A 72,089-nucleotide genomic window follows, 5' to 3' on the forward strand; every position below is an offset into this window, starting at 1 on the left:
GGTGATATGGCGCTGCCCCTTGGTGATCATCTGACGCAAGCCACCAGGGATAAAATCCTGCGTGGAGAGTACGTTGATATCTTTAACCTTCTGTTTCGTGAAATTGAGAAGAAGGATAAAGAGGATTTAGATGAAAGGGATAAGGAGAAGCTGAAGCGCAGGAAGGTTGACAGAAACTGGCACAATTGGCTGCCTGGTATGTTCATATATGCGGGGGTCATTGCTCGGGCGCAGCCATGGCGTGCGGCCCCGCTTTTTCAATATATGGACATTATTTATAAGGGCTATACGGAATTTGCAGGGCCTGCGTGGATGCAATATGACGAGGAATTCCGCATGAGGGCGGCCCTTAACCCAGCCATGCCATGGGACCGCATCCACCAGCAGCTGTGGCTGCAGGTCATGTCCCCCGCCAAGCCTAGTACTGGGGATCGTTCGGACAGCGGTCACTTGCTGCATAAGTCCCAGTCCCCTTCTACTCCCCGCCCTGCAGCGGGGCAGGTGGTTCAACCCCGCCTGTTATGCTGGGAGTTTGGGTCCCGAGGGGAGTGTTCAAGGAAATCTTGTTCCTTTAGGCATCAGTGCCCCTTCTGCGGGGGTCCCCATCCTTTCACAGCATGCCCTCGGCAACCTAAAAAAGGAGGTAGGCGCGGTGGGGGTGCAGCAGGTGGTTCCCAGCAGCCTGCTAGTAAAGGGCCCCAGTCCGGTAAGTCTGAGGGCCCTTAAGCGGTTGTTGGAGCTTTATCCTAAGCGCAGGGAGGCGTTGTTTTTGTTACGGGGTTTCCAGTTTGGTTTCCGAATACCGTTTATGGGTGTTAGAGCCCCCTTCATGTCGTCCAATCTGAAGTCTGTGGTTGGCATGGAGGAGGTTGTCTGGGCAAAAATTGCTAAGGAGTGTTCTGAGGGGCGGGTTTTAGGCCCCTTTCCTTCCCCTCCTCTTCCTCGTTTGCGGGTTTCGCCACTTGGCGTTGTTCCTAAGAAGGCTGCTGGTGAATACCGATTGATTCACCACTTGTCTTACCCCAAGGGCGGCTCAGTAAATGACTCAATACCTGAGCACTTGTGCTCGGTGCGGTACACTTCCTTCGACCAGGCGGTCAGGGTGGTGAGGCGTTGTGGGGTTGGGGCTGAGATGGCCAAATGTGACATCAAGTCAGCATTTCGCCTTCTTCCAGTCCACCCGGACGATTTCGAGTTGCTGGGGTTCGCATTTGAGGGTATGTATTATATGGACAGGGCGCTCCCTATGGGCTGCTCTGTTTCTTGTGCTTACTTCGAATGCTTTAGTTCTTTTCTTGAGTGGGCATTGAAGCACCGTTTGCGGTGCAACGATGTCTGTCATTATTTAGATGATTATCTTTTTGTTGGGCCGCATGGGTCTGGACAGTGTGCCCGCCTTTTAGCTGGCTTTATTGACCTGGCCGGGGAGCTGGGGGTCCCCTTAGCCCAGGAAAAGACGGAAGGCCCATCATCAGTACTGACCTTTTTGGGCATTGAACTGGATACCAGGAGGCAAACCTCTAGCTTGCCCAGGGACAAACTCTGTGACCTTCGTGCCCGCTTGGCTTCGTTTACGGGAAGGCGGAAGGTTTCCCTACAGGAGCTTCAACAACTTATAGGGCATTTGAACTTTGCCTGCCGGGTGGTGGCCCCTGGTAGGGCTTTTCTCCGACGCCTGTGTCACTCAACGTGTGGTGTTAGCAAGCCTCACCATAAGATCCGGATTACCAGCGGCATGAGGGCGGATATACAAATTTGGGAGGAATTTTTGAGTTCCTTTAACGGGGTTACATTTTGGAGGGACGAGCTTTTGCTTGAAGCCGAACTCCAAGTTACTTCAGATGCATCTGGAGCCACGGGTTTTGGAGTATATTTTCGAGGGCACTGGTGTGCTGAGCAGTGGCCTTCTGATTGGGCTGCTCAAGGGATTACCAAGGACCTTACGTTCTTGGAGTTCTTTCCCATCCTTGTGGCGGTTTGTTTGTGGGGTGAGGACCTTGCTAACCACTCCGTACATTTTTGGTGTGATAATCTGGCAGTGGTGCAAGTGGTTAACTCCCTTTCATCCAAATCCTGCAGGGTGATGAGGTTGGTCAGGGTTTTTACCTTGCAGTGCCTGCGGTTAAATATACTGTTCCTGGCAAAGCATGTTCCTGGTGTGAACAACTGCATAGCGGACGCCTTGTCTCGCTTGCAGATGGCGAGATTTCGACTGCTTGCCCCCGAGGCCGACTTGCAGCCAGCTCCGATGCCGCAGTTCCTTTGGCAGATTGGAGGACGGAGGCATGCAGGGCGATTCGTTTAGCTATCGCCCCCAGCACCCAGAGGGCATATGATCGGGCGGTGAGACAGTTCGCTGCTTTTAGGCGGGAGGCAGGTCTGCGTCAGGAATGGCCGGTCCCGGCTGTCCACCTTATGCAGTTTTGCGTTGACCGCAAAGGTAAGGGCCTGGCAGTCAAGTCTATTCGGAGTCAACTAGCTGCATTGGCGTTTGCTAGTAAGGCCCGGGGTTTGTCTGATGCCACCGGGGATTTTAGGATTAAGAAAATGTTAGAGGGATGGTCCCGTGAGATGGTGATACGTAAGGATGATAGGCAACCCATCTCCCCTTCTGTCCTTCGGGGCTTGTGTTCTGTTTGGGCGGTAGTTTGCCACTCTCGTTTTGAGGCACTTCTCTTCCATGCAGCGGCCTTGACGGCATTTTTTGGGGCCCTACGGGTGAGTGAGTTGGTTCCTCTTTCTGTCTCTGACGTATCGGGGAGAGCGCTTTCTGCGGAGGACCTTAAATTTCGAGGGGAGATGGCGGTGCTTAGGGTCCGCCGTTCCAAGACGGATCAAAAGGGTCGGGGGATTGAGATAGTACTGGGGCCCTGTGAGGAGCAGGAGTTGTGCCCTGTTCGGGCTCTGCGTCAGTATGTCCAGATGCGGGGGACCGAACCAGGTGTCCTGTTCTGTCATAGTGATGGTAGGCCCCTGACAAAATATCAATTTTGGGCCGTGACTGGGAAGGCGTTGGTCAAGTTAGGCTTCACGGGTGTCAAGTTTGCGACACATTCCTTTCGGATCGGTGCTGCTTCCACGGCCGCGGCCATGGGTTACCCAGGACCTGTTATTCAGAAGGTCGGCCGCTGGCGATCTTCAGCTTATCGGTCATATATTCGCCCTCTCCCTTAAGGTGGACATGTTGTTGACGCTGTTTTCTTTTGTAGGTGCTGTGGCTCGCCGTGGGAGGCTTCGGATCCTCATCTGCGGGCACAGCATGGTGTTCTGGGCGGCCCACCAAGCCAAGAGGACGCAGATTGGGTCCCAACTTGGGCTCAGTGAGTGGGCCACGGTGGAATGGCAGGGTCGTCGCGGCCTTCGATGGCCGGGGTTGATGCCACTGCTATTTTCAGAAAGGAGGGGACTCCCTCCTCATATTTTGGTCATACATCTTGGGGGTAATGACCTAGGCTTGATCAAGGGTAAGGCCCTTTCTTTGCAGGCGCAGGCAGACCTGCATCGCATATGTGAACTCTGGCCTGGGGTCCTGATCTTATGGTCGGCTATCTTGCCGCGACGCAGATGGCGTGAGGGCCTCGATGCCCGGGGTATGAACGAGGCGAGACGTAGGGCTAATAACGCTTTACTGAAAGCCTTGGGGGATGGTTTGGGCATATACTTGCCTCACCCTAGGATTCGAGCTGCAGCTGCTCATCTTTATAGAGGTGATGGAGTTCACCTCTCAGTAGCAGGTAATGAGCTGTTTCTAGACGACTTACGGCAAGGGCTCAGGTTGGCAATAAGCCACCTGTGGGGTGCAAGGGCCTAAGCAGAGGCTTGGCCCTGCCCTTGGCAGGATAGAGTTGGGAAAAAGGGAGCGGGCCGGCGAGCACCCTTGGCATATCCCCAATAAGGGGGATTGGAGTCTGTCTGATTGGCTGGTGGGCTTCATGGCGATCAGCTAAGAGGGCAGATTGCCTCTGGCACTCACCCTGTAAATGTCCTTCACTCGGGCTGTATGGCGGAGTGGTTGGAGCTTCGGGGAGTGGTAACCATTTGCCTGGCCAGACGGGTTGCAGCCATGCATGTGGATGGCTTACACCCGGGGCAGTGGGGCTCGCCCAGACAGGTCAGGACGGTAGTCCTGGCGCGGACACCGTGCCTGACCTGTACCGCAGTTAGATCCCTTGCCGTATTTATATTTGTTAAAGTTAAAATAAAGTGGCCCATTAATATCCAAAATGCTTTGTGTCTGCCTCTTTATTTCAGACTGGGGGGGCAATACGGCCCCTCCCAGCCGGCAGCTCAAAGCTGCTTAGGATGGGGGCCGCATTTGCAGCCCCGGATGGAGAAAGCGGCTGCTGGGAGGGAAGAAAACGCGGGCTTTATAGGGGGCGGAGCCAAGCCTTGCTAGGCAGCTCCGCTCTCTCTGCCCTGCAGTCGGCTTCGCGCGCTCGGCCCACCCACCCTCCCTTTACCAGTGCAGGAGAGCCGGTCGCTGTTTATCAGGGCCAGGTAGGAATTTTTTCTCCCTTCCCTTAATTGGCGAAGGGGCGGGGAGTTTTTCGCCTACCTTGCACTGGTATTTGGTTGCGTGGACTTGTAAATAGGTTTGTCATTTGGCAGGATAGAGTTGGGAAAAAGGGAGCGGGCCGGCGAGCACCCTTGGCATATCCCCAATAAGGGGGATTGGAGTCTGTCTGATTGGCTGGTGGGCTTCATGGCGATCAGCTAAGAGGGCAGATTGCCTCTGGCACTCACCCTGTAAATGTCCTTCACTCGGGCTGTATGGCGGAGTGGTTGGAGCTTCGGGGAGTGGTAACCATTTGCCTGGCCAGACGGGTTGCAGCCATGCATGTGGATGGCTTACACCCGGGGCAGTGGGGCTCGCCCAGACAGGTCAGGACGGTAGTCCTGGCGCGGACACCGTGCCTGACCTGTACCGCAGTTAGATCCCTTGCCGTATTTATATTTGTTAAAGTTAAAATAAAGTGGCCCATTAATATCCAAAATGCTTTGTGTCTGCCTCTTTATTTCAGACTGGGGGGGCAATTCACACATATTTAGAAGTTGTTGTTTGAGAGCCTGAAGGTCTAATCTTATACTATCACCTGCTGGACTGAGAGAGCAGCTCACACCAGGTCTGCTCTGGTGAAGACAACGTACTCTCATTTGCATTTTAAAAATGGTATTTTTACTATTTGGTTAAGTCAGTCTTATAGATAGTGTTTTGTGCATACATATTTTTACACAGCCTTAGAAGGGGAGTCATGGTTCATTCTCCCAGCGTTATTTAATTACTCGTTGGTCAGCCTTGGTTAGTAATAGGATGAGAGACTCCCAACGAAGACCAGGGTTGCAGAGGCAGGTAATGGCAATCTACTTCTGTTAGTCTCTTGCCATGAAAACCCCACCGGGGGGGGGGGGGTCACCATTCTACTGAATCAGACCATTGATCTGTCAAGGTGATTATTGTCTACTCTAACTAGAAGCAGCTCTTTAGGGGCTTGGGCTGATATCTTTCACATCACTTACCACCTGGCCCTTTTAACTGGATATGCTGGGGAATTAACCTGGAGTCTTTGGCATGCAACGAAGAAGGTCTTCTACTGAACTAAACCATTCCGCTAACCCATGGCTATGATGTGGCCACTTGGCTACATCTCCCTATTATGTGATTGATTTAATAGCTTCCATTTTCTCAGCTAGAGGTAAGTGTAAAAGGGGTGGTTGTTTGCCAGCAGATTTCTAAGGAGAATGGAAGGAGGGTTCTGCCAGTTTGTTTTCTCACTCCCATTTTTCCAAGCAAGTGAACCACTTTATCAAAATCTTCAAAATAAATCTCCTCAAGTGCTCTAGCACTGGAGGAGTGGGAAAGAGTAAAACCTCACTGCTACTAAGCCTACATCTCTGCCAGTTTAAGTACAAGGGATGTGCACAAAACTTTAGGACTGGCCCAAGATTTTTGGTGCCCCAGGTGAACTATAGCATTGGCATCCCCCACACCAGTCCAACAGAGAGGAAACCAAGTCATTTAGAATGAAGGTTTTTCTTAAACGTAATTAAAAATTAACAATGTAAAAAGAAAAATAGGCATGCTGTTCAAGCCATATTCCTTCATGGCAGCTACAGAGGACCAGAGTAAACAGAAACAGAGATTCTAGCCAGTTAATGCCAAGCTTCCCTTCAAGCTACCACTGCAGTATGGCTGTCTGGAATCAGCAGGGCAACCCTGTCTATTGTGATGAAACTTGTGTTCCCCTCAGCATAGGGTTGCCTGGCCAAGCCTGGAAAGCAGCAGGAGGGTTGAGGGCACAATATCAGCAATGTCAGTATGACGCTTCTGGGGAAAACCTGCAAGTGATTGTGGTATATTGGTACTATTGCCTTAAGAATAACTCCCAGAAGCCCTCCTGAAACAAGAGGCTCAGGTCTTGTGACCACAGCTGGAGGAGGGGTGAGAGTTACAGAAGCCTAGAACCCTGCTCAGGAATTATTGCAACTCTAAGAGAAATATTGTGTTTGAATGCTATCAGTTCTCAAAGCACTCCAACCATTTGGAAATGAATTAATTGACTCGTATGCAACTGAACTGAAGAAGAAGGCAAAGACCAAAGAATTCTCATACCAAGGGGACATGATTAGAGACAAAATTGTCTTCCGTGCCAGTGTTCAAGGATTTAAGGAACAATTATTCAGGGGGCCTGATCTCAACCTGCAAAAGGTGATAGACTTCTGTAGAGCCACACAAGCTGCCAAAATGCAAATAGAAGCCTGTTCAGGCTGTGTTAAAGGAAAGAATGCAGAGAAACATCAAAACGTAACACTGGAAAGATGTGTATGCATTGTGGCAAATCACACCCTCTGCAGACCTGCCCAGAATTTCAGACCAAATGCTATAGATGTAGAAAAATGAATCACTTCCATGTGCTGAGCACAGAAGAGAGGAATGGAAAAATCACAAATCCTTGTCTGTGCTTGACTGTGACCAGCTTGTTTTGGTCAATGCACTTTCTAAGGGGGGGACAATCTCAAGAAGCAAACACAGATCCCTGGTACTTCACCCTAATAATAAGAGTGCTCAGAAATTCAAGCTGGATGTTGGATCTCCCAGCTCACCTTTTGGAACACCTCCCAGGCCCCATATGGATAATTCACTCTTCAGCCAAACTAGTTGCATATGGAGGTTCCAGAATACACTGTGAGGGAGAAATCATCTTAAAAGCAACATCAAGAATAAGGCAAGTCTTTTCTTCTTCATCACCAGTGTATTAACAATACCAGTACTGGGGAGGAAGGCCTTTGTGCAGCTCTGTCTGGTACCCAGAATGGCCCTGCTGGACACCAAGCCACTCACAACCAAGGAAAAACATATTGCATGGTATCACACAGTCTACAGAATTAGGTGAATTCTGGAACGCACGCCACATGCATAGAGATGCAGCAGTCACCCCTGTCATTCATGGATACAGAAACATACATTTTATCATCATGGACAAACTGAAAAACACTCTGAAATGGCTAGAAAAAAGTGGAGTTGTGGACAAGGTTCACAGAACTATGTTGCAGGTCAATGGCTTAGTTATTGTTGAGAAAAAGAATAGCAACCTCGGAGTCAAGTGAATATTCCACATACGTTCATATGCTGAGAGTTTTGTATAATGGTTAAGAGCAGCAGGACTGTAATCTGGTGAGCTGGGTTTGATTCCTCACTCCTCCACTTGAAGCCAGCTGGGTGACCTTGGGTCAGTCACAGCTCTCCCAGAGCTCTCTCCGCCTCACCCACCTCACAGGGTGATTGTTGTGGGGATAATAATAACACACTTTGTAAACCGCTCTGAGTGGGTGTCAAGTTGTCCTGAAGGGCATTATATAAATCAAATGTTGTTGTTATTAAAATGGCATATTGACATTAAAAACTGGTAACAATTTTTTTTTTTTTACATTTTTCTTGTTCAGGTCATTCTGACCCAGGAGACCAGAATCCTGTTTGAACTGTACAGGGCAGCATGTTTATGCTGGACAATCAGAATGTCCAAAACACTGAGAAACATGAACTTAGAGGCAACCCAAAGGGACGAAGACTTGGAGCAATGTAAATATGTAAGTTTAGTGGGACACAAGCCAGAGAAAATACTAAGGGTTGAAGATTTAGATTACATCTATATGAGTGTTTAAGTAGATCTAAGAATGGTTGGAAAACAGAAACTAATTTGATCATTGGTGATTAATGATTTATGAAAAGGTTTAGGCAATGGTACAAAACTATGAAGCAGTCAGAAGAAAATATATCAGGCATTGAGCCAGGAAAGGTGGACAATGCCAAGAGGAAAATGTCTCAAACAGGGACATTTGAATTAAAAAGGAGGAAGGGGACATTTATTTTTAGAGAGAAACTCTTTTTGCATTAACACTATCTCTATACTCTCCTTGAAGACATGCACACAGCACACAGGGCCTCTTGTGGGAGTGTGATCCCTCCTCAGCCTGGCTCAGCACTCCAAGAAGAGTTGGTGGGATGCACAGGGCCCCACTGTTGCCACAGGCACTCCAGAAGTGACATCATTGTGCTGCTGTGCTCCTGCGCACCATGGAGGGTGGCTTAGACTGAGTGAGCCCCAGCCCCCAACAGGAGCCACATGCAGCCTGTGCAAGAAGAGTCATCCTTGCTGAGTTGGGCAGCTGAAGCAAACAAGAGCTACTGCCTGCCTAAGGTGAGCAGTGCAGGCACAAACAGCTAGCTATTGAGGGCGACTGTCTATCCATGCTGATGCTGTAGCCTTCTATCCCTCCTCTCAATGGCACCATTGAGAATAGAGGTAGAGAATCTACTCTCCAACATAGCAAGAAGGCTGTGCGTGTATGGAATTCCCAACACAGCTTGCCATGGGGTGGCACTATTTCTCAGTTAGGAAAACAGTCCCATTCTGGGGAGAACTCCCACCCCAGAGGACAATTTGGGAGCCCTGTTAGGTAGCAACTCCTCTTGAGGTGATGGCAAGGCACTGCTGTTGGGCATGGCCAACAAAGGGCTCAGAGAGCAGGGAGGAGGGGGCAGCAGGGGGCAGCTGCTCAGCTCTGGAAGACATGCTGTTGCTTCTCCTCCTCTAGCCATTGACTTCTTATCTTCTTGCAGGGCCTGAGGTGAAGGAGGAGTAGAATTGGCCTCAATGCTTCTTTTGTTTCATGGCTGCTTTCCCCACCAGCTCTAGCAACAGTGGCTTTTGGCAGTAGTGGCCTAAAACTGAGTGGGCAGTGGCTTCCCTTTGGCCTCCAAGAGAGAGGCATATGGGAAAGTGGAGGCTCCTCTTGCCTTTTTGGTGCTTCTTAAACTCTGGTACCCTATGTAATTGCCTAAACGTATCCCTATTTGTTTTCATTATGCTATTTATTGTTCTATAGGTTTCAATGGGGATACATTTACCAATGTTACCAATTTGGGTTTCATCCAATTTGTGTGATATATTCAGGGACAATATTCCTCAACCATGGTATCCTCCCTGCTAAATTTCAGGCAGATAGAAGAAAAAGTTCCTGTTTCATAGACAAGTAATTTTCTGGCTTGAACAGTTGCCACAGGAAGGCATTTGGCAAGAAGGCAGACAGAAGGGTAAAGGAGACATTTGGCACCCCAAGAAAGGCAGGGAGTATAGTAGAATGGGCACAGAGGCTTGAACTGCTTTGACAGTGAATGTAAGTACTTAGTGGAAAATGAACAGAAGAATAATAGTGTTTGGTAGAAATCACTTTGCCTTTAGTGACACCCAGACAGACTGTTAATGTGTCTGCATTTGTAATACTCAAAACTTCACAATATGATAAGCATGCACTGCAGCTAAACAAAACAACAGGAAATCACTGACTAAACAGCCTCAGGTAGGTAGCCATATTGGTCTGTAGCAGAAGAGCAGCATTTGAGTCCAGTAGTATTTTAGAGATCCACAAGATTTTCAGGGTATAAACTATTCTTTGGTTTCTTTGCTATCTGAAGAAGGGAGCTTTGACTCTCAAAAGGTTATACCTTGAAAATCTTGTGGGTCTCTACAGTGCTACTGGACTCAAATCCTGCTGTTCTACTGACTTTGTCACATTGTATAGCAAATCAAATGCTTCCTCGCATAGCTCATCAAACAGTAGCAACTGCTAATAGCAAACAAGCTACTGGAGTAAGGATGCCATTCCCCCGCTGGGCGGGGGAGGAAAGGTGGAGGAATGCCACCCTGGACACACTTCTGGTGGTATGATGACATCACCTTCAGGAGTGACATCATCGCACTGCTGTGCTCATGTGCTTCTCAGTGGGCTGCTTTTGGCTCCAAATCAACCCCCCTGAAAAGTGTGCATGTGCTTCCATGCCCACACAATGAGATTACTTCCAGGAAGTGACTTCATTGCATAGTCACAGAAGTATGAGCATGATATGTGCACATGCATGAGGAGCACCAGGGAATGACAAAGAAGGGCCCTCTGGGAGGATCAGGGAACCTGTCACCCCTATACTGGAGAGTATAAAAACCCAATGTCTCTGTAACCTTCTGACAATTGCAAGAGGTTGTTGTGGATTTTCCGGGCTGTATAGCCGTGGTCTTGGCATTGTAGTTCCTGACATTTCACCAGCAGCTGTGACTGGCATCTTCAGAGGTGTAGCACCAAAAGACAGAGATCTCTCAGTGTCACAGTGTGGAAAAGAAGTTGGCAGGTAATTTATATCTACTCAGGAAGGTAGGGTTGGGCTGAGTCATCTTGTAAGAGTTTCCCAGGGTGTGGAATGCTAATGGAGGGAGGCTTCACTGTATCCTGAGGAGGTTCTTTTGCATATGGATTGGTGCTTGATATGCTAATCTTCTCTGCAGGGCTATTGTCGGGTATAGAGTATTTTGTTGGCCTGGTGTTTTTCAGGACTGGAAACCATGCTCTATTCATTCTTAAGGTCTCTTCTTTCCTGTTGAAATTGTGCTTAATTGTGCTTAATTGCAAGAGGCATTTCTGGCCTGAGGAAGTAGGGGACATCTTGCTAGCTTGCTGACAGCATCTGGAAATCACCTGGGCTGATTGGTTTCTCTTCACTTGCCGGTGTCAGAAGTGCTATCCACAGCGACTCCATATTGTATTCAGATGCTTTCTCACACTGTAGCTTTCCAGTGTTTTCCTGCCCACAGGTTTGCAGCTGTGTTCCCAGGGAAGCAGGAGGACCTTATCTACTAAACCTAAATGTTGGACCTTGGAGGAGGAACTCGCCTTCCCAGGCTCCAACTGTGGCCAGGCAGTGGAGGGGGGGAGTTCAGAGGGATGTTTTGATATATTGCCTTTTGTAACTAACAAGTCATTCTCAACAAAGCTTCATGGTCAGCCAGAAGCTTTGATGCCTTTGGACTAATTATGGACACTTGTACTATGGATGTAATCTTTCAATAAAGAACCTTTTGACTCAAGACCTTGGATTTCTTGCAGCAAGGGGTTGGGAGATGAATTAAGAGTAACTTGCATTCCATAAACTGACATTTTGTTGAGAATCAGATCTGCTCTCCCTAACCCCCACCTGGGAAGGATGGATACCAGACCTAGTCCGAATGAGCCTTTTGTTCCTGGAACGGAGGGCAGAGAGACTTCTTCTAAACCCGATGTTGAGGTGGTCCTGCTTGGAGGAGTATTGTGGAGCACTCTTGGAGCTCGCCCTCGAAGCAGTATTGGAAGAGGCATTCAGCCTGTGATTTCATTACCTACACCTCGTCAGTGGGGACCACAACCCCGGGAGAGTTGGGAGCGACGCCTGGGAGCTATGTTTTCATGCCCATCTGCAACTACTGACCAAGAAGCATTACCCTTGGTTGCGGAAACTACGGGTGGCCACGAAGACCCAGGATGGGAGGCCTTGTGTCCAATTTAACCGCGAATGTGGTGCGGGCCAGTACTATTCCCCAGTACTGGTGGGATGAGGAGGCTGGTTTCCTAGTGGAATATCACGTTACGCCAGAGGAGTTTGAGTCCCAAGTCTGGCCCACACCCCGGACGGAGCAACTGAGCTGGGACAATGCTGATATAGGCTCAGTCAGAACCTGGGGAGGTGAGTCTGGCCAGCCCACTGGAGACCGGTGGGAGTGTACTCTCAGAGAAAGTACATGTCATGCAGTACAAATGATTAGCCGTTACTGGCTTCACTAAAGGCTGGACGGCCAGTGCGTCAGAGTTCAACCAACCGTTGACACTGACGGAGATCCAAGAGCCCTACCAGGAGGTTCCTGTGGAGGAGCGAATGGGCCCCAGGGAAGCGTTGAGAGGAGGTGAAGATTCAGCCTCGTCAACGTCCAGCTATCATGAGGTGGGGGAGCAGCCACCATTAAACCCGATACCAGTTCTGGGAGCAGGAGGTGCTGTCGGCTTTGCAGAAGGAGAGGTCAAGAAAGCCCAACAAATGCAACAGGCATGGGAAGAGGGCCTGCACCGAGAAACGGAGAGAGCAGTGGAGGAGGATAGAAGAAGATGGGACACTGTGCGCTACACTGACCTAGAGGTGTGGGTAGAGGCCATGAGAGAAGATTTAGCACAAGCGTCCGATCTGATGAGGCTGATGGTGCAAGGAGCGGCAGGGTTCCCGGCACAGCCCGGGCAAGTAAGTCCAGGGTCACTCACTACCGCCCAGCCAGCATTGGCAACACCAGTTGCCACCACAACTGTTACCCCACCAGCGCTCACTCCCACCGCAGTCCCAGCACCAGGTGTGCCACCTCTGATAGTCGCCCCTCTTCCTGTGCACGCTCCAGTGCAAGCTACTGTGGTCCCAAGCCCGGCCGCTCCCGCCACACCGGTACCTCCAGCAGTGGTCCATCACCTGCCTCCAGCGCAGCCGGGGGGGGTGCGGGCCCGCTAGTCCCGGTGATGCAAGGGGGTCAAGGACTACCACCTAGACAAGTGCCACCCGCTCAACCTCTGAGAGGCCACCCAGCCCCTCAGGTAACTGGAGCGGTCCCCCAGCCTGGAGGTAGAGTATTTCCCACCCCGCCAGGACCGCGGGGAGCCGCACTGCAAGTGTTCAGGCAGCAACCCCCGCCTCACCAAGTACAAGCCCCAGTGGGGGGACGGGGAGCGGAAATGCCCTTGGGTTGGATTAAGTTGGAAGCTACTTTCGACGGAGAGCCTAGAAAACTCGGATTTTTTGTTGTCCAAGCGTTGCAGTTCTTCAATGAGTGGGGACACTTGTTCCAGTCAGTGCAATACAAGGTAGCCCACCTCGCATCCCGCCTGGAGGGGATAGTGACGTAATGGTATGTAACGATACGGGAACCCCAGAGCTATGGGATTTACAAGCATTCATAGCAGCCCTGAGAGCGCAGTATGAGGACACCCCGGAGGGCGAGCGAGCTTGCACTGAACTTAGGGCCATTAGACAGGGGTCCCAACCTGTTTGGGAATATGCTGCCAAGTTTTGGCAACTCATGGCCAAGTGCCCGGACTATCATGAGGGGGTGAAAATTGAGATGTTCCAAAATGGAATGAACCCTGAATTGCTGGATAGAGCATTAATGCAAGATGATCCCCCTACCCTTCTGGGCTGGATCCAGCTGGCCTGTGAGGTGGAAAACCGAATCCAAATGGTCCAACTGGTTAAGCAGCATCAATCAACCGGGGCGAGACGCACCACCCTGACCCCTAGTACAGGAAGAGGCTTTGGAGGCCCTGGGGCGGCCCGAGGAATGCGGGACACTTGCTGGAGACAGGGACTGTGCCTCCAATGTGGGAGTAGCGGACATTTCGTGGCTCAGTGCCCACTTCAAGCCCCTGCTCCCGCCCCAGCAACCCAACCGGTTCCAGCCCCGCACACAGGCCACCCAGAAAGAAAGCCCCCAGCGTGGCGGGGATGAACCAAGACTGGTTTAGAGGCAGAAGAATTGAGTGAAGAGACCGTATATCAAGTCCAGGAGCCTGATGCTGTGTACTTGCAGGCGGGAAACGAGGAGGATCTGCTGTAAGAGGGCCCCCGCTGCAGATCGAGGTGCCCACCCCCAAGGATTTGAGGGAAAGGGGGGCCATACTCTTCATGCCAGTGGTACTGGTGAACCCTAAATGGGGAATGCACGTCAGAGTCCAAGCCTTAATAGACTCTGGCTGTTCATGCGATATTATAGCCCCTGCATTGGTGAATGGACTAGGGCTGGAAACCCATGAACTCGAGAATCCTATACTCTTTGAGCAAATGGATGGCTTGAATATGAACCCAGTCTCATGGGAAACTGAGCCGATACCCACCGATATGGGAAACCATTGGGAAGTGCACCCCTACATTGTCAGCCACGTTGCCAAATATCCATTAATATTGGGGAGCCGCTGGCTGTGGGATCACAACCCATATATAAAGTGGTCAGAGGGGATGGTGGCTTTCAGCCGGGAACAATGCTGGCACCATGAATGGCAAACGGACTGGGGCAGGGAAGCACCATCCCCCCTAGAAGTAGTGCTCCTCACCAGGGAGGATCTAACCGTGCTCCCCACAGAGTACTGAGACTTGGCTCAAGCCTTTAGTGAGGAGGAAAATGACGGGCTACCCCTTCACCGCACAACCGACTGTGCCATAGAGTGGGTGCCAGGGAAGAGACTACCGAAGGGAAAATTATACTCGATGAGTCCCGCTGAATGACAAGAGTTGAGGAAGTTCATCAACAAAAACTTGGAAAGAGGATTTATTCGTCCTGCCAGTTCCCCCCATGCAGCGCCAGTGTTGTTCGTCAAGAAGAAGGACGGGGGCCCAAGACTGTGTACTGATTTCCGAGGCATCAGTGCAGTCTCCATGTCAAATGCCTATCCCATCCCGTTGATTCGAGACCTCCTTGGCGTGGTGGCACAGGGTAAGATCTTTTCAAAATTGGATCTCAAAGATGCTTACTTCCATGTGAGGATAAGGGAGGGGAATGAATGGAAGACTGCATTCAATATGCCCCTAGGACAATTTGAATATCTAGTAATGCCTTTTGGGTTTAAAGGCGCCCCATTGGTTTACATGACGGTCATAAATGAAATTTTGCATGAATATTTATATAAAGGGATCATTGTTTACCTGGATGATGTGCTAATTTATTCAGAAGATAAAAAGTCCCATGTAGAACTAGTCCGAAATGTGCTAACAGCTCTCATGCGGCATAAGTTGCCGGTCAAACTGTCCAAGTGCGAGTTTCATAAACAAGAGTTGGACTATCTGGGCTATCGTATATCCAACCAGGGCTTAAAGATGGACCCAGCCAAAGTAAGGGCAGTGAATGACTGGAGGGCACCCCAAACCCGAAAACAATTACAATCCTTCCTGGGGTTTGCCAATTTTTATCGGCCCTTTATTGAAGACTTTGCCCAGATAACCCTGCCTTTGACAGACTTGCTAAAAACCAAAGGAAAGGGGGGCCAAGCCTTGAAACCGCAGGCAAAATTACATTGGACTATTGAGTGCCAGCAGGCTTTTGATGCCTTGAAAGCCAAATTTGTCTCAAAACCGGTGTTACAACACCCGGATGAAAGCAAACAGTTTGTCGTGCAGGTAGATGCCAGCGATACAGCCATGGGGGGGGGGGGTGCTCATGCAACAGACTGAAGATAAAAAATTACGTCTGTGTGCCTATCTATCCCGCAAATTCACCGACGCAGAAAGAAACTGGAATGTGTGGGAGAAGGAAGCATTTGCAGTCAAAGTAGCGCTCTCCACTTGGAGACAGTGGTTAGAGGGAGCCCATATCCCCTTCGAAGTATGGATGGACCATAAAAACCTGGAAGCGCTCCACACCCCCTGCCAACTTAATGCTAAACAACTCCGGTGGGCTGAATTTTTCTCAAAGTTTAACTTTACCCTAAATTACTTGCTGGGCAAGTCCAATTTCCTAGCAGATGCGCTTTCGCACATGCCCCAACATGAGAGCCAGAGGGAGGAGATAATAGAACCTTTTGACTCAAGACCTTGGATTTCTTGCAGCAAAGGGTTGGGAGATGAATTCAGAGTAACTTGCATTCCATAAACTGACAGCCGGTAGTTACCCTGGCATGGTCATAGGCATTAGCCCTTGGGCAACAGCCAGAGGGCTCTTAGTTAGAGGCGGGCATGAACCAAAATATGAACTGAAGTTCATCACAAACCAGGCCGGTTCGTGGGAGCTCATTTCTCATGAACTGTGGCGAATTTTAGCCCAGGTTGCTTGGTTCATATTTCAGTTCATCACTGCAGACAGCCTGGTGCCAAGCAATGAGTTTCCTAGGCAATGTGGTGGATGAGCTCTCTGCAGACCTTCTGCTGACCCAGAAGTGATGTTTCCATAAACTGAATGAACTGGTTCACGAACCAGGGCAAGTTCATGAAAGTTCATGGTTTGTGAAACGTGATGAACCATGAACCGCACAGTTAGGAATTTTCCTGGTTCTTGCTCATCTCTACTCTTAGTCCTTGTCCTATGGTTCACAGCCTAAGGCCTATGTTAGGAAGCTCCATGGACCAGTCCCAGGCCAGGATATGTTTGTGTTCTGTTTGTTTGTTTTTATTGCTTACATTATATTTTGTAATTGTATTTTTAATACAAATATCTATGTTACTTTTTCTCCAAAATGGAAAAAAGTAGCATAGATATGCTCAAATCAAGTGATGAATTGCATAAGCTCACACACTGAAAAACAGAGACAAAATCTCCATAACACCTCATGCTATGTTTCTTCTGGGAAGCCATACCTTACACTGAACCACCAGCCATTATGTACAGAAATGAAGTGATGTACATGCATGTATGAATTGGGCCTTGCAGTTGTCTCAAATTGGCTGTCAGTTTCAGTGGATGTCTCTGCATTTTCACACTTGAAGAGAGTGTGATACAGAGAGTAGTTTCTCCTAGGAGGCCAAAATGCCCAAGGCCATCTTTAGCCATGATTTTAAAATTCTATTTTCCTTGCAAGGATGGCTTACTTTTATGAATATTAGTTAAACCTGAGACATTGCCAGGTGAAACTTGTTTAAGCATGCCTCAGAGAAAAGGCAGCCTGAATGCCTCAAGCTCCTCCATCCCAGAAACCTCAATCACTTTATTTAATATTGTCCTAAGTAGAAGGACTGCCTTACAAAGAGAGGTAGTCATTGCTAGGAGGATTTGACTCTTCCAGCTGGAGTTGCTTATGCAAAACAGCCTCAGCCCAAGGCCTGTTGCTGCCTTTCTCAGAAATGATGCCAGTCAGCTACAAAGAAATTGGCAGCTGCAGACCATTCAAGTAGCAATGCTCCTCCATCTCCAACTCCCCTGAGCTTTCAGCTAATGACCCAACCACTTCAGTGTTATTTCTTCTCGCTCAAGATTCCTGCATCTTGTCCCCCCTGTAAAAGCTCCACTTCACCCACCAGGCTGGCATCACAACACTGAGAATCAATGCCAAGCCTCATCTTTCAACAATGCTTGATGTTCTAAAAGGGCAACTCAGTGGGATTCCACCCTTGGTATACACTCAGTCTTGGCAAATTGCCCAGACAGTCTTCTTTTAATTGACCAAGGCTATGCAAAACAACACATTTTCTTTTCCACTACAGCAGTCTGATCAACAACAGCTATGCTTAACAGAGAGCACCCTCACTTCTCTTGGTTTTGAAGAATTGTAATGCAAAATGTATTTTTCATATAACGATTTAAATGCACCCAAACAACTAAGCTGATGAGATCTCTCAGCTTCCTGGTCCATTGGGCAAACGAAGCAGAGAGTCTAGAAGTCAATCCAGTTGTAAACCAGAATTAAGTTAGAAAAACAGCAGTTCCATGTGAACTGGGACACATATCTTACTATATAAAAGGCTAAGTGTATTCAAGACAACTCACTTCCTACCCTGGTGTGCCTCAAGAGGACGCTGCAGTGGAGGGAAGCCCAGAAGAGGCAGCCAGACTTCCAGAGAGTGTGCCATGGTGGAAAACCTGAGCTGGGATCAGGCGCAGAGCAGGTGGCAATGCCTGCCCCTGCCTTCACCCAGCTGCGATCATGCACGGAGCAGGAGCAATGCCCATCCCCACTGCCTTCACCCAGCAAAGATCAGGAGCGGAGCAGGTGGCAATGCCTGGCTGAGATCAGCAGTGGATGAGATCAACAGTGGAGCAGGTGGCAATGCCCATCTCTGCCTTCACCCAGCTGGGATCAGGAATGGAGCATGTGGCAATGCCCGTCCCCCTTCATCCAGCTGGGATCAGGAGTGGAGCAGGTGGCAATGCCCGCCTCCCACCTTCACCTAGCCAGGATCAGGAGCAGATCAAGTGGCAATACCCTCCCCCTTTTACCCAACCGGGATCAGGTGTGAAGCAGGTGGCAATGCCCACCCCTATTAACCTGGCCAGAATCAGGCACAAAGCAGAAGGCAATGCCTACCCCCCCTTCAACTGTCTTTGATTAGGAGAGGAGCAGGTGGCAATGCCCACTCCCCGCCTTCAGCCAGCTGGGATGAAGCAGAGCAGGTGGCAATGCTCACCCACTTCACCTGGCCAGAATCAGAAGTGAAGCATGAGGCAATGCCCACCCCCTTCACTTGGCCTGGATCAGGCGCAAAGCAGGAGGTAATGCCCACCCTCCTTTACCTGGCTAGGATCAGGCATGGAGCAGGTGGCAATTCCCGCCCCCACCTTCACCCGGCAGGGATCAGGAGCAGAGCAGGTGGCAATGCCTGCCCCTTTACCCTCCCAGGATTGGGAGTGAAGCAGGTGACAATGCCCGCCCCTCATCACCCAGCCAGGATCAGGTGTGGAGCAGGAGGCCCTTTCATCCGGCGTGGATCAGGCATGGTGCAGGTGGCCATGCCCACCCCCTTCACTCGACTGGGATCAGGTGCAGAGGAGGTGGCCATGCCCACCCCCTTCCTTCATCCAGCCGGGATCAGTGATGGAGGAGGATGGAATCCCTGCCTGCCTGCCCTCCCCTTTCTAGACCCTGTTGTATTTTCCCCCACAATGGGCTTTGTTGCTAGTTTGGTTCATATGACCCTGGGTGCTGTCTGATGGAGTGCTCAGTCCAACTCTCACAACGGTTTTGTTCATAGTTTCACAATAACCTATGCATTCAGGCTAGATTCTTCCTTGGCCAATCTAGCATTCAGTCTAGACTGAGATATGCACGTGGTGTAGAAGGTTTTTGACAAGGCATTGAATAGGAATCACCCATCTCCAGAAGATGCTGATGCCAACTTTCTCCTCCCTACAGCCCCCTTCTAACTCCAGGAAAGTTTACTCCTGAAATCAGGAGAGCCATATGGAATAGTAGCCATGTAGGGAAGGGAGCAACATCACCCTACCTGCTTTTCCACCAGCAGACTAGCATCCTCATACTGTCTGCAGCTCCTCCAGCCCCAGCGATCAATTCTCCTAAGATTGTAAGGGATTGCTGGGGGCAATGGAAAACAAGTAAGGTCTGCAGGATACAACTCACTGCTCTCCTCTCATCCTAACCCATCTTATAACCATTCTCTAGAACTATTTATGGATAATTTTGAATTTCTGATACATGCAGTTTCAACCCATAAATCCTCGTTTTAATTTCACTTGTGAAGTATCAAGCCTGTTATTCTTCACTATTGCACTATTTGCTGTTTCTTTGCACCAAATTACTCCTTTAAAATGTACATATTTTAACATGCTACTTCATCTCAATAAATGAGCATTAGTCATCCTATGGATATTAAATGTTGAAACAATGTACATTGTATATATGAATACGGACACCATGTGCACAACACTTATGTATCTTGAAAACCAACACTGGACAATGGAAACTGATTTGGCCATTTTTCATTTTTACATATGTTGTTGTTCTTGTCATCAGATTTTGTTCTTGTCAGTTTTGTTGCTGGCTTTGCTGATTCTTTTGTTTCCTTTATTAATGCCATTTAAACATAAATTTTACACTATTTATATATTGTCCACCATTTATATGCAATTAACACAAAATAATATTGAAAAAAATAGTATGAGGAAAGAGTAATTGGTGAGTAAATAAAGACTCACAAGTTCATTTCTCACAAGGGATGACTTGGTATCTTGTCTGACTCACTGGCTCCCTGGAATAACCGGGGTCCTTGAAATGTTATCCCCCTCTTAATGGCCCTGCTTTGGTGAGTTTCAGAAGATTCAGATAGCTTTTATGATGCTGCCTTACATCATCAGGTCATTTGGCTATCTACCTTAGTACAGTTTTTGCTAACTGACAAATCTCTTCCTAAGTGGATGTCTGCACTGGCAAAATTCTAAGTTTCATTCCACATTGTAAGTTAAAAAAGGGAAGGTGGATCAGTTTTAAGAATTCTTGGAAACATTGTTGTCATATTGTGAAGACTCACTGGGTTCCATTTCTGTTTTAATTAAGATCAGATTGGATATCTGCCCATTGTTTTCCATGCACAGAAAATGGCAGATTTTTCTGAGAGGTCATATTACTATCAAATGGTATCAAAATATCTGGGAAAATAGGCCACTATCTCTTCTAAAGAACTGCCAGGTTTCAAATGAATTGGACAAAGGGATGTGATGTTTCAGCCACTTGAATGAGATGTGCTCAGCCATCATCTCTACATAGCGGAGAAAGACATGAAAATGGCCACTGCTTCTCTGGAGTGAAATTTTTTAAACTAAACTTATTAACTGTGAGTAAAAGTAGCCTTTCCATAGTGTCTGGCTAATGAGACACTCACCCATCCTGCCAATCTGGTTGCAAAGAAATAGGATTTTTTTAAAATTGAAGCAAACTCATTTTGCATTGCAATTGGTTCATGGGGAGCCTGCCCATCCAAACCTAAGCAAGAAAATGTGACATTACCCCTAATCACTAATCTACAAAAATGTGGAAACCAGGTAACCCACTAACTGAGGGCCCACAGAAAAGCAAACAAGCTGAGAAAAATAAACTACAAGAAAAAATCAAGAAAAAACATCCTCAGAAGCACATAAAGAAAGGCAGAAGATCAAAACAGAACCAAAAGAACAATTAAAATAATTCCTCTCTCAAATTACCCCTAGACATGGGCATGAACAGGAAAAAAACCCGAACAAGCTGTTCATTGTTCATGTCCATCCACGAACAACGAACAACGAACAGTAACGAACATGACCCTGTTCACAAACATGTTCGTTGTTCATTGTTGTGGCCCCTTAAAGATCCCTTTAAATTATCAGCTGGCAGGTAATAATTCCCCCTGGCAGGTGGCAGGGGGAATTCCCCCCTGCTGCCTGCCAGCTGATAGTTTAAAGGGACCTTTTCTGCCACCTGCAAGGGGCAGGGCCCTTTAAACACCCCACAAACTGACCTTCCCAATGTCCAATACCCACCAAATTTGCAGGGGACATAGTCCTCACTGTCCTCCAAAGACCCCCCAAGTTTCAGAGAGATTGCACCCCGGAAAAGGCATGATCCATGGGTCCCCCCCTTTGCTGTCATTCTGTCTTCTGTGGCAAAAATGGGACTCCCTGTTGGAAGGCAGCTACTTTGAGGGGTTACAAACTGACTTTCCCAATGTCCAATACCCACCAAATTTGCAGGAGACATTGTCCTCACTGTCCTCCAAAGACCCCCCAAGTTTCAGAGAGATTTCACCCCAGGAAAGGCATAATACATGGGTCTCTGCCTTTGTTGTCATTTTCTCTTCACAGTGGCAAAAACGGGACTCTCTGCTGGAAGTACTTTGAAGGGTTAAAGCCAGAAGGAAAGCCAGAAGGAGTTCAGACAGAGATCAGTCCCTGCCGTTGCCAGGGGAATTGATTGAAAGGCCCCAGACTGTCTGGCTTGATGAACGGCTGATGAAGGCAACCAACAAGGCTTGCAACGACCACTTGTTCATTGAGAATGGAGCCTCATGAACGGCTTGTTCATGAACAGACGAATGGGCTGTTCGTGGGTTTTTTCATTCATAATGCTGTTCGTGGCCATATCTAATTACCCCAGCACAGTGACCAAATCTCTCCCCCCCCCCATCATGATCTCCCTGAGGGAAAAGAAGGAAAGACAAGCTAATAATAACAAATTAATAACAAAAATGAATCAAACCAGTCTGTTCAGAAAGGTGTCTGGTGCAGTCCTGACAGGATCTGTCCAGCCAAGCAAGGCATCTCTCTCAGGACATGAGGAGCATTGGCTGACAGAAATGCTATTTCCCCAGGAGCAGGAGGCAAGTAGGCACCGTTAAATTCCTGACAATTAAGTCACAATTTTAACAGATCTTGGCATCATCCAGGGAAACTTTTGACTGTCTCAGATATTGCCAACCTGTTCCAATGCCTGGTAAGTTGAATGATGCCCGGAATTAATATGGAGACCTTCTGCATGTGATATATGTACTTTGCTACTGAGCCATAGCCCTTTGTAAGCTAAAACCATTATTGAAATGCTTCATGTGTGTGCCCAAGTGGCTGTTCAATGCACAAAGAAAAATGTGAAAATATTTACTTGACTCATTGTGAGTTGGCAAGCAATAAGTGGCACAGTAAAACAATTTTTTTCCCCTCATGGTTCATACTTTACAATTGAAAGAGATGTGTGTAAGATGATCCATCAATGGCATTTAATGTGAAAGAAACTTGTTAAAATCTATTCCCCGTATTCAGGTTATTGCTGGTATTATAAGGAGGCTGATACTGATTTTTTTCATCTATGGTGTGCATCTACATTCTGGCCAAATGGTATGAAAAAAATAAAAAGGTCACTTTATTGACATTTCATTCACCATTGATGTTCTATGGCTCAATAATCCAACAATATTCCAAAAAAAATTCAAACTATGATTTTGTACTTAATCACAGCTGCTAGGATGGTATTTGCCAAATATTGGGGAAAGGATTCTCAACCAAATAGAATCATAGAGTTAGAAAGAATCTCCAGAGTCATCTAGTCCAACTTCCTGCACAATGCAGAAATTTCCTCCCCCCACACCCTCAGTGACCCCAGCTCCATGTCCAGAAGATGGCAAAAAACCTCCAGGATCCCTGGCCAAACTGGCCTGGAGAAAATTGCTTCCCGACCCTAAAGTGGTTGTGTGAGAATGCATATGGGAAAACTGAGAGGAGTAGCAAACACCCTTGAAGAAAGAGATGGAATTCAACAAGTTCTGAACACACTGAAAAAGTGTGAATAAGATGTGGTTTAACATGGATAAGTGTGGGGTTCTCCACCTAAGTAACAAAAATACAAATGCAAATGCAACGAGGGATACACCTCTGGGTAGGAGTGTGTGTAATCTTAGAATGAACAAGATTTTGGGATACGGGTGGGTGGGAAGCTAAATATGTACTATCAAATGGTGTCTAAACTTAAAGAACAAATGAGAGCCAGTTTGGTGTAGTGGCTAAGAGTGCGGGACTCTAATCTGGAGAACCAGGTTTGATTCCTCACTCCTCCACTTGAAGCCAGCTGGGTGACCTTGGGTCAGTCACAGCTTCTAGCTCTCCCAGCCCCACCCACCTCACAGGGTGTTTTGTTGTGGAGATAATAATGACATACTTTGTAAACCACTCTGAGTGGGTGTTAAGTAATCCTGAAGGGCAGTATATAAATCGAATGTTGTTGTTGTTGTTATTATAAATATCCAAAGAAGGTATTAGATTGAGAGAAAAAACAGAGTTTGAACAACTAATTAGGGGGATAAAAAAGCGCTTATTAGAAGAAGCATACAAAATTTTATTGAAATATGCCAGAGAAACAGAATAAGTTAAAAAAATGTATGATAAAATGGATGGAAAATTCTGAAGAAAGCGTTTCTATGAGGCAATGGGAAAATTTATGGCCAAAGAAATCAAATTTACAGATTGTCAAATGTTAAGAGAGAGTTGGTACAAAATAATCTTCAAATGGTATATTACCTCTAAAGGCGTTGCAGGAACAAATAAAGACTATAGTGGCCAGTGCTGGAAATGCTAATGGAGGGATGCAACGTTCTATTATGTGTGGTGGATAGAGATGCGCACAAACCAGGAAAATTAAATAACACTAGTCTATGATTTATAGTTTGGAAACTTTGTTTATAATAAGAACTAAACAGCTTACCGGGGTCATTTAATTTAGAATGCAATTAATTATTTCAGCTGTCTTTATAATGTAGCATGCTGGTTGATGGTGTCTGATATTTATTATTGTGAATCACTCTCAAGTAGACCTGAAAGAAGTATAAGCAAAATAATAGGATGCTACCCCAAAGTGTTGATCCAACAGTGGTATCCTTGCCACAGTCTTTCATGCCCTTGTGACCAGATTAGATACTGTGATGTGCTCTACTTGCGGATGCTTGTGAAAATGATTTGGAAACTATCACTGGTGAGAAATGCTAGAGTGCCTTGATACCAGATATTAATTGGAGAAATCCTGTCATGCCTATGTGGGGAAACAAAAAATGTACCACTAGTTTATTCGCAGGCCCAATTCACAGAGATACTTGCTTTAACAGTCTTGGTCCCATATACTCCATATACTCCATATACTCCCATATACTCCTAGCAACATATGATTTTCCTTGAACTTTTTGGTGAGAAGCTCTGATCCAGGCTCTAATTTATTTAGAGGTAAGAGTGTTGTGCAGCAATCAGAGAGCTGGGAGGGAAAGTGTTAACTCTTGCTTGGAATAAAGAGCTTGAGTGACAGACGACTCCCTCCTCTCTGACTGGTCAGTTAGACCCCACTGAGGAGCTGACAGTTGGTTTTCTGACAAGATTTGTTCAGTGTGTGTGAATGAATCTGACAGGGAAGGTCAGATAGGTTCCCTTTGGTGTGAGGGAAGAGGAAATTTTGGCTTTAACTGTAATATCACTGTCCTGAAGAATTCAATTGAAGAATTATTAGTGTAAGTGTCAGCAGAAACTGAAACCCACTTGACACAGACGCTGTAGAACTGGGAGTATGTTTTGGCAAGAGTGATTGGATATAGGTTAGACTCCCTTTCAAACCAAAAGAAGGTGGTTTATATCTTCTTAGAAGAAGAAGATTAATTCCTGCCCAGTTTCCAAAGGGGGGTTGGCTCTGAGGAGGACCCCCGGTCTGTTGTGAAGTTTTAAACTAACTTCAGGAAACCTGAGTTGTCGTAGAAAATTCTGTAAAGAAACATTGTTACTGTAACTAAAGTATTAAGTAAAACACCTCTTATTGCTAAGAACCAAGAATATAAAAACTAAGCTTCAAGGAACTATTTTGGAACTATTTTGCCTGTTACTCTAAGTGTATTTTGTACTACCAACAAAATTTTACCTCAGCATTTTCATTCCCTGGCTACAGTTTTACAACCCCTGCCTATTAAATAAAGTTATTTCCTTTTGAACATTATATAGTCTCATACCATTTCCAACAAACAGGAAGAGAGCTCCTGCTTCTTCCCATCAAGTTTCTGGGCTGAGCTAAAAAGCCGAAATTATATCTGACTGTCAGGGTGAGATAAACAGACTCTCAAACCACAAAGATTAACTTGCTACTTGAGGCTGCTCCAAACAAACAGGGAGGAAACCCCCACCAGGGTAGGCATACAATAATAACAACATCTCAGAAATATTTCAAAGTAATAAATCCAATTCTCTTAAAGTGACAAAGTGCAAGTATAAAGTGCTTTTAAATATCAATACATAAATTTCATAAATACAATAAACAGATCATTGTTATTTCACAAGTATAATAAATATAATTAAGTTCATAAACAATCAGCCCCCTCCTTTTCCTTTTGGAGGAAGAATGACTAACTCCAGGAAAGAAATACAAAAGGTAAGTCCTTCATTCCATAGGGAGATTAAAGTCAAGAAAAGTCTACTATTTCTTTCTGTTGCAGATGATCCAGTGGACGATGACCACACAACTCCACTGTGCTTTATTTTAATGTTTGGGCATTTTTATTTAATGATGGTATGTAATTAAATAAACAGAATCACATCCACATTCTCACTGTGCCATGAACTTGTTGGTTAACTGAAGCTTGTTGTTTAACTTTGGTCAAATCTCTCTCTCTCTCTCTCTCTCTCTCTCAGCCTCTCCTATCTTACAAGACTGTAGAAGTAGAAAAGAGCAACAGTCAAGTAGCACCTATAAGACCAACAAAATTTACTTCTTCAGAGTTTCTGAGCTCCTTAGGGGAAAGCTGGGATAAGAATGCTTTACATTGGTGGGTCTTATAAAGACAGAAAGATGGAATATACAGTTTGTAAAAAATAAATGAATAAGTAAATACATAAAATACCTAAGTGGGAATTTGTGAATTTGAGGTCCGTTTATACATTGGGGAGGTCACCTACCCCCAGATATTGAAAATGAATGGACTTCTCTGTGCCCCCATGATTCTGTCTGTGAATTCCAGCAACTCTGTTTGTTAAATCTTGATGTAAATTGCATGTGGTTGGAAAGCCCCCCGACCCTGGCCTTACAGGCTCCCCAGGGCGGCACTACACCTGTCAACCTGAGGTTGAATGGCCACTCACAGCCAAGCTCTCCAGCACTTTGGTGAAGTCACCAAAGCAAGGGAGCAGCCTCAACATCTGAGGAGCCTGAACGACAATGAAGGCTCTGAATGCTACTGCACCCTGCCAGCCAGTCCTGCAGGTTGGTGGGACATGACAGAATGCAAAAGGGCCCCAAGCAGCACCAACTCAGTGGGATGTGAAGTGGGGCAACCTCTAAGCACACAAGTGTTATATCTGTGCCATGCCTCCTTGAGAGGGTCAGCCAGCCCCACCCTGAAGCAAAGCCCTGAATAGCTGAGTAGTGGCAGGGGAGGGTGTCCCAGGGCTAAGAGATAGACTCACAAGCCCACTGCTTGACCCAGGGGGAGGGGAAAACAGCTCTGGGAGGAAGCAGAGGCAAGGCTGGCCATATAAAAAGGGAGTCAGCCCAGGGGGCCAGGGAGGAAGGAGGAGATAGCACTGGAGGGTGCACAAGAGAGGATGCCAGGATGCTCCAAGGGGAGAGAGGGTGCATGGGTGTTGTAAACCCTCCTCCTCCTCTTTTCTGAGACCTATCAGATGACCTGCCTGGACTGAAAGGGGATCCTGGAAGGCAAGCCTCCCCCAGACTCCAACCCCCTGACAGCGAAGCCTTACAGAAATATAATGAGACTCTGTCTCTCTGGTATGTTGCCGCACCTTGGAAGCTGAGGTTGGAAAGCACATTCTCTGTTCCTTCTCCAGTGATCTTGCAAGGTAGTTGCTGGAATCTTTCCTTTTGTAGCATACCACCACCCCTGGATGTTTGACCCCATTCCTTTGAGACCTCCTCATGTCAGACGAGTTGCCCAGGGATACAATGGCCTCCAAAGGATAAGTGGTAGAGCTGGCCAGCAGTCTCAGCATGCAGTGAGGAATTGTCTGTTACCCCCTGCAGAACAGTGCTCATACACACACAACACAAAAAATGAACATTATCCTTTGAAAGTCCAGCCCACATGGGATGTAAAGTTAGCTACCCCATATGCTCATAAGGTTCTGGACCCCACAAGCCCAGCAATCCCTTTTGTCCAATCACAAGGTGACTGCATTTCAAATGGTGCAGATCCCCCCCCTCCCCAAACAGGGCTGTAAAAGAACTCAAGTCTTATTCACACTTTCCATTTTACAAGTAGCAACACAGTTGCTCAGTACAGCTTTTTAATTCTATCTAAAATATGTTCCCTCAAAGACAATATTGTGTTTATCATTCAAAGTATCTTAACATATTTGAATAAAACAGTATAGTCTTTTTAATGGGATTCTGGCCAGTTTGGCACAGCATCCTAAGACATAAAAGGCAAATCGTGTTGCCGACAACTCACTTCTTTTCCCCATGCATGTGCAGAACGCAGGGATAAGAAGTGAGTGGGGGCAAAATGGTTTGACTCCCCAGTTCCCTACGTGATTGCGGGAAGGCCCAGTGCCATGGTGCCGGGACTGCCTGCTGCCTCAGGGCTTCTCAGCTGGGCAGGGAGAAGGTGGGCAAACTAACACTTTCTCCCTGCCTGGCTGATCTGTGAGTGTGAGGGAGTGGTGGTGGAGCGCCCACTCACCACTCCAATAAAGTTATCATCTAAATTCTTCTTGAACTGAAATTCAGGTAGAATATCCAAATGCTTACAAAATAAGTCAAATACATTTTGAGACTAATTAAATGTTTGCCATTTCTGAGCAAAGTGACAGAGTGAGCAGTAGCTGACCAACTTCAAGTCTTCTTAAGGCCAAGCTACAAGTGACAGCTTCCCTCAGTTTTAAATCCGTGTCTGCTGTCTGCTGTCATCATTTTAACACAGGGTCACAAAGCCCCCCTGCAGAACAAGCATGTAGCAGGGCAGTCCTAGATATGCAAGCTTGTTGGCTGTCCAGCTCACCTGGAGCAGCTCCAGGGGTTCCTGGATTACACATCTGCTCTTGACCAGTTTCAATCCAGGCTCAGGCTTGAGTTTGGAACCAAGATAGCTTTAGTTGCACTCGTAGATGGTGTTTGTTTAAAGTACAACAGGGGATCATCATCCTGTTGATATTGTTAGATTTGCTAGTGGCCCTTATCACAATTCATCACTCCATTCTTATCCACTGTTTGGAATATGAAGTTGGTTCTAAGTAGTTCTTCAGTAGTTTAAGTCTTTTCTGTATGATAGGACAAAAAAGTTTCCTGGAGGAGCAAAATACACCAGGTGGAATTTGTTCTGTGGATTAATATTTCATTATCCAACCTTGCTTCTCTCGTACCTAGCTTGCAGGGAAGAAAAATGAGCTCTTTCTTTCAATTCTGCAATACATAGAACGAAATTGTTGCTTTTGTTCCCACCCAGCTTGGAGGGGAGGGAAAAAATTAGCTCTTTCTCAAGCCATTTTTGCACAATTCCTGTGTAGCTATTTTGCTGGTGGGGGGAGGGGACTAAGAACCTAACTTCCTTCTGATCTCTGGATCCCATCTTAAGCTACAAACTGCTTCTGCATTTGTCTTCTAAAGGCATAATTCTTGAAAGAATTTCAGATCTGGAATAGGGAAACCAGGTCTTATGCTACCGTGGGACTTTTCCCAGTCTGAAACCCTATTCCCCACTGATGCTTCACAGGGCAGTGATGGGGAAATGGGGGAGGGATTCAGGACAACACAGGGTGGCAAGAGGAAAATAGTGGCAATTTAGCATTGCACTGACATGCAATGTCATTTTCAGCATAAAACCAGAAGTGATATATTTCAGCATAAAACCGTCATGACAGAGCAACACTCTGGGATTCACCCCAAATGTTTAACCCCAAATTCTAGAGTGGTTTAAGAAATGGCTCAGAGAGATGCCCTGGAAAAAGGACAGGGATTGTAGACTTAGACTGTTCTACTGGGTACTGTTTATTGAATATCCTGGCTGTCGACTTATCGACATACACTGTGTAATCCACCTTTGGTCTCAGTAAGAAAGGTGGGAAGTGTGCGTAAATAAATAAATAAACAAACAAACAAACAAATCCTTATGATATAGAGCCCCATCCTCTGAGAAAGCTGTTATTTTGCAGATAGTTGAGAATCCCATTTCTAAGTCTCTTTGTCTGCTGCCCATGGCCCTAGCCTTGACATTGATTAGGTCTTAAGTCTGGCACTTCCTGTCATATGACAATGATATGAACAGACTTCCTGTCACATGTTTGGAGTTCAGTCCATTTCATTTTACAATGTGAGAATTAATGGAAAGTCCTAGGTCTTGAAAAGATGAAGACAACTGTTTTATTGGTTTTCAATGTGATTTTCCACTTGAATGTTACATAAAAATCTCATTAACATGATACATGATATAATGATCAGTAGCATTTGATACTATCAGTCCTCTGGACTGCTTGATGGATTTAAAAATATTCTGTCTGGTGCACTAGCTTATCATTTTCCTAGGCCCAGCACATCCTAATTACCACTGAACTGGTTCTGAGATTGATTCAGGAATTCACACTTTCGGAGTTTTAGCAGAGGCTCACAGCAAACCTTCTTAGGGACTCCTGAAGTATGGTACTCCTATCCTGGGAAGTTCATTTGACTTCATCATCACAAGCTTTCAAGTAAAGCCTAAAGATATACTTCTTCTGGAAACCCTTCAAAAGACTGATTTTTTGCTTGGGATTTTAATGGATTGCATTTCTTGAACTGAATTTAATTGCTGTTTTTTATCGTATGTTGTGTTTTACTGTGGCTTGCTTTGGTCATATGCAAAAGAGAAACGTAGCATATCAATTTTCCAGTTTTCCAAATAACAGTTCTTCAGCCTATCATGTTTTACAAAGTTCTAGGTGTTTGGATATTTAACAGTATTCACATCGATGCTAGATTAGTTTTCTTTTTTTTTTCAGTATACCATTAAAAAAGAGGGGTTGGTCTTATATGTGCAAGTTGCATTACATTTATGTCCAGAAAAAAAGAGGTATAACAGTTTTTAGTTGGTCAGTCTTACATTCAGGCCATCTACCTTTCAAGTAAATATGATAAGTGGATTCTGCTTTCTACTCACTGCCACCCCCCCTCCCCCATGTGCTCATTGTAGTTCGTGAAAATCTGGCATCACTGTGGCAATACCTGGTAATATTAGTGTGTTCCAAAGGCATGTAAACTAAAAAAAAATCCATTTCAGTTTCAGATCTGGGGTTTCTGAAGGAACTGTGTATCGTTATTGTTTTTTTTCCCCTGGATGAGGTATTGCTGGCTCAAATCTAATCCATTTGGGTGTTTTGTTATCATGAGTTTTGGCCCCATTCTTTGCAATGGAGGCTTCCAGGTTCTTTGGGACAGCAGTTTTTGCACTTAAAGGGACCCAAATTGCAGACAACACAGTCCACCCTCTAAACCATTAACCCACCAAGATTTTCCTCACAGTACATAAATACACAACAACGGAACCTGAAGAAGGCAACTGTTGACAGGTACACACTATGGAAAGAAACTGCCTGGCAAAGGGGTAGTGGATAGAAATGGGCACGAACCACACAAAACCCCCCAAATCATGTGGTTCGCGGGTTTCCACGAACCAGGAACCACGAACTCCCATGAACTGGGGCAAGTTCGTGAACCAGTTCGTGGTTTGTGGTTTGTGGGATTTAAATGCCCCTTTCTGGCTGCTTAGCAGCAGGGAAAGGGGTATTTGATTGTTTAAAGGGCCCTTTCCTGCTGCTTGCATGCGGCAGGGCCCTTTTAACAGCCCACAGCCCCATTTCCTCAGGGAAATGGCCATTTAAACTGTTTTTAATATGAACCAAATGAACTAGTAGAACAGGTCATGGAAACGAGCTTCCACAAACCACTGGTTCATGGGTTTTTTTGGATCGTATTCAGGTTCATGCCTATCTCTATTAGTGGAGTGGCAGCAGCATAAAACCAATCCTGCTTTATGTTCACTCTTTTTCTTTTTCTATTGTACCAATAAATTATTACTTTTGCATCCTGATGTTGTCTGTTGGTGCAATGTTTCCTTGTGCTTTTTGTTCCCACAATGAGGGGGTGTTCTTGCATTAATCACTGCCAATCTCCATCACCCAAATGTGGGCAGGCAGCATGATTGTCTGACACATGCCTTCTAAACAGATCTGTGTTTTCCCCATAAGTTTTCCTTTTTCCCCATAAGCTTTCCTTTTGGGTTGGCAGGATTGTTTTGGAAAGGGTAGAGTAGACCAGTGGCTCACAGGATGGGGGGAAGCAGGTTTACTCAGATGTACTTCTTATGTTATTCAATAGTGTGTACTCCCAGGGAAGTGTCTTTAGAATTGCAGCCTATGATTGAAGTCTTCTGGGGCTTTTATCAAGTTTGACTGACTGAACAGACCACTTGCACCCCTCCCCTGAGGCACTTTTCCACACAGCAATTGACCATCCAAGAGCCATAATTGAGGTGGAGGAGACAGACGAGTGCTTGGCAGTGCTATAAAACCACCAAGATGAATCCCCCTAAACAGAACTACTCAGAAATAAGTCCCATGTTATTCAATAGTGCTTACTCCCAGAGAAGTGTCTTTAGAACTGTAGCCTAGGACTGAAGTCTGCATGTCCCCCCTTCCAAATGTTTCCAAAGCGGATAGGCTTATCTAAGTCAGTGAGGGTTACTGATGAGCATCACCAGTAGTCCTGGCTAGAGATGGGCATGATCAGCATTACGATTTGGAAAAAAAAACCCGATAATGGCATTCGCATCATCGGGACTCAGATAATTGGTGCTGTCCATGGCAGCCGATCCAGCGGTCGGAGGTTTGCTTGTTCGGGGCTTGATTGGATCGATCGGTTTCTGTTCGGGATTGCAGACACTCAGGCGCCAGTAATCTATTCCAGGGGCAACGGAGCCAGGGGAATGCCTGAGCTGTGTTTGCCCTCCTTCTGTCGCCCTGGAAACGTGAATGGAAGCCCAGCTTTCCTTGATCAGCAGGGCTTCCTTCCAACCATGGAGCAGCCAGCAACGCATCACCATTTGGGAGAAGAGAGGGGAGGGAGGGGGAAGGGGGTGTCCTGTAGCTACCACGGGCACTCCAAATGTTTTTTGCTTTTTTAAAAAACAGGGCTTTGTAGGAGGAATGGCTGTTTTTCTGTCTGTCACTCTCTGTTTTTACCCTGCTTTTAAAACACTGTATTTTATGGGAAAACCTCATTCATGGCTCTGTGTGTGTGTTTAAAAGGGAGTGGGTAAAAGCTGGATCCAGATGCTTTTAAATGGATCCTCATGAATTCATATGATTTTTATATTGAAACAAAACAAAACAAAAAGGCTCTCATATTATAGATCATGTCCTAGTCTACAGACAGCAACAAAACAATCATGCATCCACTAATCCGTGGCGCTGCCACGGCACAAAAACATGCTAAAAAAGCACGGATCCGCATGGATCCTCTTGATTTTTAAGTGGGGCCACCCAAAATCCACCTCACAATCACAGACCATGTCTGTTGCCACAAATGGAACCAAAAAATTCAGCCATTCACTACTTCGTGGAACTGCCATGGCGCAAAAATACGGTTCAAAAGCACGGATCCACGTGGATCCTCTAGGTTTTTACATGGGGCCACCCAAAATCCACCATACAATCCCAGATCATGTCCATTGCCACAAAGGGGGGGGGAATCAGTTATCCACCGCTTCATGGCACTCCCATGGCGCAAAAACATGGTTCAAAAGCACGGATCCTCATGGATCCTCTTGATTTTTACATGGGGCTACCCAAAGTCGACCATACAAAACCAGATCATGTCCATTGCCACAAATGGGACCAAAAAAATCATTCATCCACAGCTTTGTGGCAGTGCCACGGCACAAAAACATGGTTCAAAAACACGGATCCTCATGGATCCTCTTGATTTTTACATGGGGCCACTCCAAATCCAGTATACTGTCCCAGATCATGTCCAATGCCACAAACAGGACCAAAAGATCTAAAATATGACAGCCTTTTTGTTTTGTTTCAATGTAAAAATCATATGAATTCATGAGGATCCATGTCTCAGATTCATGTTTTTTCACCATGGCAGCGCCAAATATTTTTGGATCTGTGTTTTTTATATTTCAGTCTGTGGACCTGGCTGTGATATGTGATTTGATGTTTCATTTGTGTTTTTCCTATTTAAAAAACCATAGGATCCGCGAGGATCTGTGTGGATCCTGCTTTTACTTTCTTCCTGTTTAAAATATGCTTTTGGAAGACTGGCTGCTTGCTTTTAAAATCGGGTGGGGAGGAATGGAGGATTCTATCCCTGCTTTTTTAAAAAAGCTGGCTGAAACATGTTGACGGGGTGTCTCTCTCTCTCTCTCTATTTGGAGAGGCAGGGATGGGTTAAAAACTCCCCCCTCTGCTCTAAGTGCGTGCGCGTGCGCACGCGCGTGAAAACGTCCCCTCCCTGAGGGGAGGCGGCTCGTCGCCGGGTTAAAAACTCCCCCCCCTCTGCTCTAAGTGTGTGTGTGGGGGGGCGCCCCTCCGCTTTGGCCTCCCCGATCCCCGATAGGAAACGGGACTTGTTTGGTGTGGATCGGTGATCTGGGGTCGTCGCCAGTGCAGATCCACGAACAGCTTGATCGGTATTTTTTTTTGATCATGCCCAATCTCTAGTCCTGGCAGGCTATCCAACCTCCAGGTGAAGGAATTACAACAGATCACTAGATGACAGAGATCAGTTCCTCTGGTGAAAATGGCTGCTTTGGTGGACTCTATCAAACAAAGAAAGGGGATGCTTTGGTGGACTCTATGGCATTACACCCTACTGAGGTCTCCCTCCAACCAAACCCTGCCCTCCCTGGGCTCCCCCCACACAAATCTCCTGAAATTTACCTACCAGGAGTTTGCAGCTCTAGGTCCAGGCATAGTTCACATCGGACATAGTTCACACCATAATTTTGAGTAGCCATTACAAAGTTGAGACCAAAGATAAAGAGAAGTTGGTGTACTTGCTAACTACTTGAGTTGTTGTGACCAAAAAAGGAAGATTTGTATGTGGCGGGGGGAGTAGGATTAGGATTCAGTTCCCAAGTTCACCATGAAAATACTACAATGGAGAGAAAATACAAAAATACAAAAGATGCTATTTTCTTTTCTTTTAAGACACAACTCCAGTAGTGAGGAATGGCTTTACACTGCTGTATGTTTCAGACACTCACCAGTGATGAACAAGTAGGTTAACAGAATCCTGTTCATTCCATGGCCTCTGTTTTTGGGTTGCTGTTTAGTAGTGGTAGCCAGAAACAGCAGTGTGTATCACTGCACAGGCCACTGCTCTTAGTTAGCCTGGGGAGAAAAACTTTTTGCTGTTCCAGGGGAATTGTTTCTTACCTAGCATTTATCTCCCAAAATATGCGGACACAGAGTATCTAAAATTTGTTAATTAAAACAAAACAAGTTACTTCTCTTGACAGCTTGCTGAAGGGAAAACAATATATTCCTAACCTGGGCAGCAGTCTAAATCTCAGAGATAACTTTCAATCAGTGTGCCATGCTGAATCCTGCCCATATGTTGCTCATTGAAGACTAGGCACAGTAGAAACTCCAATACCCACCTGCAGAAGAAATTTGATTGCCCTGCATGGAAACTCAGTCCATCACAGTGCAGATTTTTAATTTCCCACAGATACGAAGGTGAAAAGTTGGTATCAAAAGGAGCCATGGTGCTCTGAAAGATAGCAAACAATTGTACTAATATAATGAGAGGTCCCACATTTTCTACCCTACTCTTATTCAATCTTTCTTTTTTATCTATCAGCACTGAGAAAACCTTTGGCTGCTACAATCCAAGATTCTTTAAAAGATATTTTCTTTCTTTCTTCAATTGGGAAAATGATTGTTACAGGATATGAAATACTACTAGTGACTAGATTCTATAACATGACTGTTGTGAGCTTTCCAGTACCATAAAACAGCGATATCTATACAGAGATTCAAAATCCACTTAGGCAAAGCTCCCAGCCTAATTAGAAATCTACAATTAGGGCAATTTCTGGATGTTGTTTTAACAAGCCATTTCATTGATTGAGACCCAGTGTGGTGTCTTGGTTAGAGAATCAGACTACAATGTAGGCACCAGATTTGAATCCCCACTGCCATGGAAGCTTGCTGGGCCAGTCATACGCTTCCAGCTTAACTTGGTGGGGTGGAGAGTGCCCTCAAGTCACAGCTGACTTATGGTGACCCCTGGTGGGGTTTTCATGACAAGAGACTAACAGAGGTGGTTTGCCGTTGCCTGCCTCTGCAACCCTGGTCTTTGTTGGAGGTCTCCCATCTGATTGCTAACCAAGGCTGACCCTGCTTAGCTTCTGAGATCTGACAAGCTTAGGCTCACCTGGGCTATCCAGATCAGGGTTTCAGCCTAATTTACCTGACATATAAATTGTTGCAAGGATAGAATAGAGGAGAAATAGGGTGACCGTAAGTGACCATGGAAGACCATGTTGGTGAGGGCATAGGCAGGCATTGATGATGACATGACTTCATTTCTGGGGAAAACTCAGAAATGATGTCATGCCTCTCAAGGAATTGCAAGAAACCCTGTGGTAAAACAATAGAGCTTTCAGCAATTCCTAGAAAGATGCTGTTGGCTCAATGGCCATTTAATAATATTTCTCCCACTGCAATGTAGAGTGGCAGTTGGAAGAGGAGTTGGGAGCAGGGGATCTCCCACTCCCACCAGAAGAACTGGCAACCCTAAAGAGGAGAACAACATAATCTGCTTTAGGTTCTCATTGTATAAATAAAGTAAATACTTTTGCTGATGATGTTCCTATTTTATTGCTTTTTTTGATGTCACTTTATTCCACTTATGTGCTACTAATGCAAAAATAACATTGAAAAATGTGTAAGTTTTAAATAACAAAATTCAGGTTAAGGAAACAGAAAATGGCATATAAATAAAAAATCACGTTTGGTTTGTACAGGAGAGAAGCAAAATTGAAATGGAGATTTTCAAGTGAAATCAGCAGAGGATGTGATAGCATCCTTCAGCCTAAACTTCCTTAAAGGGTTGCTGTGAGGATAGAATGGAGGATGGGACCAAGGGCGCTGCCCTGAGCTCCTTAGAGAATGTGTAGAATAACAATATTAATATAAATATTATATAAATAGTCAGCTTCTACTCTCCAGCCCTAATAGCTGAAATGATTTCCCTTTTTTCTTCTTTTGATGCAAATGCTGCTGACCCCTTTTAACAGCTGTTTTCATTATGTAACCACATTAAATTGCAATGAAATAAAGACAAACTTTAATTGTAAGCGCCAAACCACAATCTTCCCGGAGTTTGCAGTCAAAGATATTATGAAATATAATAACTAAATAAACTTTATAAAAAGTGCAACAAGTGCAAAAGGTGCTCAATTTCATAACAATAAATACATATTATGAGTAATACTTATGCCAGTCAATATCGTATAGTCATTCAATACAATTGTATCCCAAATGGTGGGAGCAGCATATAAGAATACTATAAGGACAATTCATTCATGCTTGAAGAATGACAAAGATGCAAAGGTGCCACGCCTACAGGGTTAGCCGGCATATGTTATCCCATTCCGGTTCATGATATCACTTCTTCACAGGCATATCTTTCATATCTATTATACAGCAAAACAATATACAGTACCATACACAACAGTCTTATATAAATTACATTTATTGTCAAAGCCCCATCTACTTACAGCAAATGCTTTAGTCAATATCACACCACAGTGATACCATACAGTGTATCATTCTTCAAGCAACTTTACAGCTTTACATTACTGTCTCAGCAACTGTTGGACTTATCATGTTTGAGTGCCTGAGCGCACCTGTATGAATGAATTGTCCTTATAGTATTCTTGTATGCTGCTCCCACCATTTTGGATACAATTGTATTGAATGACTATACAATATTGACTGGCATAAGTATTACTCATAATATGTATTTATTGTTATGAAATTGAGCACCTTTTGCACTTGTTGCACTTTATATAAAGTTTATTTAGTTATTATATTTTGTAATATCTTTGACTGGAAACTCCAGGAAGATTGTGGTTTGTCGCTTGTTCTAAGTTTCCAGAGGAGCCCTCTTAGTGTTTCAGCTGGTAGGAGTAAGCAGACATTTTTTTTTCAAAATAGATGAAAAAAGTGGGACCCTGCAAGGACTTCCAGAGAGCTTCTTATTTTCCCCCTCCGTCACTCTTTCCTCCTTCCTTTCCCTAAAAGCCTCTGTAGCATCTAGTCTCTGCCTCATTCTCTCCATCCCACAACCAGTCAACTTACCTTTATCTCACCCTTCCCTTCAGTTTTCCATCCATTCCTACCCCTGGCAGCCTTTATTTGGAAAAACTATGGCCCAGTTGTGCGATGCTGATTGCCATTACACTGTGGGAAATCTGCAAGGATTTCCAAGAGACACCTCATTTCGCCCCTGCATCATCTTTCTCTCACTATTTACTCTTTCCTGCCTCCTAGTAACTAGCATAACCTCACCTATCCCTGCTTCCTTCTTTCCTTCTCATCCTCCCTACTTTCATGTGTCCCATATCGTCAGCCTTATTATTTAATTTATGTATATCCTTATACACAGGTAAAAGGTAAAAGTAGTCCCCTGTGCAAGTACCGAATCATTACTGACCCACAGGGGGCGGGGGGGGGGGCATCGTCGCATCATGACGTTTTCTTGGCAGACTTTTGTTACGGGGTGGTTTGCCATTGCCTTCCCCAGTCATCTACATTTTACCTCCAAGAAACTGGGTACTCATTTTACTGACCTTGGAAGGATGGAAGGCTGAGTCAACCTTGAGCTGGCTACAGACACAAAGCATCTTACCATTCCTCCATGTTATCCTCAGAATAACCCTATATGCTATCCTCAGAATAATCCTGTGAGCAGGGCTGACTGTGAAAAACTCTAGGAATAGGGCCCTCCCCAATTTATCCTGGTCCTACTTCCAAAGGAACAAGGGAAGGAGAAAGGGAGGGAAGAAAAGGCAGTCTGCCTGAAACCCTTGGCCAGCTTCCTCTTTTCTGAGCTCACACAGGGCTTGGGTGGGCTGGGTGTTTCTTTCATTGCCTCAGTTGGGATGGGCTCTAGAGTCTCTCTCACCTTGCCTGGGGCTTGAGTGGGTTTCCCCCATGTCACCACACAGCTGAAGTTGGTTCCCAGTTGTTTATTCACAGTTCCTAGTTCCTTGTTCACAAAGACAAACACAAATATTGGGATAAATTGAAAAGCTCTGCACCCCAAAATAAAGTTTGTAGGAGTATATATCATACACCTCCATGTTCAGTGAACTCTGCTCTCTAAGTGATCTTATACTGGGTCATCCTACAAAGCCCAGTTCTTGAGTTAACAGCTTAAAAGTAGAGTGCCCTAGAACAAATCAATAAGCAGAAAGGGGGGTTGCTGCACTGAAAAAAATCTTTGGATCACCCCAAATCACACAGCCCAGTAGTCCAGAGATTGTGCCCAACAAGAAAACATGCATTCGTGTCAATCCAAACACTAGTTCTGAAGCTAAAACTTCCTGTTTGGGCTGCCTCCCAGATGCTTCTATTGGGAATAACTGTGAATAAGGAACTGGGGCAGATACAAGCCCTCTGCACCCCAAAACAATATTTGAATCACCCCAAAACACATGGCATGGCAGTCCAGAGACTGTATACTACAAGAGGACATGTGCTGGTGCTTAGTCAAACACTGGCTCTGGAGCAAAGACCTCATATTTGGCCTGCCCCCCCCCAAACCCTTGTATTGGGAATTGCTGTGAATAAGGAACTGGGAAAGATACAAGCCCTCTGCACCCCAAAACAATCTTTGGATCACCCCAAATCACACAGTCAGGCAGTCCTGAGACTGTGCCCTACATGAGGACATGTGTTGGTGCGAATCCAAACACTGGTTTTGGAGCTAAGACCTCCTATTAGGCCTACCTCCTAGAAGCTTGTATTGGGAATTGCTGTGAATAAGGAACAGGGGTAGATATAAGCCCTCTGTCTCCCAAAACAATTTTTGGATCATCTGAAATCTCACAGCCCAGAAGTCCAGAGACTGTGTCCTACAACAGGTCATGTGCTGGTGCTGATCCAAACACTGGTTCTGGAGATAAGACCTCCTATTTGGGCTGCCTCCCAGAACCTTGTTGGTCTTTAAGGTGCTACTGAACTCAAATCCTGCAGTTCTACTGCTGATCAATACCGCTATCTACCCAAAACCTACAATGTGAAACTGAAACACAGCAATACATACGGCAACCGTACCAATGGCATCTTTAAGAGTATTCTATAATGGGGTGTGTATAATGGGGTGCTTTTGTGTGCTATCAAGTCACAGTTGATTTATGGCAATCCCAACAAGTGAGAAGCAGAGGTGGGTTTGCCAGTACCTTCCTGTGGTGGTTGCCCATCCAAGTAACAACTCTGCTTAGCTTCCAAGATCTGATCCATGCTGCCTTCTCTCTCAATTATATAATGTTACTACCAGAGAAAGATCTTATAACACTGCAGTATCATTACCACCCAGTGTAATGTTCAGAACTCTTAGCACAGCACTCTGTAATATTTATAACATTTATTTTAGAAGACTAAAGTACTAAAGCTGAGTTCAGCATGGATCATTACACAGCAGGTACTTACTAAAGTATCATCATCTTTGTAGAATGAGTTGCACTGTTTTTTTTAAAAAAAAATTCACCCAGAGACTGAACAAGGACAGAAGTACATTCACTTAAAAGATTGTAAATGATGGCCAGAGATTGTTATTCCTCTTTGTCCTCTTTCAACAACTTTGCAATCCCCTTATAATGTAGAATATTGCCTCTGCTTATTTTTCATGCAGAATATGCAGGCTAAATTCTTAAGAGGTGAAAATTGACATCCATCGTATTGTTGACTTAAGTGTCATCATACTGATTTATATCAGATAAGGAGCTAGTCTTTTAGACTTTAATAGAATCCAGCTCTGTGCAAAAGTCCCTCTGGAGAGACATTGAATGCAATATAAGAGCGTCTGGTAGGAAGGGGAAAATCAGCATGCACATGAACATGTGCACACATACACACACACAGAAAGAGAGAGAGAGAGAGAGAGAGAGAGAGAGAGAGAGAACTGTTTTCTGTATGCATGTGGAATTATTTAGATCCTGGTCTTCAACTTTGTCTTTTATTTAAAATGAGGTGGTTGGATAAGAGATATTTTGAATAGCACTGAGTGCAAATGGGATGTGTATGTCACTTTTGGTAAGCATTTTTTACCACTGGCTAAAAGTTCTTCCACTCTGACCAGGATAGCCCAGGGTAGCCCAATCTCACAAGATCTTGGAAGATAAGCAGTGTCAGCCTTGGTTAGTAATTGGCTGTGAGACCACCAAGGATGACCAGGGTTGCTGTGCAGAGGCAGGCAATGGCAAATTACTACTATTAATCTTTGGCCTAGAAAATCCCAGCAGGGATCACCATAAGTCAGCTATGACTTGACAGAACTTTCCACCAGCAAATGTTCTTCCATTCTCATCCTCCACGAAGCCAGCTGGGTGACCTTGGGAGAGTCATAGTTCTCTCAGCCCCACCCACCTCACAGGGTGATTGTTGTGGGGTAATAATAACACTTTGTAAACAGCTCTGAGTGGGCATTAAGTTGTCCTGAAGGGCGGTATATAAATCGAATGTTGTTATTATTATTATTATTATTATATTCATCAACAAGGAGTAAAAGTGTTTGAAAGTGACAAGTTAGCACCATGGTAGGTGGGAACCTATGCCTTGAAATACAGCTGACTGCTGTAAGGGGTAGGCAATGAAGCCTCCACAGTGTGGCAAGACTAGAAACACATTTATCCTTTCCCTGATCAGACTAAGGCCTTGCTAGGTAGTAGCCACATTTTCTTCTCCCTTTCTCCCTTTCTCCCTTTTCCATTCAGACAGTAGGAATTTAAGGTGTCCTCAGTGACATTGTCATGTAGCCCAACCTTTCTATTCATCTAATTTTTATGCCACCCTTCATGCAGGGCGGCATACACAGTTTTCCCTTCTTCCATTGTATTCACTCAGTTCGGTGAAAGAGTAACAGGCTCAAGTTTCCTCATGAGCTTCATGACTCCTTAGTTTTATATTCTGTCTGCAATGTCACACAACCTCTCAAGTATGGTTAAGAGAGTTGATGGCCTCACTGTTCCAACCTCTAGGTCCCCAGGGGTAGGTTTTCAAGAACAAACATATTCTAGGGGGCAAGAGACTCTTGCACCCCAGGGTAGATCACTGCCATCAATTTCCTCTAACTAACCCTAAGCTCAGAGGTCGAGGAAGTCTCCAACCATACTGAGTGATGATCAAGGTCAGCTCTGCAAGGTAGGCCACTTGTATGTTGATTTCCACAAAAACAATTTACAGGTAGCTGAGCCAATAGGATACATATTGAAGCCCAACACCCAATAATGCCACACAAGAACAAAGATTAATATATTTATTAATGGTGAAAAAGATTACATATATGCAAAAGCATGATAGTAAAACAATAAAGACTAAACTAAAATCACTACATTATTTAGCAGGATCATTTGTCTATTAAACCAGATATTACCTTGTAAAGACAAGCCACAAATCCAAACAGAACACTAGGGGCTAGCTTTCCAGTCTTGTCCCAAAACAAAATGGCCAAGGGACACCAACTATGCCCAACTGCTGGTCCAAGAATAAATGACTAATTTCCCCTTATCAACCTGCAACATGGGTCAGGGGGCGGGGGAGGCCGCATCAAGGGGCAGGCAAGCAGGCAGCCAGAAAGGGGCCACTGCTAGAGGGCCCAGAGCCCAGCCAGCAGGGAGGGCGAAGGACCGGGGGACGGCAGGGGAGGCCAGCCCCAGTGCCCTTTTAGATATTTCCCAGGCCTTGGAGCGCCTTACCGAGCGGGTGGAGCGCCTGGGAAACACTGGGCCGGGGACAGCTCAGCCCGCCCCTGAGCCTGGCGAGGCCTCCCAGCGCAAACCGCGGGAGAAGGCAAAGAGGGGGTGCGGAGTAACTCGGCGGCAGCAAGCCTGTTCCCCCTCCAGCTCGGAGAGCAGCAGCAGTGGGGAGCGCCGGAGGCCTGCCAAGCGCAGCAGGACATCTCGCCGGAAGGGGAGACGCCGCCATCACCAGGAGGAGACAGACAGCGACTGGATGTCAGGTGAGTCCTCGTCCGCGGAGGAAGGGGCAGAGGGGGAGGACTATTGGGAGGTGGCAGCCAGGGTCCCAGGCCTCCCAGGCTGGGCCCAGCGGAGGAGGGACAGGCCACGGCCAGGGGAAGGGGACCCCAGGGAGGTTTGGGGGCCCGAGGAAGCCCCCCACGGGTTGCCCCTTTCACGGACGACGAGGACCCCTCGGGGATTCACTTGGCCCGCAGGCTCAGGGAGCGCATCCTGGACGGCTACTACGTAGACGTCCTTTCCCTACTCCGTCCAGAGGCGGAGGACGGGAGATGTGCACCTCCGTCCAAGCGGGATAAGCGGGGGGGGGCAAGAAGGAGGTGGCGGAGCAGACATTCGCCAACTGGCTCGAGGGATTTACGGTCTACATGGGGGTCAACCAGGCCGCGTACCCTGAGCGGGGATGGCACCTGACCAATCACCTGGGGAACGTCCTGCGGGCACGGGCCTTGGCGGGGGAAGCTGCAGCCATGGATTATGACGAGGCCTTCCGGAAAAGGGCCTCCTACAACCCCAGGGCCCGGTGGGACCTTATTATCCAGAAGCTTTGGCTTTGGCTGGTAGGCCCTCACATGAAGGGAAAGGGTGACCCCCTTCAGGCGGGCCGGTGGCAGCCTCGCAGGGACAAAGCACGGGGCGTGTGCTGGGAGTACAATCAGGGAAAGTGCCAGTGCTCGAAGTGCCGCTTCGAGCACAATTGCGATGCCTGTGGTGGGCCCCACCCGCACCCGTCCTGCCCTCGGGGGGAACCCTTCACACCCCTTTTGCGGGTGCCGGTCCTCCAATAATTTCCACAAGGACGGGGGATCGGCCTCATCCACCGCACAGCCCTCCAGTAGCAATTAGTCCCCTCCTCGAGGGGCTGGGGCTTGCCCATACCCCGGTTCGGCTCCGGGCCCTGCTCCCCCTGCTGGCGCGCTACCCCAACAGAGAGGCTGCAAAGTATTTGTGGGAGGGATTCGCAGTGGGCTTCCGCATCCCCTACATGGGTTTGCGGGTGGCTTCCTCATCAGGGAATCTTAAATCTGCCAGGGAGCTCCCCGAGGTGGTTGCGGCCAAAATCGCTAAGGAGGTAGCAGCCGGACGGGTGGCGGGCCCCTTCTCCAGCCCCCCCCCACCCAACCTGAGGGTGTCACCCCTGGGGGTCGTCCCCAAGAAAGCCCCTGGGGAGTTCTGGCTCATACACCATCTGTCATACCCCAAGGGGTCTTCGGTCAACGAGGCCATTCCCCCCGACTTATGTGCGGTCAAGTATGCATCTTTCAACCACGCGGTGCGCCTGGTCAGGGCCTGCGGGCGGGGGGCCCTCATGGCCAAGTGCGATGTGCAGTCGGCTTTTTGGTTGCTGCCAGTTCACCCTGGGGATCATTGCTTGCTGGGATTTAAGTTTCAGGATCAATGGTACGTAGATAAGGCCATGCCCATGGGGTGCTCCATCGCCTGTGCGGCCTTTGAGACCTTTAACACATTCTTGGAATGGGTAGCCAAGGACCGCATGGGGTCTCCATTTATTACTCATTATTTGGATGACTTCCTCATCATGGCCCCTCCCAACAGCTCATGTTGTGCCACCCGGCTCGGCACCTTCCAGGCCTTGGCTGCAGAGCTGGGAGTCCCCCTGGCCCAGGGAAAGACCGAGGGCCCTGCCTCATGCCTCACCTATTTGGGGATCGAGCTGGACTCGGTGTCGGGACTGTCCCGTCTCCCCGGGGATAAGCTTGCTCGCCTGCGGGACCTGATCACCAGCATCCTGCCCCGCTCAAAGTGCACCCTTAGGGAGCTGCAGTCCGTCATCGGCCATCTTAATTTCGCTTGCAGGGTGGTTTCCCCGGGGCGGGCCTTCTGTGCCCGTCTCATGCAGGCCTGCAGGGGGGTCACCTCCCCTCACCATCGGATACGGATTACCGCAGGCCTCAGGGCTGATTTGCGGGTCTGGCTAGAATTCACGGGCAAATTCAATGGGGTCTCTCTCTGGCAGGACCCACTGGACCTGGGGACAGACCTGCAGGTCCATTCTGACGCCGCCGGGAGCCAGGGGTTCGGGGTCTATTTCAGAGGCCGCTGGTGTGCCCAGCGCTGGCCGGGCTCGTGGGCGGGGGCCGGAATCCCCCGGGACCTGACCTTCCTGGAACTGTTTCCCATCCTGGTTGCCGTGTCCATGTGGGGGGAGCTCCTGCGGGACAAGCGGGTCACATTCTGGTGTGACAACATGGCGGCAGTGAAGGTGATCTGCCGCCAGTCTTCTCGCTCTGAGCGGGTTATGCGTTTGGTCCGCCGTTTCGTATTATGCTGTCTTGATTTTAACATCACCTTCTTTGCCCGACACATAGCAGGGGTAAGCAGCGACCTGGCAGACGCATTATCTCGCTTCCAGATGGAGAGATTCTTCTCGCTGGCACCGGAGGCTCATGGCGTGCCTGACCCATTCCCAATCGGTTCAAACTCCGGGCCAGCCAATTGCGGCGGCCCGGAGTCGAGCCAGCAGTGGGCGGGGGCCGGCCGCGCGGCCCTGGTTGCAGTCTCCTCCAAGGTCAGGCGGCCGGGTATTTAGCCGGCTGCCAGACCCGCCCCCGCCCACTTCGGCGGCGGCGAGCGAGCACCCACCCTCCTCTCCCTGTTTCTTTTGCTGGTATCCGTCACAACTTTGGGTGGTTGGGCATTGGATCGGATCCCATTTGTTGGGGAGCCGGGCCCTCGGTCGCAGGCTCCCCAGGCAGGGGATTCCCATAAGGAATCTTGGGAGGGAGTATGAAGGCACGCCCAGCTCGGGGGCTGCCGGGGCATTCTCCCTCCCAGGTGGCAGGGGGATCACCAAGGGTGTACACCAGGTGACCTCCCCCCTTCACAATGCCACTCCTCTGGTTCCCCCCCTCAGCGGGCACCTGAGGGGGGTGGAGGGTCATCGGCTGGCAGGCGGGTCAGCTGATGCAGTCCGGTGGATCCGATCCACATGCCGCGCTAATACTCCTGTTGCTGTTGTTATGTTAATAAAGTTGTGGCCATTTTTTACCCAGCCAATGTGTGTGTGTGCTGTTATTTAGCCGCATGACCCCTTCCCGCTCCTCTTCCTATCGGCCATAGGCGGTAACTACACTTATATTTGGTTCTTCTAGGCAGATTAATGCCTCACTCAGAGTGGTGAACAAAGTTAGTGTTGTTATTATCTCCACAATGTAGCTGGGACTGAGAGGAGTGGCTTATCCAAGGCCCCCTGCAGAGGTCATGGAAGTAGTGGGAGTTGAACCAGTAGAGTGCTGGCTTGGAGCCCAGTCACTTATCCATTAGGGTACAGCAGCAATCTCACTGGCACCTGTGTTCTGTAAAACACATCCAAGCTTATTTCTCTAGGATCCACTTTCCACTATGTTTCTCTAAGTTTCCTGGAATTTTCTTTTGATGCCTAACCAGGTAGATTTGCCTTAGCATGAGTTTGGACAAGAAGCAGGCTTAGAGCAGGCATGATGCCTAACTGCTTGGGTTCACTCCAAGAATAGGATTGCCAACTCCAGGTTGGGAAATTCCTGGTGATTTGGGGGTGAAGCCTGGGGAAGGGAGGGAGCTTAGCAGGGGTGTCCACATAGAGTCCACATTTTCTCCAGAGGAACTGATCTCTGTAATCTGGAGATCACTGCCAGACCCCACCTGGAGGATGGGAAGCCCAGGAAGAAGAAACTCTAAAAGCAGCAACTGCAAGGACTGTGAATAGTGCTGCAAAAAGGGGGAAAGACAGAGTTTTTTCCCCCAGAAAGCATTTTTTCCAGCCCGTAACTTTGGTTGTAACAGTGTTCATGGTCAAGCAATTGCATTGCCTTAATCTTAAACATGAAAACAATAGCAGCCATTATAACTTTCACTTTACCAGTTAAAGATTATTTATGAAAAATTTGTTGTAGCAACGCTCTGAACCTTTCTCTTTCAGAATGAGGGTATGCTCAGAAACAAGAGGCTAAACACTGGCAATAATTCCTGCCAGACAGGTTTAATCCTGACAGGGAATTTACAATGCTATTCTAAGTAGCATTACCCCCTTTGAAGTCTATTGATATCTGTTGGAGCTCCTTTATACTGAAGTAGCCCAATTTTCAAGTACCCCATTACTGCCAGCAGATCTCAGGACTCCAGGCAAAGATGTTTCTCAGTCTTATTACCTTCAGTCCTGTAGCAGGTGCTCCTTGAATCAGATATTAGAAGTTGAATGCTGGGGTGACTGTTATATTGTCGTGAGTTGTTAATTTGATGATGTTCTTTTACTGAATTGTATAGTTATTTTAACATGATTCCTTAAGGAAAAAACCTTTGTTTTAGTTTCACGTTTCATTTGTTAAATTGGTTGTTGGCTGTGGCTCCTTACGGCATGTCAGGACCCATGCCAGGCCTTGCCTACATTCAATAACATTCTGAATTGCTTTGGTACTGGTTGCTGTGGAGTTATTACAGAGACAATATCAAAGTCTTTCCAGTAACTCTTGAATATTGATAGTAGAATGGGGTGATTAAATGTTATGTTTATGATCTTAAGCAGTACTCAAAAAATTAGGTTCCCAAGTATTGGGAATATTTGGTTAATTTGTATATAGTTAGTGATACCTATATGATAACACAGCAGAATTATTTACATAGAAGCGTTTAAAACCCCAAACGTGCATTAATTATTCTTCAGACAAAATCATAGATTGTTTGTTGGGATTTTTTTGCAAGTATCCTACGTTCAGTATGAAAGAGTTAAATTGTTATCTGTTTGTTTAGTCAGATAGCTAGTTAGCATAGGACTACTTAGGCCTTGAGTAAAAGTTCCTGCCATAGAAAGGGGAGTCTGTAGTCTTAATGAAGAAATCTAGGATTGTCTATTGGATGAGCCAGTTTATTGGGGGGCAATTAGTTAGCAACATATACTAAGGTTTTATTGCCCTTTGTTCAGTCTAAGTCTTCACTCAGTCACAGTCTCTAAGTTTCTCTCCCTAAGCTCCTAGTCTAGCAATCAAGATGTAGTTATTTAGCTATTCTATATTTTCTTACCAAATGCACCTTTTTTCCCTGTTATGTAGTAAAGTATTTTTATAGAGCTAAAACCACAGAAGTCTGTCTACTTATTTCCAATGTGCTATTATCAAACTCTGCTGCCTCACTTATCTCTTGTTTAATATCATCCGCCAACAAAGGTTATGGGCCCAGATGCTTTAAGTGACAACTCTTTGTGTTCTTAGCTTGATAAAGCCAGATATTTTAAAAAGGAAACTTTTTCTATGCCTTTCCCCTGGACTTGCAAACTCAAGGGCTTTCTGATTCACACTACTTTTTCTGAGGGGATGACCAGGTAAGCCAGGAACCTTGGTAAGCTTATGCCAGGATGAAAGAAGATGAGGCAATCTACACATCAAAGGAATTCAAGCCATCTTGAAGAAGCAACACCCATGAATGGAGACTGAGGATAAAATGCCAGCTCAGCAGCTGCAGGTGAGGCACAACCAGTTTCTTCATTTATGCACATCCCCAAATTAAATTATCATAACTATCTAGTGTGGAAGTTAAGAATTTTAAGTTCCTTAGATGTTCATGATGTAAAGCATTTAATCTCAGAAGATCCACCTGAAAACCAGGCTGAGAGGCAAAAGTTCATGAAACTAGATTTTCAGGCCAGAATAATCATATTAAATGCAGTGGGAGATGATGAGAGCCCTTTAATAATAAGTGCCAGTGGCCAAAGACTTATGGTCTCAGACCAAAAATATTCCAAGTGGTCTGATAAAGGAATTCCACTCCTTAGAATGAGACTTTACAGCTGAAGGAGCACGGTGATGTTGAGGCCCATATGAAAGAGATATGCAGATTGTGGGTCAGTTGCAAGCAGCAGGAGCTGAGGTCAGCAACTGTGAAATTAATGCTACTATCTTAAACAGCCTACCTAGAGCCTATACAAATATGATTAATTAAATGTGGTTAATGCGTATATAGTTAGTGATACCTTTATGGTAACACAGCAGAGTTATTTAGGCAGAAGCGTTTAAAACCCCAAATGTGCATTAATTAGTCTTCAGACAAAATCATAAAAAAATAAAACTTACAGTTTTATTGAAGTAGATTCCTTCCACAACAATATCTTGGAGAAGAGGGAAAGATCCTAATCTAAAGAGTTACATTCACTAAATCTAAACTACAGCCTGAGATAGCTGGCAAGGCTGAAATGTGAGTCTGTGGATAAGGCCTTCATGGTGGAGCATGGAGGGTTGCATCCTTCTCCTTCAAGACCGCAAGGCAAGAAAGAGAGATCTCTCAAGAGGCATAGAGACAAGAAGAAGAAGTCAGGAGTAGGGGTGTGCAAGGAAAAAACTTTCGGCTTTCTTGTTTCGGGATTACCCGAAACAAGATTCTCTACCGTCATTAGCCGAAAGCCGAAACAAGAATCTCTTTCGGGATTCGGGATTCGGCATTATTTCGGCATTCTTTCGGGATTCTTTCGGGTTTTTTTGCTGGGAAAATGCCTCCGTCTTTCAGGACGCCTGGAGGAGGCATTTTCCCACCAAATAAGCCCAAAATTGGTGGGGACCTTCTTCTAACCCTTCTCTAACAACTACCCAAGTTTCAGACAGATTGGACTTTGGGGGGCCATGTTATGGCCCCCCAAAGCAGGTCCCCCCATCCTCCCCATAAGAAAGCAAAGGAGCAGCATATTGTTAGCATGCTGCTGCTGATCTCTCTTCATTATTTCCTATGGGGAAAAAATGAAGAGGCAGGCTTCCTTTGCCAGGGGTGGCATTTTGCATGCAAAATGCCCCCCAGCCCTCAGGGGCCCTTCTACCACCCCTCCTCCCACCCCCCACCAAGGCTCAGCCTGCTCCCACTTGGGGGGGCCATTTCATGGCCTCCCCAAGTAGGTGCTCTAATCTCTACCACTGACAGCTGGGGGAGGCTTGTGTTGCCAGGGGTGGCATTTTGCATGCAAAATGCCCCCCAACCCTCTGGGGCCCTTCTCCCACCCCTCCTCCCACCCCCCACCAAGGCTCAGCCTGCTCCCACTTGGGGGGGCCATTTCATGGCCTCCCCAAGTAGGTGCTCTCAGCCCCTAAAGTCCACCCCTCACAGCCCCACACAAACCCAGTTCCCCCACCCCAGCTGCCACACACAGACCCAAATCCCCCCAGTAGCCCCTCACAGACCCAAATCCACCCCCACCTGCCCCACACCCACCATAACCCCAGGAACAGGCTGGCCTGCCCTCCCCTTTTGGGAACCCCTAAACTCTCTTTCCCAGGGCAGTTCTGCACAGACAAGGGGTGCCACAATGGTGGCAGTGCCAAATCGTCCCTGGGAAAGAGCACCTGCCCTGGCACACAGACAACCACCCCCCTGACCCCCCCACCACCCGCAGAGAAGGCTGGCCAGCCTGCCCCATTGTTCCCTATGCTGGGAACCAACCTCCCATCAAAGAAGGGAACACAGACACACAATCATTAAGTTAAAAAAACCTTTATTTTCTCATTTTCAAATTACAAGTGGTCAACAAATCACAACATATTACACTTATTGTCCCTCATAGCACAACACAACACAATTAACTACACATCAGAGAATCTTAAACACAATTTTTTTTTTGAAATGGACAAACAGTAAAGTTTTGAACATTACAACAGGTCACATAGTGAGCGGGCACAACAGGGCATGGAAACAGAAGATGATCATAATAACTACCAGCCTAATACAACTCTCCCTCCATAACATGACTTAATGGGGGGGAACCACAGCAACAAAATCCCCCCCCCAACCCTCTGGGGCCCTTCTCCCACCCTTCCTCCCATCCCCCCACCAAGGCTCAGCCTGCTCCCACTTGGGGGGGCCATTTCATGGCCTCCCCAAGTGGGTGCTCTGCTCTCATCTCTACCACTGACAGCTGGGAGAGGCTTGTCTTGCCAGGGGTGGCATTTTGCATGCCAAATGCCACCCTCACCCTCAGGTGCCCTTCTCCCACCCTTCCCCCCACCCCCCACCACATGCATTCCTTGACAATCAAGAAATCTGGAGTTAAATATAATGTGCATGTAAGTCCCTCAAAGACAGAAGCAATATGGAGGTAATGACCCATTTGATTTCCACAACCTCAGACACAATTAGGGATCCGTTTCCCCTTGGTGGGGGATCCCCCACTCTCACCTATCACCCCGAAGGGGGAAAGTCAGTGAATGAGCCTTCAAGGTACGCTCCAGGGGCTGCTGCCGTGATGTCACTGATGTCATCTGGCTGCCCTGAGAGTATGCCTGTGCTTTGCAGTGGGCTGATTTGGGCCCTACAGGCCAAAGCAGGATCCCTTGTGGCCCAAATCTGCCTGCTGTGAATTGTGCGTGCTCCCCAGCCTTGTGTGATGATCACATCACCTCCTAGAACAGACATCATCATGCCAGAGCATTGCCATTAAATGATCATGCGTGTGTGAACAGACCCTAAGTATCCTGTAGGCTTCAGTGATGGTATAGTAATGTTTTCACTCACATTATAGAGAGAGAGAGAGACAGAGAAGGGGGGGAGGCACTGAAGCTAGATTATTTCTTCTATTTTACTGTCCCCTTCCAAAGCCAGGGTGGCATTGGCACAATGCCCCCCTCCCCCCGGCCAGAGCCTTAGTACCAGTATGCATTGACAGGCCCATGCATCATAGTCCTTTTTGAGACCCAGCCAAGTTGTGCCTTTTGGAGAAAAATGTTCAAGTTGCTGGTGGGGGTATGAACAATTTTTAGATATCCACTGTAGTGCAATGGCTAGAGAGTTGGTCTAGAATCTGGCAGACTCTGATTCTGTGCCTTGTAGGCTTGATGGATGTTCTTGGCTCAGCCTAAGTAAACAATTGTGTTGTGTTTTCCAGAGGCAGTCTACGTGATTTTGGGGCCCTGGACAAATGTTCTGGACGGGGCCCCAGAACCAGTGCCGCCCCACCACTGGCTCCTTGCCAAGGCCAAGCAATTTGGTCACCTAGGCCCCAGATAGAGTGGGCAGGAGTGCGTTGTTTCCTTCCTCCCCCCCCTCCACCCCCTCCAACAACTAAGAAGGCCATCGGTGGAGTCACTCCAATGTGAGGCATGGAGCAGCTGTCTATTGTTAGCCTGGTTGTGATGAGGGTGAAACAAATCAAGGGAGAACAGCAATGTGTAAACCACTCTAGGTTCCCATGGGGGAGAAAACCGGGGCATAAGATAAACCTTTAATTTGGTGGGGAGGGGGTATATACATTTTATGTGTATGTGTCTGTATGTTTTATGCATTCAAATCACTTGTGGTGTACTTTAGAATTATATTGAGCTCCACAGTATCCCAAAAACCTTGTCCATGTATTGCAAACCGAAGTCAATCTACCACATCTAGGGTATTCTTCTTTTCCCTACTGCCTTCAATTTTTCTTAGCATTATTGTCTTTTCTAGTGAACCTTGTCTTCTCATGATGTGACATAAGCACTATCATCAATTGATATCTTCAAGGGAGAAAGCAGGCCTGATTTGGTCTGGATGCCACTTACATGTCTTTTTCGGAGTCCATGGTACATGTAAATTGAAACTTTCTTCCCACTTCACAGTGTGAATGCTTTTTCCTCCTATGAGCTTTGTCTAAATTTTACTGTACTGATACTGCTCATTTGGCCAAAAGGCCTGCCCTTGATCAATGCCACATTAAATACTTCATAATAAAAAAATGTTTTTAGAACCATTTAAAAGTGTCCTTAAGTGCCATACGCTGATTTAAAAAAACATAAGCTAAATGTTTGGGAACACAACCAGATATGTGAATGACTGAAATGCAGCCCAATCCCACTGCTACTTAAAATCCATTTTTGATGGAGGTCTGGATTGTCTTACATTGGTGTCATTGGGCTTGGAATCAGGAACCTGGAAGCGTTCCATGGGGGCTACAACTTTCATGCCAAGGCTAAGAGGGTGGGAACGGGATCTCTCTGGGGTGGCAAACTCTGGCCTTGGAAGTTACTGGCAATTTGGGGGTGGGACTTGTGGAAAGGAAAATCTGAGTAGGGATCTCCCCCAGAATCCATGGTCCGCATTTGCCCTCTAAAGAGATTGCCCTTGGAAGCAGCCAGTTTCTCTGTAGGGAACTACTCTCTCTAACCTGAACTCAAGCCCAACCAGGAGTTTGGCAGCCCTAGGAAAATTTCAGAAAAAGATGGCAAAGGAGGGCCAGCAACTGATAGAGGCATGGAAGCCCACACCAGGACAGTAGCAGGGGCCTACTTGGGCACAAGGGACAACCAGTGCTCTCATCCCCCATAGTCCACTCCTTACAGCCCCACACAAACCCAGTTCCCCCACCCCAGCTGCCACACACAGACCCAAATCCTCCACTCAGCCCCTCTCAGAACCAAAACCACCCTCAGCTGCCCCACACCCAGTACCCCAGGAACAGGCTGGCCAGCCTGCCCCATTGTTCCCTATGCTGGGAACCAACCTCCCATCAAAGAAGGGAACACAGACACACAATCATTAAGTTTAAAAAACCTTTATTTTCTCATTTTCAAATTACAAGTGGTCAACAAATCACAACATATTACACTTATTGTCCCTCATAGCACAACACAACACAATTAACTACACATCAGAGAATCTTAAACACAATTTTTCTTTTGAAATGGACAAACAGTAAAGTTTTGAACATTACAGCAGGTTACATAGTGAGCGGGCACAACAGGGCATGGAAACAGAAGATGATCATAACTACCAGCCTAATACAACTCTCCCTCCATAACATGACTAAATGGGTGGGGGAACCACTGCAACAGGGTCCAGCAGAACCTATGTCATTTCCTGTGGCTGTGCTTTCAGTTCAGACACACAAAGCTGAACTGGGCACTTCCAAGGCACTGGACAATGGTATTTCTGGAGCAGTTCTGCAGAGGTCTCCCCCCACCCCCACACCAGCCTCAGAATTTACCTGGGAACATCTGTGAGAGATCATCATTGGCCGGTGCCCATCCACCACTCTACCCGCATCCCCCAACCATGCAAACCCAACATTAACATCAAATTTTTTTTTTTTAAACATGAACATTCAATCAACTTTTAAAAAACATAATCACAACATTTTTTTTTGGTTTTTTTTCCTTTTTTTTACATGAACAGAACATCAACATTTAAAAAACATAATCACAACATTTTTTTGGGTTTTTTTTTTTTCATGAACATTCAATCAACTTTTAAAAAACATAATCACAACATTTTTTTTTGGTTTTTTTTCCTTTTTTTTACATGAACAGAACATCAACTTTTAAAAAACATAATCACAACATTTTTTTTTGGTTTTTTTTCCTTTTTTTTACATGAACGGAACATCAACTTTCAAAAAACAGTACAACAATTCTTCTACAATTTTTTTTTACAAGGAGTTCATCTGATAAAAACACCTAAGCAATCCCTATCTAACCTGTTTCTCCCTCCAGTAGCAATCCATGTTTCTGGGGCATTATTTCTCATAATAAATTTGGTCCCACAGGGTATGTCTCAGTGATGGGAGATGTTTTGAATACCCTGGGGGGGGGGGCTTTCAAATTGCTGGGTGTTTTCCCTTTGCCACTGGTTCCTAACCACCCTCCCTCTACTGGCCGGTTTTAACTGTATATACAGGGTTTTATACAGGGGAGAGCGCGATTCCAAAGGATTGGACTCATAGAGGATGCAGGCCACAAGTTGGGCTCACCTCAGTCACTCTGGAAGTCCAGTCCTGAGAAATCGAAGAGGCGAGAGTTGACCTTCAGGAAGGTCAACTGCTCGACTCTCCATGGGAGAAGGCGAGTGCGATGTGGGCCGACAATGTCGCCCGCATGTGAAAAGACGCGCTCGCTCTCCACGCTCGTCGGAGGGCATGAGAGCAGCCGCTGCGCCTCGAGGGAGAGGTCCGGCCAGACCGACTCCTTCCTGGCCCAGTAGCTGAGCGGATCGGTGGAGAGCGACTCGCAGGGCTCCGCGAGGTAGTCCCTGACCATCGCCTCCGCCGGATCCTCTCTCACGGTCCTCACGACCCCAGAGGGGACGAGGGCCCACCGGAGCATCTCCATCTCCATCGGCACTCTGGTGGTGGCCTCGGGGGGGGCCTGCGCAGAGGGGGCGTCAGAGGGACCCGCACGGCAGGGCCCCTCTTGCGTCCCCCCTGTCGACAGGCGTCCCCTCTTGGCCTGCCTGCGCCTCACCCAAGAGCAGAGCCCGTCTCTGGCTTGGGTGAGGTTCCCGTCCCGCTCGGCGAAAGTGCCCTTTATGCGCGGGTCACACATGGTCGCCAACATGTATGACTCTTCCTTAGTGAGAGGAGTTAGCCTGGCAGCTATGCCCTGCTGCAGCCTTCTCACTAATGCGCGCACCGCTGGAACAAGGTCAGCACGGGGCGCGACCCCGGTCTGCAAGGGTGGCCAGATTCCTCTGGAGCGTGTGCACCAGGGGAATGACCAGACCGAGGGTCGCCGTGTCTGACGAGACCGCCACAGTGAAGTCCTTGAAGGGCTTCAGGACCTCCACTGTCTGGGTGATGGTGAGCCAATCCTCCCGGTTGAACTCACCCACCTGACTCGCACCGCGGTGCTCGGAGAGCCACGCGTGGAGTGCGGCCTGCTGCTCCACCAAGCGCTCAAGCATGGCGCAGGTGGAGTTCCAGCGAGTGCTGACGTCAGTGATCAGAGCGTGCTCTGGCACACCTGTCCTGACCTGTGTCTGGCGCAGTTCGTGCGTGGCCTTCACGCTGCGCGAGAAGTGACCCGTGAGCCTCCGACATTTCTGGACAAGTAACTGGAGTTCACGGGTCCGGGTATCCACGGGTTCCTTCGAGGAGCCCAACCCCAGTGCATCTCTCACCACTAGGTGAAGCTTGTGAGCGGCACAGTAGACGCTCTCTCGGCTCACTAGATGCGCCGCTGCCCTCATGTTCTTGCCACCGTCCGTCACCATGCATCCCACGGTGGCGGGTCCCTGGCCTATCCACTCGTCCAACTGTCTCCTTAAGGTGGCAGCGATGTTCTCCGCCGTGTGGGACACGTCGAGCACCTCGGCGTGAAGCAAGGCCTTGCAGTAGCCGGCCTGGCGGTCTCGCATCCTTCCCTGTCTAGCTGTGCTAGGCACCTCCCCCCGGCCCCCACCCAGAACCGACTCGGGTTCCCACCAGTGAGCAGTAAGCGAGAGGTACGCTTGCTGCACACTTGGGCAGGTCCAGATGTCCGATGTGAAGTGCACAGTTCTCCCGGCAACCCGGGACAGCTGTGCCTTCACATGATCCCTGGCAGCCCTGTAAAACGAGGGCACCACCGATCTGCTCAACGACGTGCGAGCAGGGACGGCGTACCAGGGAAAGCAATCTTGGAGCAGCCCTGAGAAGCCGAAGTCTTCAACTACGGAATACGGTTGCCCATCCACTGCTATCATGTTGACGATGTGGCGCGTGATGCGCCTGCTCGCCCTCCGGATCCCCTCTCTGGGCACACTAGCGCCCTGCATACCAAGCATCTCCGGGAGAGAGGCTTGGCGTCCCTTTCCTGCAGGTACCCTTGGGGGGAGAGCACCAGAGGAGCCTGCCTCCTTCTGGCTAGCTGGCGGCCGTGCGGCGCCACTCGAACCCTCCTCCCGAAGAAGCACCGCCTGGTGGTGCCTCTTCATATGGTACCTCATCCCAGACGTGGAGAGATGCCACACATCTTTGCCACGGCTGACGCGCTGCCTACAATGCAGGCACAGGGCTGCTCGGGGATCCTCCGTTGTCTGGAAGTGCTTCCAGATTTCGGAGGAAAAGGGCATCCCACGCTTCCCAGGAGAAGCGCATTCGGGACCACCCTGCGGCACCTCCTGTGAGGTGCTCTGGCCGGACACACCGTGTCCCACTCTCGGCCGGGCAGGTGGGGATGGACGAGGCTGAAGGGGCAGAGATGTGGGCTCTTCCACCACAGTCTCTGCCTCTTCCTCCCGCGTCCTCTCCTCCTGCACAGCCGCGAGAGGCCTGCTGCTGGCCTCAGAGGAAACTGGGGTGGACCGCCCCAGGGGGGGTCTCACGGGCAGTTCCTCCAACATCCTCCGGGTTCCTGGGGTGAGCGGGAGCGCAGGGAAAGTCATGTGCTCCGCGCCCATCCCAGGAGACACCACATGCTGCCCCTCCTCCAGCAGCTGGCTCGCAACCACTGGAGGAGGAGGAGCCTCAGCAGCAGGCCCCTGCCCAGTGCCAGCCCCTGCCTCACGCACCCGGGTTGGGGGTGGCCCTCCAGCAGCTGCCTCAGGAAAGAGAGTCTTGCGAACCCTCTTCCTGTCACCAGAAGCCAGGCTGGTGAACGGCAGCAGCGCAGGGGAGGGCCTCCTCCGCTCAGATGGAGGGGCTGCCGCAGCAGTCCCCCTCCCCCTCCCCTCCTCCCCTCTAGATTTCTCCCTAGCCTTTCCCCCGGGGCCCCTCTCTGCTTTCCTCTCTGACATACTTTCCCCTCCCAAATTCAACCCTAACTAATCAGAAAAGATTTAGAAAACAAAGGTCAACTTTGTTTTCAAGACCTAACTAACCTGCTATAAATCTGTGTTTCTAGTGGCTCTGTGACTTGGAGATGAACAATCAAGTGCCTTTTTAAGCAACCCTATTTATGTCAGGGAACCTGAGCCTGCCAATCAGCTGAATTCCTCTGGAATTGAGCTGGCCCTAAACCCCAATAACAGGTGACAAAGCCTTAAACACTCACACACTAGTATGCCCGGGCCGGCCTGGCACCACCACGGGTGCCAGAGATGGGCAGTGGAACCCTAGTTATGGGGGCACTAATGGGAAGCCTATTGACAGCTATTACAAATTTTTATATATATATATATATATATATAGAATTCAAACCTAACACTCACTCACTAATGCTTTCCCTGCTGAGTCCCTATTTAGTTTTTTAAAAAAAACTAGGCTCGGTTTCCCTAATAATTATGTTGAGGGCAATTATCCACTGATCACCCACCAACTGGCCTACCTACCTAAGAGACACTATTTAGCGGGACCGATGTATCTGTGGTATGTCGGTGTGGGGTGTGGATGTGGTGTTTTGAAGATGAGCCTCCCCCCTCCCAAGCTAGCAAGAACCCACCCCCAAGGCCACCCAAATGTGAACCCGGACTCGCTCACAGTAACACCAGTCCTGCAGTCCAGCGATGTTCAGGCGGTCTTGCAGCTGGTCCTCCTCTCCTCCACGATGCTGTCAAGAAAATTGGAAATGTTAGCAGAGTCAACACCACACGCCGCACACGCAACCCCAAAATTCAAGGCCCCGTTGCACAAGCCAAGTCAGCCCCCCCCCCTTAAAGGCTAGGGCCAACCAGCAGCAAAACAAAACACATCCACCCAGCAGAGCTTCTGGCCTGTGCAGGCCAGAAGCTGGCACACTCATTTTTTAGTCCTGTGAAACAGCAGTTCATGCCCACCCCACACTCAAACTTGAAAAATGAAACATGAAAGAAAGCAGGCACTGCGATCAATGCTGGCCCCCCTAACCCCCAAACAATATCCTCTTGCCCAACCAGAAAATGCCCCCCCCCCCGGCCCAAGCCATAAAGACAGAGCCAAAGCATATGCTCGCAGGTAGGCACAGCAGCAGACATAAGCTCAAAAACCAAATTTAACAACAACCCTACCAGTCCACCAGTGCAGATGTCCAGCAATGTTGACCCTCCACGCAGAGATCTGCAGGCCGATGTCCACCAAGTGCAGTCCAGTCCAGAAGAGGTCCACCAACGATAAACAACCTGAATGTGAAGCAAAACAGTGAGTGCCAGGCCAGCAAACGGGAAGGGTTACCAAAGCCGGAGCAGCAGGCCTGTGTGTGGGCCGAAGGCTGGCACAGTTGATCAGGACGGAGCCTGTTGGGAATCCTTGCAAGCAGGGGACCAGACACAGAAAGGCAAGCCACACCATTCCAGATTGTGGAGCACAACTGTGAGTGCCAGGCCAGCAACCAAAAAGGGTTACCTTGGCCAAAGCAGCATACCTGTGTGTGGCCCACAGGCTGGCACAGTTGATCAGGACGGAGCCTGTTGGGAATCCTTGCAAGCAGGGGACCAGACACAGAAAAGCAAGCCACACCATTCCAGATCGTGAAGCACAACTGTGAGAGCCAGCCAGAAGAAAGGCTTCTGGCCTGTGTAGGCCCGAAGCTGGCACACTCTTGTTTTAATCTTAAAACAGTGGATCAAGCTTAAAGAAGGCAAGCACAACAACCAATGCTGAACCCCCCCCCCCCACCATCAAACATTGTCTGCCCAACCTGTCCCCCAGGCCATACCTGTGTGTGGCCCACAGGCTGGCACAGTTGATCAGGACGGAGCCTGTTGGGAATCCTTGCAAGCAGGGGACCAGACACAGAAAAGCAAGCCACACCATTCCAGATTGTGAAGCACAACTGTGAGAGCCAGCCAGAAGAAAGGCTTCTGGCCTGTGTAGGCCCAAAGCTGGCACACTCTGGTTTTAATCTTAAAACAGTGGATCAAGCTTAAAGACGGCAAGCACAACAACCAATGCTGAACCCCCCCCCCCACCATCAAACATTGTCTGCCCAACCTGTCCCCCAGGCCATACCTGTGTGTGGCCCACAGGCTGGCACAGTTGATCAGGACGGAGCCTGTTGGGAATCCTTGCAAGCAGGGGACCAGACACAGAAAGGCAAGCCACACCATTCCAGATTGTGGAGCACAACTGTGAGTGCCAGGCCAGCAACCAAAAAGGGTTACCTTGGCCAAAGCAGCATACCTGTGTGTGGCCCACAGGCTGGCACAGTTGATCAGGACGGAGCCTGTTGGGAATCCTTGCAAGCAGGGGACCAGACACAGAAAGGCAAGCCACACCATTCCAGATCGTGAAGCACAACTGTGAGAGCCAGCCAGAAGAAAGGCTTCTGGCCTGTGTAGGCCCAAAGCTGGCACACTCTTGTTTTAATCTTAAAACAGTGGATCAAGCTTAAAGAAGGCAAGCACAACAACCAATGCTGAACCCCCCCCCCCCCACCATCAAACATTGTCTGCCCAACCTGTCCCCCAGGCCATACCTGTGTGTGGCCCACAGGCTGGCACAGTTGATCAGGACGGAGCCTGTTGGGAATCCTTGCAAGCAGGGGACCAGACACAGAAAGGCAAGCCACACCATTCCAGATCGTGAAGCACAACTGTGAGAGCCAGCCAGAAGAAAGGCTTCTGGCCTGTGTAGGCCCAAAGCTGGCACACTCTTGTTTTAATCTTAAAACAGTGGATCAAGCTTAAAGAAGGCAAGCACAACAACCAATGCTGAACCCCCCCCCCCCACCATCAAACATTGTCTGCCCAACCTGTCCCCCAGGCCATACCTGTGTGTGGCCCACAGGCTGGCACAGTTGATCAGGACGGAGCCTGTTGGGAATCCTTGCAAGCAGGGGACCAGACACAGAAAAGCAAGCCACACCATTCCAGATTGTGAAGCACAACTGTGAGAGCCAGCCAGAAGAAAGGCTTCTGGCCTGTGTAGGCCCAAAGCTGGCACACTCTTGTTTTAATCTTAAAACAGTGGATCAAGCTTAAAGAAGGCAAGCACAACAACCAATGCTGAACCCCCCCCCCCCACCATCAAACATTGTCTGCCCAACCTGTCCCCCAGGCCATACCTGTGTGTGGCCCACAGGCTGGCACAGTTGATCAGGACGGAGCCTGTTGGGAATCCTTGCAAGCAGGGGACCAGACACAGAAAGGCAAGCCACACCATTCCAGATTGTGAAGCACAACTGTGAGAGCCAGCCAGAAGAAAGGCTTCTGGCCTGTGTAGGCCCAAAGCTGGCACACTCTTGTTTTAATCTTAAAACAGTGGATCAAGCTTAAAGAAGGCAAGCACAACAACCAATGCTGAACCCCCCCCCCCCACCATCAAACATTGTCTGCCCAACCTGTCCCCCAGGCCATACCTGTGTGTGGCCCACAGGCTGGCACAGTTGATCAGGACGGAGCCTGTTGGGAATCCTTGCAAGCAGGGGACCAGACACAGAAAAGCAAGCCACACCATTCCAGATTGTGGAGCACAACTGTGAGAGCCAGCCAGAAGAAAGGCTTCTGGCCTGTGTAGGCCCAAAGCTGGCACACTCTTGTTTTAATCTTAAAACAGTGGATCAAGCTTTAAGAAGGCAAGCACAACAACCAATGCTGAACCCCCCCCCCCCACCATCAAACATTGTCTGCCCAACCTGTCCCCCAGGCCATACCTGTGTGTGGCCCACAGGCTGGCACAGTTGATCAGGACGGAGCCTGTTGGGAATCCTTGCAAGCAGGGGACCAGACACAGAAAAGCAAGCCACACCATTCCAGATTGTGAAGCACAACTGTGAGAGCCAGCCAGAAGAAAGGCTTCTGGCCTGTGTAGGCCCAAAGCTGGCACACTCTTGTTTTAATCTTAAAACAGTGGATCAAGCTTAAAGAAGGCAAGCACAACAACCAATGCTGAACCCCCCCCCCCCACCATCAAACATTGTCTGCCCAACCTGTCCCCCAGGCCATACCTGTGTGTGGCCCACAGGCTGGCACAGTTGATCAGGACGGAGCCTGTTGGGAATCCTTGCAAGCAGGGGACCAGACACAGAAAAGCAAGCCACACCATTCCAGATTGTGAAGCACAACTGTGAGAGCCAGCCAGAAGAAAGGCTTCTGGCCTGTGTAGGCCCAAAGCTGGCACACTCTTGTTTTAATCTTAAAACAGTGGATCAAGCTTAAAGAAGGCAAGCACAACAACCAATGCTGAACCCCCCCCCCCCACCATCAAACATTGTCTGCCCAACCTGTCCCCCAGGCCATACCTGTGTGTGGCCCACAGGCTGGCACAGTTGATCAGGACGGAGCCTGTTGGGAATCCTTGCAAGCAGGGGACCAGACACAGAAAAGCAAGCCACACCATTCCAGATTGTGGAGCACAACTGTGAGAGCCAGCCAGAAGAAAGGCTTCTGGCCTGTGTAGGCCCAAAGCTGGCACACTCTTGTTTTAATCTTAAAACAGTGGATCAAGCTTTAAGAAGGCAAGCACAACAACCAATGCTGAACCCCCCCCCCCACCATCAAACATTGTCTGCCCAACCTGTCCCCCAGGCCATACCTGTGTGTGGCCCACAGGCTGGCACAGTTGATCAGGACGGAGCCTGTTGGGAATCCTTGCAAGCAGGGGACCAGACACAGAAAAGCAAGCCACACCATTCCAGATTGTGAAGCACAACTGTGAGAGCCAGCCAGAAGAAAGGCTTCTGGCCTGTGTAGGCCCAAAGCTGGCACACTCTTGTTTTAATCTTAAAACAGTGGATCAAGCTTAAAGAAGGCAAGCACAACAACCAATGCTGAACCCCCCCCCCACCATCAAACATTGTCTGCCCAACCTGTCCCCCAGGCCATACCTGTGTGTGGCCCACAGGCTGGCACAGTTGATCAGGACGGAGCCTGTTGGGAATCCTTGCAAGCAGGGGACCAGACACAGAAAAGCAAGCCACACCATTCCAGATTGTGGAGCACAACTGTGAGAGCCAGCCAGAAGAAAGGCTTCTGGCCTGTGTAGGCCCAAAGCTGGCACACTCTTGTTTTAATCTTAAAACAGTGGATCAAGCTTTAAGAAGGCAAGCACAACAACCAATGCTGAAACCCCCACCCCACCATCAAACATTGTCTGCCCAACCTGTCCCCCAGGCCATGCCAAGAATAAACTGCAACACCTTTTTGCAGAGGCAGGGCACAGCAGCACATTGCCCAGCATCAAAAAAATTTACAAAAATTTTAAAAAGGCCTACCAGGTGTCCTCTCAGGATGTCCAGCACAGTTGATCCTCCAGGCAGATGTCCTCCAGGCTCCAGGTGCAGTCTCTCTTCTTCTCCTCTCTCGGTCACAGCTCAGCAGCAGCAGCAACAGAAGTGTTCCAGACAGTCTTGCTCCAAATTTAAATCCCCTGCTGCAGCCTCAGCCAAAGATTTAAATCTATTGGCTGGCATGAGAATGCAGCAGTGGGATTGGTGACTCCTAAAGTCCCCAGTCCCCTGCCTTTCCCCACCCACACTCCAAGAGCCACCCTCCTCCTGCTCCCCCTCCCCTACCTGTTAGTTTTGGCGGGAATCTCTGCTGCTTTGCAAATGCAAAGTGCAATGCAATGCTTGCACCTTGCATTTGCAAGGCAAAGCAGGATTCCCTATCCTCCTTTGCAAGAGGGGTGGGGGGTGACAGAAGGAGTGAGTGATTCACTCCTTCTCCCCCCCTCCCCTCTGCTAAGAGCCTGCAGGAAGCCTTTGCTTCCAGCAGGATTTTGCTAGCCGCTTGCTAAGGCAAACGGCTAGCAAAATCAAAATGGCGATTCTCGAATGCCGAAAGAATGCCGAAAGAATCCCGAAACGTTTCGGGTTTTTCTTTCGGCAATCCCGAAACGTTTCGGCATTCCCCGAAACGTTTCGGGATTCTTGAAGAATGCCGAAACACTTTTGTTTCGGCATTCTTTCGGCATTCTGAATGCCGAAACGCACATCCCTAGTCAGGAGGCGTTTCCACCTTAGATAAGAGAGAAGCAGCTTGCTAGACTTACACATACATACAGAGAGACATGCAGCACCCACCACAATGTCCAAGGCATGCTGAGTTGCCTATTCCAACACCAAGTTCATGCCAGGGCAGGAAATCCCCTGCCCCCTGTTACTCTTTCTTGCCACCACTCCTGCAGCTGGTAGGAGAAAAATAGTATAAAAATAGCCATTGATGATGCTGTGATGTCAATTCCAAGGAAAATCTGGAAGTAACATCAGTCCACTCTAGAAATAGCCAGGAACTCTAAGGTTTTATCATAGACTTCCCAATGATTTGTAGAGATGTGTGATGTCACTTCCAGGTATTCCCTTGAAGTGACATCAAACCATCACCCAACAGTGCCTCCCTACATCCCTGAAACCTTCCCCTAATCCAGCTTGGAAACCTTATCAAAAAGTGGGCTTATAATTCAGCCTGTTTATTAAACTCCTCCAATAGTCTTTTAGTCTAGACAGTTATTTGGGGATTCTATTGCCAATGCCTACTGAGGATTCAAAGAATAGGAAGAAATCATGTGAATACTTGTGAAGACTTGTGAAGGCAGCCCACCAGACATCTCCTTGGATCCACTGTTAATGTCTGCTGATAATTTCAGGGATTTCTAACTGCAGTGTGGACTCTCCCACCTGTGTCTATCTGCAACTGCCTAAAATGTTGCTGCTGGGGAGCAGGGGATCTCCAGGAACAGATTGTGGGAGAAGAATGAAGATCAGCAGTGGGAGGAATCTGTGAAAATCCTTCCTTCCATTCATGGAAATATTTCACTGGACACAAGCCATGTACCTACCAAGTACTTGACAACCTCACTTCTTTAATTTCCAAACAGGCAGCAATAACAGGAGATAATTCAGTGAGTAATCCAAATCTGTGTTTGTCTTGAGTCATCAGTTAGGCAGACTTCTTGCATAAGTAGCATCTTCACACAAAAAGAGATCATGAGGGCTAGGGTTGACTAAGGCCGAATCCACACTACCGTTGTTCTTGCGGCAGTTTTTCACTTCTGCAGCGCCATTCCTTCATCTGTTCACATGCATCGTCTCCAAAGCCGTCATTAATTCGCCATGGCGTCGCCACAGCCCATTGCACTTTCGCCGCGGGTTATCTTTTGATGAATAACTGCCCTCCGTTGAATTCCGAGCCTCTCTTGACCCGCCTCCCAATTAAGGAGTAATTCTCCGCCTTTGTCCCCACCCCTTTTTTTAAAAAATAAGAGTACCGTGTCGATATGGTGACATCTCATCATATTAATCTCATTTTAAAAAAGCGGGCAGACCTCAAATATCAGAGGAACAATTTCATATGTTAATTCAATTTATATATTGGGGGGGGGGGCATCCACATGATACTGAAATCATGGCTCATGTTACGCCCCGACACGGACTGTGCCGACAAGTTAGGCACAGATTTCAATTTTCCAAAGACAAAATGAAGCTCTGCTGTGGGATGCTGCTGTAGGTGATCATGACTGCTCACCCATTCCCGGATGATTTCAACCAGCATGCAGGCTGTGATGTTCCGAGCACTCATCGTAAGTGTCTCGGGTGATTTTTTAAAATATATTATCTTAATGGTGTCGTTGTACCATTGAACCAGGATGCTTACTCGTCGATATAGCGTCAATTTGTCCTTTTTTAAAAAAAAAAAACCGCGGAGCCGTTCGGGTTTTTCCCGCCCCTTTACCCGTCTTTTTGAAAGGGGATGTGATCAACGGATTGCGCAGGAGAAGCGCTATTCAAAGGGTGATGGGGACAAACAAGCGAAGAATGCGCAATAACAGATGGAGCAATCATTGCACAAGAAAAGCGGGAGCTAAGGTAGTGTGGAATCGGCCTAACTTGGCAGAGCTACCATGCCTGTATCCTATGCAAAACCACCTATGAGTTAATAGCCTGGATAAGCACTTTCATTATGTAATCCTATGTAAAGATACTTGTGTCTAAGTCCATTAATATTAATGGATTTAGGTTGGAGTAACTCTGCATAGGATTGCACCAACAATCAGGAAAATAAAATTGGGGAAAGAGTGTATCTCCCCTTTCCTAGTACCACAGCACTGACACAAATCATGTTCTCCTCAGCTGTTTTTTAAGTGTAACATACAAACAGTGATCCAGTTAGACTTCACCTAGAGTATTGCATTCAGTTTTGGGCACTACAGTTTAAGAACAATGTTGACAAGCTGGAACATGTCCAAAGGAGGGCAACAAAGATGGTGAGGGGTCTGGAGATCAAGTCCTGTGAAGAAAGATTGAAAGAGCTGGTGTGTTTAGCTTGGAGAGGAGGGGACTGAAAGGTGATATGATAGCCCTCTTCTAGTATTTTTTTTTTTAAAAAATTATTGGTGAGTACATACAATGTTATTCAATACACAAATTCCCCGTCTTATCTAAATTATATCAGCCCCCACCCTTTCCCCCCTCCTTACTGACTTCCAACAGCTTTCCAACCCCAAACCCCTCTTATTACTCAAATTACTCTTAACCATAATTTTTCTAAATCCTATATATATTATATCACTTATTCTAAGCATGTTCAAATTCTTCTATATCTCCAATTTTCTAATATATCAATCTACATTTCACTGTTTAAACTATCTATTTTTAATACAATCTCCTTATTACTAATATTAGCTTAGATTAATTAATAGCTAAGTTTCCCCATTAATGGTAAAGTTACTTCTCTCTCCCCTTTATAAAGTCACATATTAATAATTCTCAAACTGCCACAATCCTCCTTTCACATCCCATTTTTTTTCTAGATATTGTTTCAATTTCTCCCAGTCTGCAATATATTCTCCTGGATCAAGATCTTTAAGTTTTCTTGTCATTTTGTCCATCTCAGCCATGTACAGCAATTTGTAAATCCAATCTTCTATAGTTGGTATTTCTTGCACTTTCCATTTCTGCGCATACAAAAGTCTTGCTGCTGTAGTCATGTAAAATAGCAATGTTCTGTACTGCCTTGGAACTTCTTCCATTCCCAAGTTCAGTAGCAACAACTCTGGGTTCTTATTTATTTGGGTTTGCAAAACCTCATTAATTATTGCTATTATATCTCCCCAGTATTGCTTAGCTACCTCACAAGTCCACCACATATGATAAAATGATCCTTCATGATTTTTACATTTCCAGCATTTATCTGACATATTTGCATTTCCATGCACAATCTTCTTAGGCGTTAAATACCACCTATACATCATTTTGTATACATTCTCTTTAATGTTGGTACAAGTTGAAATCTTCAAAGTATGTTTCCACAAGTATTCCCATGATTCCATTGTTATTTCTTTATGAAGGTTTATTGCCCATTTCACCATCTGGACTTTGACTGTCTTGTCTTCCGTATACCATTTTAAAAGTATTTTGTATATTTTCGAAATATCTTTTTTGCCTTCTTGTAGAATCACTTCTTCTAACTCCGAATTTTTTAGTCTTATTCCTCCCTTTAGACAGTCCGAGTTGTAAAGATCCCTAATTTGCCTATATTGAAACCATCCATAGTGAGGAGATAACTCTTCTTGTGTCTTTATTTTTGGTATTCTATGTTCTATCGACATTATCTCTTTATAAGTTAAACATTGTTGTTCATTATGAACAGTTCTTGGATCTATTACTTCATATGGTACCACTTTCCATGTAATTCTTATTTTTCTTCCAGATTGTGAAAAGGCTTCTTCTGATATAGTGATGCAAAAACATAGAGTCCGCTTTAACTTTATCATACCACAAATAGGCATGCCATCCAAACAACTTTTTGTGTCCCTCCAAAGTCAGCAGTTTACGGTCTTTTAACGTTATCCAATCTTTTAACCATGTCAGACAAATTGCTTCGTAATATAATCTTATGTTTGGCAGTTGCAGCCCCCCTCTTTCTTTCGAGTCTTGTAATACCTTCATTTTCACTCGGGGTTTCCTGCCTGTCCACACAAAGTCTGAAATTTTTCTTTGCCATTTGTCAAATTGTTTGAAGTCTCGGATAATTGGAATAGTTTGCAGCAAAAACATCACACGTGGTAGCACATTCATCCTCACTGCTGCTATTCTTCCCAACCATCACAAATTTAATTTATTCCATTTTATCAAATCTCTTTCTATTTGTTGCCACAGTTTCTCATAATTATTTTTAAATAAATCTATATTTTTTGCGGTCAACTCAATTCCTAAACATTTCACTTTATTAGCTACCTCACAGTCCATTATATCCATTAATTCTTGCTGTTTTTGCTTCGTCATGTTCTTACACAATATCTTCAGCTTCTTTTTGTTCACATGAAATCCTGCCAAATCACCAAATTCCTTTATTTTATCCATTATTTTTGGCATATTGTCTATTGGATCTTCCACTATCAACATTACATCATCCGCAAATGCCCTGACCTTGTAGGAAAATTCCTTTATTTTTATGCCACGGATTGTATCGTCCTCTCGAATTTGAATCAGCAAAATTTCCAAAATCAAAATGAACAACAATGGAGATAATGGGCAACCTTGTCTTGTACCTTTACCTATTTTCAATTTTTTAGTCAAATCATCATTAACTACAATCGCTGCACACTGGTCTTTGTAAATTCCTTTAACTGCTTGTGTGAACTTTTCTCCCATTTGCAGCTTTTCCATAGTGGCAAACATAAAATCCCAGTTCAAATTGTCAAATGCTTTTTCCGCGTCTACAAAAAAGAAACCAACTTCTCTATCACAGCGCTTATCGTAATATTCAATAGCGTTTATTACTGTCCTTAAATTGTCCTTAATTTGTCTATTGGGTAGGAATCCAGCTTGTTCTTCTGCAATAGATTCCGACATCCATCCCTTTAATCTTTCCTCCATAATTTTCGCAAGTATTTTATAGTCATTATTCAGCAATGAAATTGGCCGATAATTCTTAACATTGGTCAAATCCTGTCCATCTTTCGGGATCAATGATATATTAGCTTCATTCCATGAATCAGGAATCTTTTGGCCTTGTAATATTCCATTAATTACTTCACTTAGAAACGGTGTCAGCTCGTTGGCCATCATTCTATAGAACTTTGCTGTTATTCCATCTGGTCCCGGTGCTTTCCCTAATTTTGTTGATTGTATAGCTTCTTTTATTTCTTCCTGTGTCACTTCCCTATTTAACTTCTCTTTCCATTCCTCTGAAATTACTGGAAGCTTCACTTTCTCCAAATATTCCGCTATTGAATCTCTGTTCACCTCTTTCTTTTGGTACAGCTTTGCATAAAATTTTAAAAAGGCTCTACTAATGGCTGACTGATCTGTCAATGTTTTATCTTCATCTCGAATCTTAGTTATGATTTTCTTCTCCCTTTTTTTTTTAATTGCCACGCTAAATATTTCCCAGGCTTATTTGCACCTTCAAACGACTTCTGTTTCATTTTTTTAAAATTCCACTCCAATTCTCTATTGTTCATTGCCGTCAATTGCTCCTGCAGGATTTTCATATCCTGAAATATTTTCTTTTTTCCTGGTCTTTTTTTAAGTTGTATCTCTTTGGCTTTAATTTTTTCCATAATTTCAAGTCTCTTTTCTTCCCTACTCCTCCTAGCTCTTGCATTCAGATCCATTAGCGTTCCTCTAATAACAGCTTTATATGTGTCCCATACCTTGTTAGTTGGTACATCCTTATTCAAATTGCACTGTATAAAAAATTTGGTCCCTCTTCATAACAACGCCATATTTTCTTCCGTTTGCAGCAAGTCTTCATTTATCCTCCATCCTCTTTGCCCTCTTCTAGTATTTGAAGGGCTGTCACACAGAGGATGGAGCAGAGTTGTTTTCTGTTGCCCCAGAGGGTCAGACCAGAAACAACAGATTAAAATTAAAGCAAAAGAGTTTTCAGCTAAACATTAGAAAGACAGAGTGGTTTCTCAATGGAACATGTTCCCTCAGGAGGTGGTGAGCTCATCTTTGGAGGTATTTAAGAAGAGACTAGATGGCCACAAGGCAACAATGATGATTCTGTGACTCAATATGAATGTACACAGATCAGGAGAGTGAGGGCCTGAAGGGATGAGCTTGTGCTAGGCTCTGATGGCCCTTTCTTACATGCTGAGGATCATGCTGATTGTCACTTTGGGGTCAGGAAGGAATTTTCCTTGAGGCCAGATTGGCTGGGGATCCTGGAAGTTTTTTGTCTTCCTCTAAGCATAGAGAAGGGGTGACTGGGGGAGGTGGGGAGGGGATAGCTGTGAATTTCCTGCATTATGCAAGGGTTGGACTAGCTGATTCTTAGGGTTTCTTCCAGCTCTAAGTTTCTGTGTTTCAGTTAAGAGTCTCTGATACAATATGTATCAGCCAGATCACCCTGAGAGTGACTATTTCATATGTACTATCTGCATTTTTAGTTTTGGTACAGTGTCTTATGTGAGCATAGACACCTATTCATTGATTGGCTTTCATGTGTTTTATTGTGGTTCCAAATGTATATTTTCAATTTTGTATTTAATTGTTGTAGTGAGCCACCCTGAGCCTGTGTGCAGGGAGGGTGGGATATAAATGTAATAAACCCAGCTCAACTCAACTCTTGCAGTTTCTCCCATAGAGTCAATGCTTCAGCATTTGGGGAATTCAGTCCTTCAGTCATTTCTCATTAGCATAAGGACAAAAGAAGAGCTTTACTGGATCAGACCAATAGTCTAACATGCTATTTTCCTCAGCAGCAAACCAGATAGCTGTGTGTTCCTCCAGACCAAGGCACCTTCTGGTGATGCAAGATGCATTAACTTAAGAGTGTTTTGCCATGTGCCGGAAGAAGGTGTGGCTGTCAACAAATGGTGGGCTCTAACTATCTATATTTATTTTATTTTGATTTTTTTCTCCTTGTTGGAACATTCCACTATTCCTGAATAGCATAAATACACTAACAAAAATAGTTCCTTAAAACATATTTTTTAAAATAATCATTTTTAGAGCACAAAATCTGGAACAGAACTCTGGATGAAGCCTGGATTTGACATTATGAATTTTGCTGAAGTGAAGATTTCTGATAATATAGAATCTTAGAATCTAGGGAGAAATTTGGCAGATTTCAAAGCAACACTACTCAGAAATACAGTATACAGAAGTCATTTCAAGACACACACACACAAAGCCAACTGGTTAACCCCAGTGCTGTCTTACAAATCTCTTTTCAGCTAGGAAATAAAGAAGAGCAAAAAAACATTTCGTAGATCCTTCCTGACCATTGAGATAAATAAGAGGCAAGCAGAGGGATATATCAAACAGTGAAGGAAATGTGACAAAGAATCCGTTGCACAGATTATGAAGAATTTCTCATTTGTCACATGTTTATCTTTGGCAGAATAACTCTATTAAAATGTATCTTTCAAGTCTATCCTTTTCCTGACAATTCCTATATATACTGCATTATTTTTCTAACACATCAGCAGAGCCACAAGTATTTTCTCCCTTTTAATCTTCTCTGTTCCCTTCTCATGAATATGCATCTGCCATATAAAATAAGCTTCCTAATCATGGACATATTTTCAAGGAACTATTGTTCAATACAAGTTTGCACTGTTTCTTCAATATCCAATATCCATTCTTTCACCCAGCCTAATCTGGTAGTTTGGTAATATATTTTGAAGTTAGGGATTCCACAGGTCACCATTTAATTTTCCTTCATAGGCATTGCTCCATCATATCCTAGATCACTTTTTATCCCATATAAAAACAATTAACAATTGTTGCCAATTTTTAAATACCTTATCAGGGATTTCAACTGGTAAGTTGTAAAAAGGAAAAGTTTAACCTATTATTATTGATTATTTATTTATTAGATTAGATTTTTACAGTGCAATCCTATGGAGAGTTACTCCAGTCTAAGGCCATTGACTTCAATGGGCTTAGACTGGTGTAACTCTGCATAGGATTGCACTGTTAGTCTGCCCTCCTTGCTGGAAGAACCATATTTTTTATTATGTTCTCATGTCCTAGAAAGGATAGGTTTAAAGTTTCTCAGAGTGTGAAATTTACTTTCAGTTCAGCTGTCATTGGACCATTATTAATTTTATAAATACCTTTAGTGTTCTTAGTTAACTAAATACCCAAATTCTTGGTTTGATTTGTTCTTTTCCTACGCAAAATCCAATTATCTTCTTTGCATTCACTCAAGTTTATATAGAAATAGATAACACAAGTTTTGTGTGCTTATGTGCCACTAATCACAATTTACTTATGGTGACCCCAGTAGGGTGCTTTCAAGGCAAGTGAGAAGCAGAGGTGGTTTGCCAGTATCTTCCTTTGCAGAGTCTTCCTTGGTGGTCACCCATCCAAGTACTGACCCTGCTTAACTTTCAAGATCTGATGAGATGGGGTTATACCATGCTGCCTTCCCTCCAACCTCAGTTTTATCTGCATTCAGTTTATACCCTGAGTTTCTTCCATATTGCAAAACAAGAGTCTCTAATACTTTACCATACTGTTTGATAGCTGTTAGAAAGATAACAATGTTATTGACATGCAGACCAATATTGTACTGGAATGAATCTCCCTGAATTTTCATGTCCTCCATCACCATAATTGCTAATGATTCCCAGAGATCCTGAAGAGAAGAGCAGAAAGAGGGCCACCTTGACAAACACCTCTTGTGATATCTATTTATGAAGACAGGCACTCATTTATGGTGACTTCAGAAAAATATTGTGAGTATATCATATTGGCCCATCCAGAACCAAAGGCCACAAGAGATTCTAGTAAAATCTGTGTTCCACTCTACCCAATGCTTTTTCAGTATCTAGGAACAGGAAATCAGACTTAATTCTTCCTTATTAATTACCTAAATTAATTTAATCCTGTCTTACGCAGTGGCAAATCAGTTACTGTGGAGGGCCAAACAACATGGCATAGAGTCTGAGACCTCACCCTGAAGCTGCCTCCTGGCACTGCCTCTGAATGTGGAGGTTTTCTCTCTTACAACTAGCAAACTAACTTTACAAATAAAAGTCTTAATTGGCTCAGGCTTCTACAGCCAATCAGACTCCCCCAAATCAGCCCTCTGGAGGGCTTGCCATTTCCTGCTGATTGCTAGTGGATCGGCGGGC

Source organism: Eublepharis macularius, chromosome 1, assembly GCF_028583425.1.
Source record: "Eublepharis macularius isolate TG4126 chromosome 1, MPM_Emac_v1.0, whole genome shotgun sequence".
NCBI classification, from domain to species: domain Eukaryota; kingdom Metazoa; phylum Chordata; class Lepidosauria; order Squamata; family Eublepharidae; genus Eublepharis; species Eublepharis macularius.